The sequence below is a fragment of the Taudactylus pleione genome, unplaced genomic scaffold, assembly GCF_031769625.1.
Source record: "Taudactylus pleione unplaced genomic scaffold, aTauple2 ptg000151l, whole genome shotgun sequence".
NCBI lineage: Eukaryota > Metazoa > Chordata > Amphibia > Anura > Myobatrachidae > Taudactylus > Taudactylus pleione.
The window spans coordinates 4,812,755-4,884,843 of record NW_028284553.1 but is presented as its reverse complement, the minus strand read 5'-3'; the positions used below and the strand labels follow the sequence as shown (position 1 = coordinate 4,884,843).

Sequence of the window (72,089 nt, the reverse complement as noted above, 5' to 3'; positions counted from 1 at the left end):
CAACAAACTTATGTGAGGAACAAATACAACTTCATACTGAACATTTTACATCAAAAGATTATCCAGAAAAACTATTAATTGAAGTTGAAAAGCCAAGAATCTGGAAAGAGCAACACTCTTGGAGTATAAAAATCAAAGCATGCAAGACAATGAGGTGATACCATTTATTACGACCTATAACAGGCATGAAAGGAAAATTTCAAACAGCCCTTACAAAACATTGGAACATTTTGTTTATGGATCCAGTATTAAAAGACATTCTCCCTCCAAGACCTCCAATTGTATTCAAAAAAGCTTGCAGCCTTAAGCATATCTTGGCTCCAAGCATGACCAGGACTGTCACAACACAAGGAAAAGGTTTCTGCCTAAGTGCTTAGGCTGTTATAAATATGGAAAATGCATAGAACTGAGTATGTTGGCAAGACTAAAAGACCTCTAAAACTTAGGATCCAGGAGAACATAAGAAATATTAAGAACAAGATAGAGGGACATGCCACTCCAAACACTTCATGCTACATCACAACTGAGATCCAGAGGAACTAACTGTCAAGGCCATCAAACAAGTTATGATGGAAGAGGAGAAGATCTGGTGAAGAAGCTATCACAACGCAAAATGTTCTGGATCTTCAAGAACTATGAGAACTATGGTTTCAGAGGGATTTAATGACAGTTATGAGATAGCACCTTTCTTGTATATATGTCAGTTACCTGAGAGAAATTACTTATGGGTGTTGTGATTCCTGGAGGAAATCAACTGTATAAATGTAGAGCCAACTGATGACAGTGTTGAGGACTGGAATGTATAGTACTGGTCCTGGCCAAGAGTTAAGGATTTGATGCAGCCTGTGGGCTGTAGGAGCAGTCTTGAGGGCTGACTGTGGCCTTTATAGTCATGGCCAAGGGACTGATGATGTGGAGCAGCCTTTGGGCTGTTGGAGAAGCCTTGAGGGCTGATTGTGGCCTTTATGGTCGTGTCCAAGGGACTGATGATGTGAAGCAGCCCTTGGGCTGTTGCAGCAGCCTTGAGGGCTGATGGTGACCTGGGGCCCCAGGAACATTGCAGCTTTTGGGCTTATGAGACCCAGGTAAGGTATGCAACAAGAACATGGGCTTCTACCAGTGCCGCCGAGATGACACTGGCGACAGTGTGCTTAATAGTGTACCTGGAATGCAGAGTTTCTACCAGTGTCACCGGGATGACACTGGCGATGGTGTGCTAAATTGTGCACCTGGAACGCAGAGTTGCTAAGAAATGTCGCCGGGATGACACTGGTGATGGCTAGCAGTCGGAAGCCGATGGACTTAATCCTGACTGCCGGCTTCCCGACTGTCTAATCCTGGCAAGTGTCTAATGACAGGCATCGATATCCCGACACCTGTCATTAGACCTACGACGGGAGATTAACACCCGGCTTACTGATCAAAGGTAAGCATGGTTTAGGCATGGACAGCCGCAGGGGGTAGGGCTAAGCTTAGTGTTCCCAGGGGGGACTTAGGGTTAGGCACCCCCTCGGGAGGTAAAGTTTACTCTAGAGGAAGGAAGTGTTAGGGTTAGGCACCCCCAGGGGGAGGATAGGGTTAGGCACCCCCTGGGGGACTTAGGTTTAGGCAGCAGGGAGGGGGGATTAGGGTTAGGCACCCCTAAGGGAGGGTTAGGGTTTTGGAGGGATAATGTTAGTTTATACTTACCTTAGGATATTCGTGATCTTCACCTCTGTCGGTCTGCATGCGTCCGGTGGTAAATCATACTGTTCCCCTTGTGATGGTGTGCTGAATTGCGCAACTTTAATGCAGAGCTGCTTCCATTGCTCCCTGGATGATACTGGTGATGGTGTACTAAATTACGCACCTGGAACACAGAGCTGCTACCAGTGCCACCAGGATGACACTGGCGACGGTGTGCTAAATTGCGCACCTGGAATGCAGAGTAGCTACCAGTGCCGCCGGGATGACACTGGAGATGGTGTGCTAGATTGTGCACCTGGAGCGATAAATTGTGACTGATGCCGCCAGGTTGACACATGCTGGCGGATGGCGACAGATGTTTCTGAGGTAGGAAGAAATTTCTGTGAAAACCTAAAGCCTATAATTGAATTCTACACAATAAATCACTCGCATCACAATACTTACTGCAAACATTAAGGTAGCTTTAGAGATGAACAACCATAACGCATATAACAGCCGGGCTGAACTATCTAGGGCCAATCCAAGGCAAAAATTAAATACAAACTCAATACTTTTTCCAATTTACAGTTACGTTGGTGCCTTCTGTATGTGCCACACATTTATACTGGGATTTGTCAGGCTAAAATCCAAATTTAGATCTAATCAACAAAAAAGGGAAATCTGTTTGTATGACATCGCTAGACCCTTCCATGGCCAAATTAAACTTTTGTATGCATTTGGGCATGAACCAGGTGTACATTTAATATATTTGTACAATTTAAAATATGGCCTAAATATTAATATCAATATCTTTGTCAATGTATTACCTAACTTACCAATGCTTTCTATGTAGGTTTGGATGAAACACCTTTTCAAAATGTGGATGCCAGCTTTGATGAGAACCCTGTGAAGGCAGAAGTTTTAAATTCACTTAACATAATACCTATTAGTCCAACCATGCCAGCTCACCACTCAGGGGATACAACACCACCACTACTCTGTCCTACCCCTCCTCTTCCTACATAGCCAGATCGGGATTTTTTAAATAGTATGGCTGGCTTTCAAGAGCAGCAAATTATCCTCCTGACAACACGGACAGCAGCAGTTATATGTAGTGAATACATTTTTCTAACAGGTGGAATCACGCCGTGGCTGCACAAACATTACAACAGACCAGGATGGCAAACAGTCTGGAACAGATTTGGGAGGCAAATACATCACACCATTACACCTTAATCACAATGCTTGAAAGCCAGAATAGTTTTCATGAAGCAAATGGAAGTTTTCAAACTTTTTGGGACACTTATTACAGAAACAGATTCAAGCATTTTGTGATCTTAATGGGACCCTATTAAATTTTGGTATCCATATTTTAGCTAGGATCCAGCATATCCCGAACCAATACTCCAGTTACTACTCCACCCCAAAGATCTATCCGTACTAGAGGTGGTTCCAAACCTGGCCATGGCGGAAAGGTTGGGCCAAGGGATAGTTTATAAATAGCTACCAAGATGACATTCTATATTTGTAATAATATTTTCATTTACCTTTGTATTTTCCTTCCTTAAATTGCACAAAAAAAACATATTTTAACTATTGTAATTACCATATTTGCCTTACAAATACTATGTATAGTTTTTTGAAATGTTAATTTGAACATTGCCAAATTTTCCAGGATACACTGTGTTTGTATATTATAAACCAACAAACTATTTGCACTAACAAATAAAAACAAAGATATATGCTTGAGCACGGACTAAATTTAATTTATTTGACAGTGAAGCATAGCGCCCTCCGTAACATTTTAGCTGGTATTTTGACCTTTACAATACACATGGGCTAGGATTAGAAGTATGCTAAAGAACAATCCTATCTTCAGATGCTAACTAAAGGACTAGTGGGTGAGTTTTATTAAAGTAATGTGTTTAATTATGAACAACCAATTTACTTTGCAGTTTAGAGCAGTGATTGTTTAAACTGATGTTGCCCATAGCAACCAATCTAACATAAAAACAAAGCACCTACTGTAGCACCATCGTATCTTTAAAACCAACCAAACAGATTGTTGGATAAGGACAGCATCAAAATACAAACAGACATCTGTAAACTGACAAGGTAGTATCCAAAGCATTAGTATGTGTGAAATGTTTAGTAATAACACTTTGCAAATTAAACTACAACCTGTCACACTGGGCGGCGGGTTTTTGAAAGCCGAGGTCTGAGGCTGTGGGAGGAGGCGAAGGCGAGGGGCCTGGACGTATGATCTCCGCATCCACAAGTCTTGGTCATTGACTAGACCTAGTCAATGGTGCGGAGTCTAACTCACAAGGAGGTGTTCGCCAGTGACCCCTCCAAGTGGGATATGGGCTTGTGCGGCTCCCTGTAAGCAGGTCGTGATCCTTTGACTTGGTGACCAAGGCCTGCAGGGAAAAGAGAATCAAACTCCCGTGGCCCAAGGGTAGCCTGCAATAGGCATGTGGGGAGTGAGATAGAACTCCTGGCTGGAGAAAAGCACTTGAGATGCTGGCTAGAGAGGTGTGGAGATTTATTGGTAGGCTGAGGTAACAGCTGGATATCCCATGAAGCATATACCGGATTGCCGGCCGGAGATCATGCACTAGGGCATAATTAGATGAAGGGTTAACCTGCAGACAGGCTGTGATGGTGAAAGCACTGCGATGAGATGAAGGGTTAACTTGCACACAGGCTGTGATGGTAAAAGCACTGAGGTGAGATGAAGGGTTAACTTGCAAACAGGCTGTGATGGTAAAAGCACTGAGGTGAGATGAAGGGTTAACTTGCACACAGGCTGTGATGGGAAAAGCACTGAGGTGAGATGAGGGGTTAACCTGCACACAGGCTGTGATGGTGAAAGTACTGCGATGAGATGAAGGGTTAACTTGCAAACAGGCTGTGATGGTAAAGCACTGTGGTGAGATGGAGGGTTAACTTGCACACAGGCTGTTGCTGGTAAAGGCACTGTGGAGAGATGGAGGTTAAACTGCACACAGGCTGTTGATTAGTAAAGGCACTGTGGAGCGATGGAGGTCAAACTTGCACACAGGCTGTTGATTAGCAAAGGCACTGTGGAGAGATTGAGGTTAGCTTTCACACAGGCTGTTGATAGTAAAGGCACTGTGGAGAGATAGCTTAGAAGCTCTGGAAGAAACACACTGGAAGCACGTTAACCTGGAAGGAGGCTCCTCTAGTTAAACTAGCGGCGACAATGATTGTTCAGGCAACTACCTGGAGCACAGGACGGAAACTGCGATCCCCGCTCACCGGGTCGCCTGACACCACAGCTACAGGGTGAATGCTCAGCTCCTCCCACGTCGCCACACCAGCCGCCCGACTGCCCGGGAAGTCAGAGGAAGCCGGCGGACGGTAAGGGACGGCCGATCCCCGGCTGAACTCTGACACAACCATGGGAAGATGACAGTGAGAGTGCACATAGTTTCACCCGATGATGCTGGTTGGGGGACTGCAGTGTATAGTGCACTTTTCAGCTTATGTAGCCCACATAGACTGACAGTAGTTTTCAACATGTGATTTTATTGTGGCAAACACAAAAACAAAAGTGCCTATGTATCCTGCATTTACCTTAATTGCTGCTTTTTAATTTATAAAAAAAAATTAAATGTATTTGTTTAGATTAGAAATGGGCAATTGACTGACTTTTAAAGCCTAACAAAAATTAAATATACAAATTGTTTTAACATACCAGACCCAATGGATCTAAATGGGTATAAAGTTAGGACTATCATGTAGAAACCAAAAAAAAAACAACATACAGTATTACCTTTTTCCCCAAGAATAATACAATATCTTCAGATGCTTTAAACTCCTAAAGTTTTGTTTATTTACCTTTCAGTGCACGGCCATGTATGGAAGCTTCCACTATGCACATGCACAGTGCCAGCTTCCTATGTAATAGGCTTCACATTTGCAAGGTGTTTTCTCCTAAATGGCAGGGATATAACTGAGGTATAGCAGTTACCACAGGTGCTGTGAATTGCCAGTAGGACGTAGGCATGATTTTCAGAATACAATTTCTTAGATAAACAAACACTTGTAATGGCCCAAAAAGAAATATAAAACCAATTTAGGATACATAGCCCCCAATTATCATTTTTAAATTAAACTGTGATTTGTGGACATCCAAATACAAGATTCCTTAAATAATTTGTGGTTACCACTAATAAAAGTCAGACCACAAATTAAGCCTCAAATTAAAAGAAAACTCAATGTGTATAACTTAAAAGGTGGGGAAGTATGACTTCCTCAGGTAAAACCCACAGTACGTACGCTATTTAAACTTTATACGCCAAAAATAAAAAAAACAGTGGTAATCACATGTGCAAAACCAAATGCTGAGTAAATATACATCCTTACATACATAACTATGTACTGCACAATCAAAGGAAGGACCTGCTGGGCTAGGAAGTAACACAGCAGGTGGAGGCCCACATGTTCGACATACCTGCAAAGGAGTAATTTGTGTATTTTTCCTTAAAAAAATTATTGTAAGTTAGTTAATTAAATGAAGAAGGACATAGCAAACCAACAGAATGTACTTTACAATTAACTAACACCTTCTTGAAGATAAATTAGATAATCACAATGGTTGCTATGGGCAACATCCTATTTAAATGACACTTGATTTTAAAAAAAGAGGGGAAAAGTCAAAAACACAGACAGTACTGTTGTGGTAAAGGATACTTACATCTAAAATGATGTCTGATGACCTCCAGCCTGATCTGCCTCCCACTATCTGTTGTCAAATTGTCACCAGGTACAACAGAGTCCCCTGCCTGCTCACTGTCTAAAGCAAAATCAGCCATGATTGGCTGCTGCAAACACAAATAATGCAATAGACAGCAGCTGAGCACAATATCTGAAACTTTAGCAACAGAATATAACAAAAGACCACCAGATTTATCCAGACATCAGCAATGAGATTTAATTAGGCTAAATGTATGCGCTATCACAGATCTAGTGGACTTATGTGCTCGTTTATAATTATGCTCAGCAGAAGAAATTGGAAGTGCCAATGGAGTTAAAAGCCAACTAAGACACCCATACCCAGCATCACCTGTAAATAAATTAAAAACTATATGGAAATATTGCGCAGTGGACCGGAATTGTATGTGCGTGGTGAGCTGCACTTATAGAAGGGTGTCTGACCTTCTAGGAATAAACTATAATAACTAGACTAGCAAACTGTAAACAAAGTGCATATAAAATGCGCTCAGAACCCCTATTGTTTATGATGGACGTAAAGTGTTAGTAGATATCAAGTAACAAAATTCAGTAATGCAAAAAGCAAAATACCAAAGTAAATGCAATAGGTTAATGCTTTACTGTAATGATAACAATGACAATCATAAAATATACATGTAAATGAAGGCATAGTAAAATAATCCCCTAAAATAAAATTGATGAAAAAAAATAGAAAAAAATATATACACCAAGCTACACAAAAGAACCAATAGTTAAAAAATATAAAGATGATGAAATGTCAGTTTCTTTGTTGGTGAAGAGTATACCCCATATGCCCTGGAGCTCGTAGTAAAGGGTACTGCATGGAGTAACAGCAAGTTTGATGTGATGGTGCGGTGTCCCGCACAATATTATAATAGATGATGCAGGAATGGTCAGGATGCGCTGTGTAAGACGATCTTCCTGGGGCAAGTAGTACGGAAGGTAACTGGAGTCTGTGAGAGGTGTGGCTATCACTCTAGCGCCCGCCAGTGGAAGTGTACGTCGGAGACCGCCCAGAGCCACCCTGCAATCTCTGGCATGTTCCAAACCGGCAGGCGCCTAAGGGTGCAAGTAGGGGGAGGGGGGGATGTGTGGTCCTGGTGGTAGAGACCTGGTGCTGCACTCCCCTCCTGACCTATGGACTCACCTCCTTATTCTCAACAGTGTCCCCTCTTGCCCCTGGCTGTCCTGCTCAGTCACTCTGCTCCTCTTCTTGCATGTCCCCGAGCGTGTGTAGCAGGTCCTCAGGTGCTGCCAAATGCCGATGGTCTCAGGCTGAGTATATAATCCTTTATAATGTCCAAAGTGTGGCCAATATGTTTCAACCCACGTGGGGTCTTCTTCTTGGGCAAAATGAAGGAATTGGCTGTGTCCAGGGGTAACTTAAGTTCATAATGTCTGGGGCGTGTCTCATCATAGATAGGCTGCTGGAGAATGGGGCGTGGTGCATGTGCTCTGTGCATTGTCTAGTGTTGGGCAAATGAGCTGTCAATCAGCCCAATGCATGGCTTGAATTAAATACAGGTAAATAGGTTCATAAGCCAATCAGTAATGTATTATATTCTGATCATTAACCAGAAAAAAAAGATGGTAGAATTACCACCATGTATTGGAAGATAATGAATCCCATATGCGTGCAATAAATAAACCTAAATATAACACGTCATATATATGAAACAGGAGAATCCCATCTACCTAAATCCTAATATCAAAACTACAGCCTAATGCAGGGATAACGGGATACTGGTGGGAGTAATGAACAATAAATATATCTTTTAGACTGTATATCTGTGTAATGACGTCTATGTTCACCTAGTATAATAGAGGGGCTGCCGTGTCTACAAATTAGGCTCAGACTAAGTCTGGGCCTTACACAAGGAATTAATTAAATTGATGTCTAATTTATTTAAAGCCTTGTGAAACTAGGCCTAATGGGACTTTGTCCATACTAATGAAGTACAAGCTGGATCAATGTGGTCGGTCCAGTTCTCCCCACAAGATTATTGTAAATAGAAAGTAGTATTTGTGGTCCGCGCATGATGATTAAAGGACTCGTGTTTATAATGTATGTCCTGCTAATGGGCATAGGTGTAATAAGTCAGCATGTGATGGACTAATGCCTGTGGTGTGTACTGCTGGACTTAGTCACACACAATGGACCTGATCTCGTTGTCCAGATTGAGTCCTCTTGTGTGCAATGTGCCCATGTAAATCATAGCTCTGAGTTCCTCTTTGTTAATTACTTTAATATAATCCCCACCTCGCCAATTATGCCTACTTGCTTTTGTTGCCACATGTTAGTCAGAGTATTTTGTGTAATGGCTGTATTGCGAGGAGGTATATGATTGTTAGTGATTTTCATTCTGATGTCCAGTGTCTTACAAAATACTACTTTGGGCTTGGGGGGTAGAGCTTTGCTCAGGATTTTGTCTCCTAAGAGAATAGGCCAATGTTTGGACACCAGTTGTTTGATACATTTTGCTTAATTACTGTATTGAGTGATAAAGTATATGTCATTATCTTGATGCTTTCTGATCCTGATTTATTATATGTCAAAAGGGGGTCTCTGTCACCCTCTTTTACTGCTAGGAAGGCATACTCTACTATACCTGTGTTGTATTTCTTAGCTATGAGTTATGATTTAAGTTGTTCACCCTGTGTCACAAAATCCTTGGGTCTAGAGCAATTGTGCCTAAGTCTCATAAACTGTCCTGTAGGTATGCTCTTAAGCCAGCTTGGATGATGACTGCTGGTAGCTAGGATGAAGCTGTTGACATCTACTTGTTTACGGTAAGTGCTGGTGTGGATATGGTTATCGTCTATAAAGATATTTAAATCTAGATATTCAATGTTGGTCTTGCTGTATTTGTTCATAAAATGTAGATTCTGATTGTTATTATTGATGTAATCCATAAAGGATATGAGTGATTGTTCATTGCCTTGCTATATAAATATTATGTCATCTATATAGCAGGCCCAGAGGACGAGGTTTGCACCAAAGTCATTGTTGGACCAGATGTAATCGTCCTCCCAATGACTCATAAAGAGGTTGGCATAACTAGGTGCAAAACTCGTCCCGATCGCCGTGCTTTTTAGAGTCATCTGTAAGGAAATGTTTGATGCTGTCTATACCTTGAGTATGTCTAATAACTGAATAGAGAGAAGTGACATCACTGGTTGCTAGCCATAAGTGTTCATTCCAGTCTATTGTGGCGAGTTTGTTGAGGATACTTGTAGTATCTTGTAGATAGGACTTTTGCAGTTTTACGTAAGGTTGTAAGTAGGTGTCCAGATATTGGGAAAGGTTGGAAGTTAGTGACTTGATACTTGATACAATGGGCCGACCAGGTGGGTTAATGGAATCTTTATGAACTTTGGGGAGCTAATAAAATACTGGGATGATGGGGTGTGTGATGTCTAAAAACTTGTGTTCTTTCTGAGTGAGTATCTCCTTGTCTGATCCCTCCTTTAATAACAACCTCTGTTCATGCTGGTATTCTCTTGTGGGGTCATGTGGTAACAATTTGTATGTAGAAGTATCATATAAAATCCTATGTGCTTCTTGAATGTATCTGATTTTATCAAAAATAACTATGCCACCTCCCTTATTTGCTGGCTTGATGACTATATTAGTGTTATTTTTGTAACTCTTCAAGTGCTTGTACTTCCTTCTTAGTTAGATTGTTGTGATTGAAATGGGGCTTTGATGGCTTATCACACAAGTGTTTGATATCTTTCACTAACATGTTTGTAAATGTAGTGATATGATTACCTGTAGCTTGAACGGGGTAGAATCTGGACGGAGGTTTGAGTTCTGTGTGTAAAAAGGCATCTTGAGATGGTTTGTATTGAGGTGGAGGTTTTTGATAAAAGAATCTCTTGAGGGTTAATTTCCTGGCAAATTTGTGTATATCCAAATACGTATTAAATTTATCAGGTTGGGTGGTGGGGGCAAATTTGAGTCCCTTGTCTAATACTGATATATGGTTATCTGTTAATGTAAACGTGCTTAAGTTAAAGATACCTTGTCCTCTATTGATGTTTGTGCCTGTGCAGATTTTTTTGCTACTCTCCCCTCCAATGCATCGTCTTCTAACTTTATTTTTGTTTGTTTAGATGACACATTGATTGGATTCAGAGGAGTCGGCTGTCCTAAAAAAAGGTGGTGTGCACATGGTGAATTTGGCACTGCTTTATATATATACTCTATAGAGTTATATCATTGGTCTGATCGTCAGTTGTGGGATTTGGTGTGGTCTCTGGATGGTTTTCATGAGTGGTCAAGTTCAGGAGTTCAGAATCTGTGTCTAGCCAACCCCTTTCTAATGACAATCTAGCTAAATTGTGGTCAGTATCTTCCTCATTGTCATAAATTAAAAAAGAGACCTCACTGGATATAGTAATATCAGAACTGGTCGAAGGGAAAGGGGCAGCCTGAATATTGACAATTTTATTCTTTTGTGCAGTTCTTTTCTCTGTGTGAATCTTGGTTTGGTATTCTTGATATGTCAGATTCAATTTTCTATATACTGGAGTACATTATGTAGAATAATTAAACCCAGTATTTGTATGACTATTTTGTTTATGTCTCATTTTACCAGGATCTTGTACCTTTTTTTGTTTGGTGTGTCTTCAGTAATAATGTATTATTACTGATTCCATATTTATCTCTAAGAATTTTTTTCATTTTAATTGAGATAATCTTATCTTCTTGTTTAATTATTTTATCTGTAATGAGTCTAGCCAGTGTAAGAAACTCAGTATCTTGTTCATACGGGGTAAGTAATGAATACAACTGTTGTATGTCCTCATTAAGACTTGACAGATGGTTTGTATGTGTTTCAACCAGTAATTAGACTAATTTATGTGAACATTCCTGTAGTATTATACACCATGCATCTGTAAACTTAGTATTGTTGTGATAACAAGATGGTTGTTTTTTAATTTTCAAACCTTTAGGTATTACTTTATTGTCTGAAAACCATTTAAGAGTCTGTAGGTCCCACCATAGTTTACTTTCTTGTGCCGCTAATTTTTCTAATTTAGTGAATGTTGTGAAAAAATCATTTATGTTATTACTCTGTATGTCCTTGTGTCCTAATTGTGAAAATAAGTTGTTTGCCTTATCTTCTCTGATATCTTTATTTGTAAAAGGTCTCATCTATGTGCATATGTATTGGTCCTTCCTGCAATATATAGACACTCTGGTTAGTGTAGGACAAAATCTATATGGAAATATTGCACACTGGACCAGAACTATATGTGCGGGGTGAGCTGCACTTATAGAAGGGTGCCTGACCTTCTAGGAATAAACTATAATAACTAGACTAGCAAATTGTAAACAAAGTGCATATAAAATGTGCTCAAAACCCCTGTTGTTTATGATGGACGTAAAGTGTTAGTAGATATCAAGTAACAAAATTCAGTAATGCAAAAAGCAAAATACCAAAGTAAATGCTCTAGGTTAATGCTTTACTGTAATGATAACAAAGACAATCATAAAATATACATGTAAATGAATGCATAGTAAAATAATCCCCTAAAATAAAATTGAGGAAAAATATTGACAAAATGATGAAAAAAATAGAAAAAAATATATACACCAACCTACACAAAAGAACTAATAGTCAAAAAATATAAAAATGATGAAATGTCAGTTTCTTTGTTGGTGAAGAGTATACCCCATATGCCCTGGAGCTCATAGTAAAGGGTACTGCACTGAGTACCAGTAAGTTTGATGTGATGGAGTAAGACGATTTTCCCGGGGCAAGTAGTACGGAAGGTAACTGGAGTCTGTGGGAGATGTGGCCGGTGCTGTGACGGGAGAGGGGTTCATGAATTAGGATTGAAAGTCTAGGGATATGGATTGTTTGAGGGAGGGGGCCCCCAAAATCGGTATCTTGCCTAGGGCCCCATGAAGTCTAAATCCGGCTCTGCGTGGTGTTCTGAAGGCCTCAGACTGCAATTTTTCTGCACAGAAAAAGTCCAGCACCTGACAACTGTGTTTTTTACTTACAGCAAAACAGGTGAACAATTTAATGATGGGCATACCACTTAGTTTTTCCAGTACCAGGATGAGAAATTAATATTAAATGTGCTATGTCAAAATGACAGTTTATATTAAAAAGTAAACACATAAGAACAGTAAGCTGAGATTCATCTGCCAGTCCATACACTTTATACATTTAGAGAAAGTACATAAATAATGTGATAAATGAAAAAGAGTGGAACAATAAATAAGAACAGTATACAATATCTTCCTAGAACTTAAGCTCATTATTGCTCAACGTTGGCAGTAATGAGAGTCTGAGAACCCAAGTCACTTTTTAACATGTGAGCAGTAGCATATTGTAATATAGGCAGAATGGGCAATTTCTAGGTTCCCAAGGAAATAGGGAGACCACAGTTGCAGCCTAATTATCTCCAGGGCTTACCACAGAAATCTGCTTCTTTGGATGTTTAATTGGATTAGTTTTATTACCTAGCAAGAGGTGGAGGATCTGGAGCAGATGGCATAGTCAATGAACTGCAGAAAATCTGGCATTGTTGTCCTTTATGGTGGCTAGCTGCTCACCAGGGTTCTGCTGCTGGTTATTTATCCCTTGCCCTGACAGGCATAGCTCCATGCCATGCTTGAAATTATCACTTTGTTTCAAGAATACAGTAAACCGCTATAGACCTTATATTGTACTTACTGTATTATGGGACATCCATACTGTATATTGTTGCTACATGGTGTAAAGGTGCCTGGTTAAAGATGCATTAGCAGTTTTTCATAAATACAGATTATTTAAGGTTAAAAACTCTTAAAGTACTATTGTCAACTTTTTGCACTGGTCTGCTCTTTCCCGGATATTACTGCACAAGTTTCACTTTGATTGACAACAATTGTCCATAATATGTAACCAAAATGAGATTAACCCCTGAAGAAGTCTCTTGGAGACAAAACGCATAGGGATTCTGTTTACTGGACCCTCTCTAAGAATACAAAATTGTGGATATTGACTTCAACAAAAAGGTAAATTGTACATGCTCAGATGGTGAATTCTTTTACGTATAAATCATGTATTGTAATTTTTTTTTTTTTACCTTTAACAATCTTTGATCTAGAACAGCACCCTCTCATAGACCTTTCAGACATATATATATATATATATATATATATATATATAGTGGTGGTGGAGATTGCATGTTATGGTCCAAACTGCTGGTAGCTGATACTGGACTGCTTGTTATTAATTTACAAATTGTAATTTTGTTAAACAAATTGCATGAACTTGCTGCAAATGATGTAACAGGGAGGAGGTGCCTAGATGGTTAATGTCCCTTCCTCTACAAACTGTGGCTTTACAAATGGAACAGATGCCTTCACAACTGTTGTCAAAATTTAGATTAAAATAATTCCACATGGAAGACGTTGCTTTTCTGGCTTTTGTCTTATCAGTAGCAAGAACTGCTGCCACTGATGGCTGATTTACGCAAACCACATCCTTATCATCAACTTCCACATTAGCGTCAGATAGGACACAAATTTCCCCCTCATCCTCCTTTTGCACTTCTTCCACACTATCATCCTCATTTTTTATTATTCCACCATCTAATACTAGCACAGCCATCATGGCATCAGTGATCAGCTGTGAAACTGGGTGACAGCTGTTATACATACTTCCTCTATCAAAGGACTGTTTAATAGTGAATTGTTTTTTTTTAAATACTTCCAATCATTAATGAGGATGTAGGTGATGATGCAGATGTTGGTGTTGAAGATCGAAGGTGCATGGATCCCACAGAGAGGGAGTAGGTAGGTTACTCTGGACTTGTTACGTTTTGAGTTTTGGAACTTGGCAACATACACTTTGATTTTTGATGAATGCGCTCCAAGTGATATAACAAGGAGGAGGTTCTTATGCGGTTTAGGTCCTTCCCTCTACTCACTCTTGGCAACGGGCACATATGGCTTGACTACTGTTTCCAGATCGGAATGGAAATAATTCCACACGTGAGTAGATTTTTTTGTCTTTTGTGTCAGCATGACAACAAAGGGCTTTGGCTTTTTCAAACCATGGTCAACAGCTGTTGCCTTACTTACACAAAGGACATCCTCGGCATCAACATCCTCATCACCAACATCCTCATCATCAACATTCTCATCATCCTTAGTGCCTTCAACTACCAAAATATCCTCCTCTTCCATGTGCAATTCCACAGCAGCATCCTCAATGACTATGTGTGCAAGATGTTGACTGCCATTCCCCACATTTACAGAGGGTACACAAATGTTGGAACTTGGAGGATCCTCCAGTACACTAGTATTTAGGTCGGGCTCACACATGGAAACCGCGGACACACTTGCACTCTCCTCGGGGATTTGTGATTTTGATTTCTCAGGGCACACAGTTGGTTTTCCCTGAGCTGTCTTAACAACTTTCACATTTTTAATTGGACCACCACCACTACTACTACAAGCAGAAGGGCTATCAGCAGTCTTCATAAAGAAAGGCTAAGGCCTTATCCTTTCCTTTCCACTTCGTGTAGTGAATGGCATATTGCCAATTTTTTGTTTATCTAAAGGCAAATATCCTTTCAATTTTTTTTTCTTATCTTCAGTAAAACTTGCTTTCCCATATCGATGGCGTGACTTAAGCCCTTGGGCATGGGCCTTGCTAGAGGATGAGGAACTTGACGGCCTTGCACTGCTGGCAGCAACTACAACATGTGATTCTTGGCCTTGCTCTCTGGTCATGTGACAGCCCTCCATATTTTCTGCAGTCTTGAAGCAGAGTCACAATCACCAATAGTGTAGCCAAAAACTTCACACACGTGCAGTCATGCACACACACAAAATGTTAGAAAAAAAGACAAATGATGATTTATATTTTTGTCAGCTCCAGAAGAACTTGGGCCAAGAGCACCAATTGATCACGACTGGAGTTGGGCAGCACAAGGTTGCCACTTTCATTGCTGGCTGGCTCTTGTGCACTACTGCAATTAAGCCCAACACCCACAAGCACACACAGAAGAAAAATATATATGAGACAATTTTATTGTTTTTTTTTTGGAGAACAACTGGAGTTGGGCAGCACAAGGTTGCAATTTGCATTGCTGGCTGGCTCTTGTGCGCTACTGCAGTTATGCCTAACACCCACAAAAGAAAAAATATATAAAAAGCACACACAGAAAAATATAAAAGACACTTTGATTTTTTTTTACTTTTTACTTTTTTTTTGGAGTCCAGAACTTGGGCCCAGAGATGGACACAGCACAAGCCCAGGACACAGCAGACAGCCCAGATGGATCAGCAGATAGCACAGTAACAGTGACAGCACCATGATCAGAGACCAGAATGGATCAGCAGTCACCAGCCCAGGACACAGCAGACAGCCCAGATGGATCATCAGACAGCACAGTGACAGCATCATGACCAGAGACCAGAATGGATTAGCAGACAGCACAGTGACAGCAACGTGACCAGAGACCAGAATGGATCAGCAGACAGCACAGTGACAGTGACAGCACAGTGACCAGAGACCAGAATGGATCAGCAATCACCAGCCCAGGACACAGCAGATAGCACCAGCACCTCTCCCAGCCCTACACTACCCACCCTCCCTGTTCAGTCTCTACAGCCAGAGTGAAATGGCATCCATCACATGGTCCCTTATATACTACATTCATCATAGAGACGAAAGCTCAGAGTCAGATTCTGAACAGGTAATCCAGTGGAAGAGGACAAAACAATATAGTTTTGGTTCAATTAATCAAATGTGATGTAATTATGGGATAACACAAAATCAATCTAATAATTAAGGATGAATTATGACACTAAGGCCCGTATTCAATTTGGAGAAAAAAGTCCATTGCCGGACTTTTTGCTGTCTTTTCCGCTTTTCTGCATGAAAAAGTATTGCCCGCATACCCGCATATCCCCATATTCAATGCCAAATCGGCAAAAGAGGGATGCGGAAAAACTCAAACAGGTGAAAAGTCCTGTTGTTTTTGGGGAAATCTTGCCTGACACCCCCCAAAAGATGCTCTCACATGGGGGTTCACTATGGGTATCCCCAATTAGCCCTGCTTAAAGTATTTGGGGTCTTTGAATGGTCTCAGTAGGCGCTATTTAGCATCTGTCAGCAAGTGGTGAAGAATAGTATTTTGCAACTTTCTTTGGGGAAAATAAGAATTCCCATCAAGTTTGGGGTACATTATGGGTGCAAGCATATTTTAAAGTTACTAAAGTCAAGCATTAAAAAGCACCAAAAACGCACCTTCAGCAAACACCTGCAATCAAATATACACCTCCCTCATACTTCCAGAACCCCCAAAGGCTATTTCGCTAGATTTTGAATTTGTACCCCTACTTTTAATTTTTTTCACCCCTTTTTCAGTGCTTATTTGGGGTGTCCTTTGTGGGTTTTTTTTGCATTTTTTAATAAAGTTAGCATCAGGGGGGTGTTCAAAGTGTGCAGGCTGGTTCCCGCAACATTGCACCCCAAAACCCCAATTCTGCACTTTTTTCCACCGGGTGTTCACTGGCGAAACTTTGTCGCCTATTACATGGCATTGCATTATCACGAACGGTGCTGAAATTGAATACGTGGATAAATGAAATCGGTAAAAATGACATCATGGGCACTGGAGAAAAAACTGCAGGCATGGTCTTGTCCCTGAACCCTCCCACCCATGAGGCAGCCACTGCAGCAGTGTGACACTGCCATCTGCAACCTGCATCAGACACAGTGTGTGGTGTGGTAAGGTGACAGTGTCTATTTACTTATTTAATTTCCATATTAATAAAATCTTTCTGCATATCCTGTTAATTGAATCTGTCCCTTACTTAAGTGCAATATATTCATTGGATTGTACACTGAATATTAGGTAGAAAATGTTGCTGTGTGGGGGGGAGAGAGAGACTTGTTAGCTATATTCATCATGTGGGCTTTTTAATATCTGAATCTTAATTGTGTTTTGGGGACAAGTGTATATGAGAGAGGCTGTTGCTTGGGGTTGATAGTAGCACAACATGTACAGTATATTGCAATGAGGTAGAATGTGAGCCTGATTGAGAGATCCACAGTATGTTCATTTGATAATGCATGTACATCTCTGAAATTTCCAGGCTACAGCATGATTGACATGCTGTTGTATTTTATGAGTGGAGCAGGGGCATGGTCACCATTCTTGGAAGGGATAAGACCATGGTCTTCGTAAGTGATCAGCACCCATTCAGGCTGCAGGAAGCTTCAGCTTCTGCAACCTGACCAGAGGAACAACCATTGCAACCAGTCACGATGGAGATCCCAGCCTGCGACATCAGTCCCAGTGCTGGGATCACAAATGCAAGAATGAGGTGTCTGATACTTCCATCTGTATTTGCATCTGAGATGGAAGGATTTGCACATTCACTTGTGTGCAGCTCTGCAAATCTGTCCATTTCTAAAGCAGGCCCTGTGTGCAGAGGGTGGTGGTGTGGCCGGCAGGAAGAGGCGCCAGAGAAACCAGTGTACCGGGCCCCAAGATTTCTGTTGCTGGCCCTGCACACAGCACTGCTGGATGGAACAGTACAACAGCAAATGTATATATATTATTATATTATATTTATTTTACACTTTTTTAATTTAAACTTATGTTTTTTTACAACCAACTGACAATGCTCAGAGTCACAGTGCTGCATTTCGAAGTTGTTGAACACAGTGGGCTATGGCCTGTGGACTCACTGAAGAACCTGTGTGTGACAGAAGACAGGGAGTGGATGCACAGCTGGATGGATACAACTGACCTGGATGGACACAACACAGTGTTTTCAGTGCCGCTGGGTAACTTACCTCTTCTGTCACGCTGTGATCCATGGCAAGGTGTCAGCATCCTTTGTCCATTCTGGATGCATAGACTTCAGTTTGGTTTCTCTGCCTGCTAGGCCAGTGGTTCCCAAACTGTGCACCGCGGCACCCTGGGGTGTCTCGTGACACTTGCTGGGGTGCCTCAAGTTGGTGGCCCAGCACCAAATCAAATTATTTATGGTCAGTGTAATGTAATTATGTGGACAAACAGAAGCTCAAACCTGTCCACAACCACATTATTGACCCTAAGGATGACAGGTAAGCACAATTTACTTCACTTTACTACTGTACTATTTTTTTTTTCAGAATTTCTCAATAACAAACATTTGCTTTAAGGGTTCCATGAAAACAATGCTGATACTCTAGGGTGCCATGATTCAATAAAGTTTGGGAACATTTGTGCTAGGCCATAACCCACATAAGAGCCTAGCCTGGAGTACTGCTGTGACATGTTCTGATCACATGACCACAGTCCATCCAATCCTATGCCAGATTGAGCTTCCCTGAACCACCTTATTCTGCTCAGCCTTTCACAGCTAACCCAGGGGTATAAATTCCATCCATGGGCATAGTGCAAGGAGTGCAGCTGCTTTGGGGCCCTGAGCTTTGGGGGCTCATCTTCCTTGTCAAAGTTACATGTGTTATATACATTTATCACCATTGGGTGGTACATGAGGGCCTTTACTACTCTTGCTATGAGGCCTTCAAATACCTAGTTATGCACCCTGGTTCCATCCACTGGCTCTAGCAAATTGCCAGTACAACATCTAAACTCAGTTCCCACAGAGCCTATGTTACTCTAAGCTCCTGAACTAGTCTCCTGAGCAGTGTAGTTCTGCTATCCTGCTGTATTGCTGCAGTTAACCCAGTCTTTACTGGGTGATGCTGCTCCTGAACTCTGTGGCTCATTTCCTAATCAGTGTCTTTCCTAGCAACTACAATATTTGTTCCAGAATTCAGATAGCTAGCTCTGGATTCTGGAGGTGAAGCCAAGATATTAGCTATCTATTAGTTTGCAAGATTTCAGCATTGTTAGAGACTGTGACTTTGCCTGTGTTGAGTCAAATTACCATCTATGTGTAGTACACCTGTACTTCCACTCTGCTACAAGGAATCCTTAATCCACAGCAATGTAATTATCCTGTGGTCTGATTCAGCATTTCTTCACTTCTGCTTCATCTCTGGCCCACCACCAATCAACTGTGTGTTGCTTAGCTCAGTCCCTACTGAGTGAAGCTCAACTGTGCTCCGCTTACATTAATTTGTTATCAAGCTGGTGCAGTTTTGTTGTATTTGCAGCAATAGCTTTTTATTATAGATGTGCGCCAACCCCTGTGTTTTGTTTTCGATCTGAATCTCCCCTGGTTTTGGATCTGTATTGGTTTTACCAAAACCTCACCTCTGTGTTTAGTTTTCATGTTTTGGTTTTGGATCACATAAAATGGGCTATTTTTGTTCCTACAGTAGAATAACCTCAATAATATTTATTTCCACTTATTTCCATGCAAATGTTAACATCTTCACAGATCACAATATTGATTTGTTATTCTTGTTTAGGCCCAAAATTTGCACAAAGATAGCTGGCACAAACAAATGGTAGTTCAACTTCAGACATGGTACATCAGGAAACACTTTTATTATTGAAAAGAGGCCTAAGGAAGTTGGAGTATGTATGTATTTGAAGGTAGGGCAGGGACAGGAAGGGTTGATTGGTAGTAAATGTAATTTAGTTTTTTGATTCAAAAGAAAATTTATGAGAGAAGGGGAGGGGAGGAGGCATTTACAAAAAAATGTGATACAGTACATGTACATCAGTCCTTGCAATAGAAGAATCCTTGAGGATGACTGCTGCTGCTGGGAGTTGATTTTCTCATCCCAGAAGGAAGAGTGCTTTCCAAAAACAAATAAACAATTCACTTAAATAATCTTTGCAAACCTTCTAAAGGCATTTCCCAACCTGTACATGGACATAATAAAACATAGTTAGTAAGTGGCCTCAAAGTGTCACTTAACCAGAACAGATATGTGCACAAGCATAAAATCTATGATTTAAGGCAGGGGTAGCCAACACTGGTCCTCGAGAGCTACCAACAGTACATGTTTTCCAGGTCTCCACACAGAATCAAAACTATATTAAATAACTCCACCTGTGGATCTTTCTAAATGTTTTGGTGAGTAATGAATACACCTGTGCACCAGCAAGGTCATCTGGAAAATGTGAGCTCTCGAGGACCGAGGTTGGCTACCCCTGATTTAAGACTTTACGATGTGTTTTTTTTGAGAATCCTGTGCCTGCTGCTGTGGCTAGGAGTGGATTTTTATCCCAGAAGGGGACCATGAAGAGTGCTTCCAAAAAACAATTGATTTAAATAATCCTTTGCAAACCTTCTGTACAGGGACATTAAAAAAATAGCTTTGGCTAGTGGCCTTCAAACTGCCATTGTCCACTTAACCATATGAGATATGTGAACAAGCGGAACAGAGCATTAAATGCAACATTTCAGATCTTAGGTTTAAGTCTTATGTTGTGTCTTTCTAGGGAATACTCTCTTGAGCGCCATGCCTGCTTGCTGGGAGTGGATTTTTTTCATCCCAGAAGGGGACCAGGAAGCGTTCTCTCAAAAATAAACAATTGACTTAAGTAATCCTTTGCAAACCTTCTGTTCTGTAAAGGAATTTCCAAACCTGTACAGGGACATTAAAAAACAGAGTTAGTTAGTGGCCTTCAAATTGCCATTGTTGATGTTAGAATGTAGAAGGCCAAAAATTATGTTGACCACACATGGCTGATTGATCAACCATGGCAACTGGATTTCTGTCATAAGGAAAAGGAGACTGCAAACTGGCTGTCATGTTATAATTTGGCCATATGGGGTGTGTTGCTGGTAATGGATCAGGCTGGTTATCATAATTTATCAGTTGACACATTATTATTATTATTATAATTGTTGTTATTTTGGGTTGCCGTCTCCTGAAGGGTGTTTACCAACAGGCAGAGACTACCTACCTATCAGCTCAGGCACAGACACTTCCTAAGGAACAGAGCTCTGTTCTCTGCAGGAAAGCCAAATAGGTGGGAACCCCTGTACCAACATCTGAAGCTCATATCTCTCCACATCATCTGTTATAGATGAAAAAATGTCATCAGGGACATCTAGCTCCTCTTTCTGTACCCTACTCACCCTTTTTGGACAGGAAGTCCAGGATGGATGGTTTGGAAGAAGAAGGCCTAGCAATAGATGGGGATGGTCATTATCAAGACCTGGTTCCCCCAGTGGGTGTAGTCTGGAAGGTATTGGTTGGCATGCAGGCAGTAGAATAACAAAGGCCTCCATGTTGTCTGTGCTTACTATTCCGTATTTCAGTTTTCAATTCAGGTAGGAATAAAGTCAACTACAGAACACAGTGACAGAATCACTGGATGTCTTAGTGCATTCAGGCCAAATACAATCCATGAATTCCCAGAGAGATTCCGGACAGATAAATCCTTTGCTTGTAATAATCTTTGGTAATTCCTGGCAAAGGTGGGTGTTATAGCCAGACACTTTGAAGGCTGTAACTTTGAACTAGGGGTGAGCGGGTTCAGATTTCTGAAATCCAAACACCCCCCGAGCCCCCCGATCTGAGGCCGATCCGAGTCAGGCTTGACTTTTCCCTCCTGACTCGGATCTGAAATCGAGGCAAAACGTCATCATCCCGCCTTCCGGGTCTCGCGTATTTTGGATCCTATATAAGGTACCCGCATCAGCGTCATTTTCTCACTCGGCTGTGGACAGTGTAGAGGGAGGGTGGGAGTTAGGGCTGGCTGGGCTGTGTAGTGTAGTGCAGTGTAGTGTTGTGCTGTGCTGTGGTGCGCTGTGCTGCTGTTGTCCATAGGGGCTGTGTCCACTCCTCCAAAGTCCATAGGGGCTGGCTGTGTTGTCATAGGGGCTGTGTCCACTCCTCCAAAGTCCATAGGGGCTGGCTGTGTTGTGCTGCTGTTGTCCATAGGGGCTGTGTCCACTCCTCCAAAGTCCATAGGGGCTGGCTGGACTGTGTTGTGCAGTCAGTTGTCCATAGGGACTGTGTCCACTCCAAAGTCCTGTGCAGAGTCCCAGTCCTAAAGGGGTGCTGTAGTGTTGTCCAGGGGGTGCTCTGTCCATCAGGAGTGCTCCCCCTAAGTGCAAAAAAAAATAATATTTTCTGTGTTTGTGAATTGTGTGCGCAGTAGCCGCACGTGCATCAACAAAGTAGTGCCAAGCGTGCGCCTGTGTCATAAGTTAAGGGCCGGCTGGCTTGACCGTTAAAGGGTGCTGTAACCCCCAAAGTACACTCCAAACAAAATAAAAAAATATTTTCTGCGTTTGTGAATTGTATGCGCAGTAGCTGCACGTGCATCAACAAAGTAGTGCCAAGTGTGCGCCTGTGTCATAAGTAAAGGGCCGGCTGGCTTGACCGTTAAAGGGTGCTGTAACCCCCAAAGTACACTCCGAACAAAATAAAAAAATATTACCTGTGTTTGTGAATTGTGTGCACTGTGGCTGCGCGTGCATCAACAAAGGTGCAGCGCCAAGCGTGCGCCTGTGTCCCATAAGTAAACAGCTGGCTGGCTCATTTCTTAAAGGGTGGTGTAACCCACAAAGTGCACTACTCTCCAGCAAAAATAAAAAAATATTTTCTGTGTTTGTGTGCGCCTTAGCCGCACGTATATATCAAATCAGTATAACATAAATGGAGGACCAAACTTTCTCCAATAAAAATAAAATAGGGAAAGATCAAGAACCACTTCCTCCTACTGCTGAAGCTGCTGCCATTAGTCATGACATAGACGATAACATGCCATCAACGTCGTCTGCCAAGGCCGATGCCCAATGTCATAGTAGAGGGCACATACAATCTCAAATGGCAAAGTTCAGGAAAATGACCTTAAAAAAACCATTTAAATCATCTGAAGAGAAACGTAAACTTGCCAATATGCCATTTATGACACAGAGTGGCAAGGAACGGATAAGGTCTTTCCCTATATTCATGACTAGTGGTTCAGCTTCACATGACAATGGAAGCCCTCCTCCCACTAAAAAAATCAAACGAGTTAAGCTGGCAAAAGCACAGCGAAGAACTGTGCATTCTAAGAAGGTATCACAAATCCCCAAGGAGAGTCCTAGTGTGGTGGCGGTTGCGATGCCTGACCTTCCCAGCACTGGACGGGAAGAGGTGGCTCTTTCCACCATTTGCACGCTCCCTGCAAGTGCTGAAAGGAGCACCCACAGTCCACTTGCTGATTTGCAAATTGAAGATGTCACTGTTGAAGTACAACAGGATGAGGATACTGGTATAGCTGGAGCTGAGGAGGAAGTTGGCGAGGAGGATTCTGATGGTGATGTGGTTTGTTTAAATCAGGCTTCGGGGGAGACAGTTGTTGTCCGTGGGATGAAAAAGCCCATCACGGTCATGCCTGGGCAGAAGACCAAACATTCCACCTCTTTGGTCTGGCAATATTTCTATCCAAATCTGGACAACAACTGTCTTGCCATATGTACCATATGCAAAGGTGAAATAAGTAGGGGTAGCGACGTTAACCACCTAGGAACATCCTCCCTTATACAGCACCTGCAGCGCGTTCATAAAAAGTTACTGTCAAGTTCAGAAACTTTGGCTAAGACCGTAAGCAGTCCAGGGATACCTAAATCCCTTTTTCCTGTTTTATCCAAGTAATCGGTGGATGAGGAGGATGAGGACGACATCTTGCCTCCGTAGAGCCAGTTTGTGCAGGGACACATTAATTGCCAGCTTGTTTTGTGGAGGCCCAAACGAACCAATCATTTCAGCCACAGTCATGTGGCAGACCCTGGCGCTGAAATGATTGGTTTGTTAAAGTGTGCATGTCCTATTTATACAACCATAAGGGTGGGTGGGAGGGTCCAAGGACAATTCCATTTTGCACCTCTTTTTTTTCTTTGCAGTATGTACTGTTTGGGGCCTAGTTTTTCAAACTGTCATCCTGTCTGCCACTGCAGTGTCACTCCTAGATGGGCCACATGTTTTTGCCGCCCACTCGTGTCGCTTAGCATAGTCATCCATCTACCTCGATGCAACCTTTTGGCCATAAAAACAATATTGTGAGGTGTGAGGTGTTCAGAATAGACTGGAAATGAGTGGAAATGAAATTTATTGATGTTAATAATTGAATAGGAGCATAAAAACCAACAAATTCTGTGATTTTAGCTGTTTTTATGCTTTTTAAAAAAAAAATACAGATCCAAAACACAAAACCCAGAACCTAAAACACGGAAGGGTGGTTTTGGCAAAACCAATCCAGATCCAAAACACGAAGAAAGATCCAGATCCAAAACCAAAACACAAAACACGAAAAGTGGCCGGTGCACACCCCTACTTTGAACTACTTTATAGAAAACATGTGAATGAAACCTTTCCACACTGAAGAACATGATGGAGAAATTCCTTAAAGTTCAGCACTTAGAGCATCTTTTTTCATGTTCTCTGAGGCCTCTCCTGACTGTGAAGAAAGATTATCCACACTGTAGTCTTCCATTGTGACTTTTTAATGTTGATTTCAATGTTGTCCGCTGGCTGAGATCCATCTCATCTAAGGGTTGGGTTTTCCCCATGCAAAAGAGAAAATTCACATCCAGAAGGTGACTCTTTTGTTTTTGTTTAGCTGTGGTGTCAGTCCCTCTTTTGGCAGAATTTGCACAATCTTGGTCTTGGGGGCACCATGATGAATCAGACAGATCCTCCAGGGTAAACATCTGATCTGGTGTTGCATTTATTTCTATTAAATCTTTGTGTGTGAGTTTAATCATTTGCCACTTGTGGTGGAGCTCTTTTTATGCTTTCTAAATGATCTCCAGACACAATGTAAAACTTAAACCTTAAAATGAAATGTTGCATTTAATGCTCTGTTCCGCTTGTTCTAATAACAAACTTTAACACACTAGACTTACAATCTTTGCTTTTGTTTACAGTTTTGAATAGAACAGTTTTAGAATTTTGGATGTCTACTCTATATAGGTTTGTTAACAAATATAGGCTTTAGATTTTTAGAGCATACCGTATAACTTTATAAGCTGTTAGGATAACATTTCTGCTATGTTTAAGATAAAAAAAAACAACTTTTGGTAACCCAATAACTTAAAAATAAAGTTTTCATTGCAATATTCATGCAGACCCTTGACAGACAGGAGCACAGCACCCCTGTGCACCTATGCCGATGACAGTGACAGCCAGGTGTGGCTGACATGCACACAATAAAAATTGTTTATTTATTATTTTGGGCAGCAGCCCCTCAACAGACAGGAGCACAGAACCCCTGCACACCTATGCCGATGACAGTGCCAGCCAGGTGTGGCTGACATGCACACAAAAAAAATTTGACAAAAAAAATGAAATTTTTTTTTGTTATAATTCGAAAACAGAAAAAGTATTCTCATAATGGGCACACACAGATTATACAACTACATAAATAGAGTACAGAAAAAGAGCCTGGTTCATAGAATTAAAATATAACTTTTATTAAGGTGAAATATAAAATAATAGTGTACATGAAAATAAGTGATTAAAATATTGACAAACCTATGTCATGTGTGTCTTTGATCTAATATTGTCCACAAAATCCCCAAGGGAAAAGGAAGAAATTAGCCTGATATCGGCATATATAAGGTAAGTACCAATAATAAGAGTGTCTTATTCCACAATTGATTGTAACAACAGTAATGTTTCCAATTATTCATACAACTGTGCTTTATTCCAAAGTGTTACATAGGTATATCGTAATACCATACGAAACATAACATTCTTTCTATATTCCCAAAATGGGTTCTAATATCATATTATTTCTAACATATAGTTAAATAATGTATCCTATAAGCTGTGGAATCACAGTTGTTGGATGTAGTGGATCACTGCTGTACAATAATCATTCCTCTATCATTATCAAAAGCGCTTATCTTATCTTATAAATATTGACATATATAGTCAGTATCTTACATCCCACATTGATTGTGGTATAAATATCAGCAGCGCTATACGATAGGATCCGATATATACAGATAGTAGCATTTCATTTAAATGGAATTCTGGAATCTTACTACCTACAACAAGGTTTTGCACGTGCAGACAATTATAATTTCTTAGTAGTGAGTAATTTCACATATATAGTCGTTCGCATCGTATAGTTTTCATTCCACAGTGCTGTTCTATACAATAGAATCCAATATATATATATGTTTAACGATTAAATTTCCTACACAATATAAAATGGAATTCCAAAATCTTGCATACTAATAATAGGTTTAATGTGTGTAAAGCAATTAATTCTTTATTAATTTCAAGGAGTCAGTGATATTACAGGTGTTCACAGTTATAACCTCCTAACAGTGGGCGATTTCACATATATGGTCAATAGCATCATATAGCTTTCATTCCACAATAATGATGTAATATTCCAGCAGTGCTGATCACAGCGTCCCATATATGAGGATTTGAGCTATAGCTATATGGCTACATCCATTCCATATTTATTTGTGTGCACCCAACAGCACTCCAATTCAATTTACACATATATGGTCAATAGCATCATATAGCTTCATTTCCACAATAATGATGTAATGTTCCAGCAGCGCTGATCACAGCGTCCCATATATAAGATTTTGAGCTATAGCTGTATGGCTACATTCATTCCATATATTATTTGTGTGCATCCAGCAGCACTCAGATTCAATTTACAGCACAGTGAGAATGGAATTCTCAGATCCTATTAACTGATAATAAGTTTGATATATATTAACAGACACTCTTATGTTAAATCAAAGAGTCCCTGGTATATAGCTGATTCACAATTAACACAAATTAGTAGTTGGTGATTTCATACATTGTAATTTTAAACAGACATAGGTATAGTCATTTAAAACGGAGGAGACGCCAAGCAGCGTGTCCTCCCTCCCTGATGCGTGTTTCGCCAGTGGCTTAGTCTTAGGGGCCAACCCGTGCTATGGGCTGCCTATCTTTTTATAACGAGTACTAACCAATCATCACAATCCTGAATGATTGATGGCTACTTCCTCCAATCAACATTTAATTAGATGAATGAAAAACGGCTCCAACCTTCTTTTAGAGAAAGTGCATGATAATATCCATCCTATTAAGCCCTGACAAAACCCAAAGTTTTTATCGATATTCAGTTCATAAATTTGACTATTATTATACAAAAAACAATCATATATATTATCAAAATATAGATATAAATAAAATAGTATTATTAATAAAATATCGATATCACCAAAATATTATCCAATGGATTCATGACATGTATAATAAATATTAAATAAATAAATAATGTAAATTAAATTCATAATCAGAAATATATGTATATATAGAATTAATATCATAAAGTGAATCAATTGTTTCCAAAATAAATGAAATACTAATATTCATATAGTAATAAATAAATGTAGGTGATTAACTAGTGATCTCCATGTTCATATTAAGAGACATCAAAGTACAGTTTATAAATAAAACCCTTTTTAAATATTAGACTATCATACATAATCAATCTTAATTGATATAAATAATACACTCAAAGGTGAAATTACAATTAATAACGTGTAGGATTTATAATATAAGTGAATGTGCTGACTAAAACCATTTTTAAATACCAAAATATCAGTGTAATCACGGTGAATTCATAACTATTATCACCCATTAATCAATATCATAAAGTGATGATAAAATTATTTATTAATAAAGTGTAAAAAAAGAAAAATAATAATGAGTCTTAACTCATAAATAAACTGAAGTGAAAAAGAAGATAATATTGAGACATCATCTCATATTATAAATGTGTAGTGAAGATAAGAACCCTTCTAAATAAATATAATATAAATAACATAAATTCAAATTCGATGTCAAAAATTATATATACATTATATATAAGCCATAGTCCACAAATTCCCATAATAATCTAATAGTACTATAACTGATATCAAAATATGTCACAAAAATGCTCCGAAATTAATAAATTCATTAAGCCCTTCAGGGTTAAGGCCCCCCATCTTATAGGTCCACTTGCTTTCTCTGCATAGCAGTTCCTGTGTTAAATCTCCACCCCTAACACCAAGGTGCACTTTTTCAATACCAAAGATTCTCAAACACTTGAAATTATTCTGATGAAAGTCATAAAAGTGTCGTGCGATGGATGTCAATTTTTTCTTTTTCATTAAGTCAGAAACAGAGTTTCTAATGTTGCCCACATGTTCTAATGTCCTTTGCTTAAGGGGTCTAGTTGTCATGCCAATGTAGTTCTTCTCACAAGGACATTTACTGCAATAAATAATTCCTGAAGTATTGCAATTGATGTAATCATGGAGTATATGTGTTTTTTGGAATTTATCCTTAAATTCTTAGGTTTTTACCATGTATTGGCATGCTTTGCATCCCCCACACTTATATGAGCCCATAACTGTCGGCTGTTTTTTATTTTTCTTGGTAAAATGACTATGTACTAGATGGTCTTTCAGATTTCTTGTTCTTCTCCAAGACATTTGTACTCTGGGTTTCAAATTCATCGCTAAAGCATGCCAATACATGGTAAAAACCTTAGAATTTATGGATAAATTCCAAAAAAAACATATAATCCATGATTACATCAATTGCAATACTTCAGGAATTATTTATTGCATTAAATGTCCTTGTGATAAGAACTACATTGGCATGACAACTAGACCCCTTAAGCAAAGGACATTAGAACATGTGGGCAACATTAGAAACTCTGTTTCTGACTTAATGAAAAAGAAAAAATTGACATCCATTACACGACACTTTAACGACTTTCATCAGAATGATTTCAAGTGTTTGAGAATCTTTGGCATTGAAAAAGTTCACCTTGGTGTTAGGGGTGGAGATTTAACACAGGAACTGCTACGCAGAGAAAGCAAGTGGACCTATAAGATGGGGGGGCCTTAACCCTGAAGGGCTTAATGAATTTATCAATTTTGGAGCATTTTTGTGACATATTTTGATATCAGTTATAGTACGAATAGATTATTATGGGAATTTGTGGACTATGGCTTATATATAATGTATATATAATTTTTGACATCGACTTTAAATTTGTTATTTATATTATATTTATTTAGATGGGTTCTTATCTTCACTACACATTTATAATATGAGATGATGTCTCAATATTATCTTCTTTTTCACTTCAGTTTATTTATGAGTTAAGACTCATTATTATTTTTCTTTTTTTACACTTATTAATAAATAATTTTATCATCACTTTATGATATTGATTAATGGGTGATAATAGTTATGAATTCACCGTGATTACACTGATATTTTGGTATTTAAAAATGGTTTTAGTCAGCACATTCACTTATATTATAAATCCTACACGTTATTAATTGTAATTTCACCTTTGAGTGTATTATTTATATCAATTAAGATTGATTATGTATGATAGTCTAATATTTAAAAAGGGTTTTATTTATAAACTGTACTTTGATGTCTCTTAATATGAACATGGAGATCACTAGTTAATCACCTCAATTTATTTATTACTATATGAATATTAGTATTTCATTTAATTTGGACACGATTGATTCACTTTATGATATTAATTCTATATATACATATTTCTGATTATGAATTTAATTTACATTAATTGATTTAATATTTATTATACATGTCATGAATCCATTTGATAATATTTTGGTGATATCGATATTTTATTAATAATACTATTTTAATTATATCTATTTATATTTTGATAATATATATGATTGTTTTTTGTATTATAATAGTCAAATTTAAGAACTGAACATCGATAAAAACTTTGGGTATTGTTAGGGCTTAATTGGATGGATATTATCATGCGCTTTCTCTAAATGGAGGTTGGAGACGTTTTTCATTCATCTAATTAAATGTTGATTGGAGGAAGTAGCCATCAATCATTCAGGATTGAGATGATTGGTTAGTACTCGTTATAAAAAGATAGGCAGCCCATAGCACGTGTTGGCCCCTACGACTAAGCCACTGGCGAAACGCACGTCAGGGAGGGAGGACACGGCTTCTCCTCCGTTTTAAATGACTATACCTATGTGTGTTTAAAATTACAATGTATGAAATCACCAACTACTAATTTGTGATAATTGTGAATCCGCTATATACCAGGGACTCTTTGATTTAACATAAGAGTGTCTGTTAATATATATCAAACTTATTATCAGTTAATAGGATCTGAGAATTCCATTCACACTGTGTTGTAAATTGAATCGGAGCGCTGATGGATGCACACAAATAATATATGGAATGAATGTAGCCATACAGCTATAGCTCAAAATCTTATATATGGGATGCTGTGATCAGCGCTGCTGGAACATTACATCATTATTGTGGAAATGAAGCTAAATGATGCTATTGACCATATATGTGTAAATTGAATTGAAGTGCTGTTGGGTGCACACAAATAAATATGGAATGGATGTAGCCATATAGCTATAGCTCAAATCCTCATATATGGGATGCTGTGATCAGCGCTGCTGGAATATTACATCATTATTGTGGAAAGAAAGCTATATGATGCTATTGACCATATATGTGAAATCGCCCACTGTTAGGAGGTTATAACTGTGAACACCTGTAATATCACTGACTCCTTGAAATTAATAAAGAATTAATTGCTTTACACACATTAAACCTATTATTAGTATGCTAGATTTTGGAATTCCATTTTATATTGTGTAGGAAATTTAATCGTTAAACATATATATATATTGGATTCTATTGTATAGAACAGCACTGTGGAAGGAAAACTATACGATGCTAACAACTATATATGTGAAATTACTCACTACTAAGAAATTATAATTGTCTGCACGTGCAAAACCTTGTTGTAGGTAGTAAGATTCCAGAATTCCATTTAAATGAAATGCTACTATCTGTATATATCGGATCCTATCGTATAGCGCTGCTGATATTTATACCACAATCAATGTGGGATGTAAGATACTGACTATATATGTCAATATTTATAAGATAAGATAAGCGCTTTTGATAATGATAGAGGAATGATTATTGTACAGCAGTGATCCACTACATCCAACAACTGTGATTCCACAGCTTATAGGATACACTATTTAACTATATGTTAGAAATAATATGATATTAGAACCCATTTTGGGAATATAGAAAGAATGTTATGTTTCCTATGGTATTACGATATACCTATGTAACACTTTGGAATAAAGCATAGTTGTATGAATAATTGGAAACATTACTGTTGTTACAATCAATTGTGGAATAAGACACTCTTATTATTGGTACTTACCTTATATAAGCCGATATCAGGCTAATTTCTTCCTTTTCCCTTGGGGATTTTGCGGACAATATTAGATCAAAGACACACATGACATAGGTTTGTCAATATTTTAATCACTTATTTTCATGTACACTATTATTTTATATTTCGCCTTAATAAAAGTTATATTATAATTCTATCAACCAGGCTCTTTTTCTGTACTCTATTTATGTAGTTGTATAATCTGTGTGTGCCCATTATGAGAATACTTTTTCTGTTTTCGAATTATAATATATTGTATCTATTCTCTGGTGCACCTCCACAATAAATATCAAATTTAAGATTGGACACTGATTAGGGGAATGGATTTTGAGAGATAAGAGCTCCTGTGCGGATATATTTTGTGTTGAATTTTTTTTTGTTTTCAGCTTTAAAACTTGAGCCCAGAGCACAGATTGATCACTACTGGAGTCAGGCAGCACTAGGTTGCAACTTGCATTGCTGGCTGGATCTTGTGCGGTTAAGCCTAACACGCACTCATACAGACAGTAAAAGATCAAAAATAGACAATTGATTTTAATTTTTTTTATGCTCAAGAACTTGGGCCCAGAGCAGCGATTGATTATGACTGCAGTGGGGCAGCACTAGGTTGCAGGTTGGGACCTGCATTTCGGCCAAATCTGCAGGCCCTTCTCTGTCTCAGTTGTGTTTCTAAAATTTAAAGATATTAAAAAAATCTAAGTTTAGTTTTCACTTTCGGCTACACAATACAAGTACACTTTACACATTCAGGACAATAGGGACAACATACAGGAGGGTTTGTTTACATTTAAGAAAAGAATTGGAAAAGGTACAGACATTTTTAACAGTCCACTAATTTTTACATTTATACAAATGCATACTTACGTCTGCGTAATCGCGCCCGCAAATTAGCCAAAAGGACTGGCGACCAGCTGTGCAAATCAGACCAGCGCCTCTCTAGTTGCGCTATATTGCACCGAAATCCAGCACGGCGAATGGCTCTCCTCACCTCCGCATAGGCCGCACGCTTTAAGCGGTTGGAAATGGGAGGCTGGGCGTTTGTAAGCCGCCTGTCCAAAATGTTTACCAGGATGCTCAATTCCCGACGGGTAAAGGCTGCGGCTCTCATGATGGCAATGGCCGATTTTACAGAAAACATCAAATTTACATGGGGTAAAATAAAGATGATTGGCTAAAATATTTACTCAGTTTCCTAAAAAAAACACTATTGGACAATCCTTTAATCATTTGACCAGAAAAATAAGGTCAGATTTGATTCGTTAAAACATGCAGTGTGCAATTGCAAACATAAGAGTGCAAATGATCCTAACGCAAAATGCACATGCATTTTTAAAGTTAACACAATTAGCAACAGTACATTCACAGATAATAAACATTACTTTGTTTTGGAATAAAAAAAAAAAAAACGAGAACGGGGAAAACCACAACAACAAAAAAATAAAGTTTATTGACACATTAAAAAAACTGAATAAAAAGAACAGCAAGAGTTAAACACTCTTAATTAGATAATTGACAACAAGCTAATAACAAGCTGTTTGATAGTCCATGTAAACATGACATGTGACCATCAATACAACACATATGGCCGCAACCATTACAACATAATTTGCATACAGCGACTGACAGCGCCTGACTACGACTGTCTCGTTCGTTCGATCAGATCAGTCGGTAGATAGAAGAGGTGCAGTGCTAACGAATGGGCATCACTTTGTTTACGGTCGACCAGCCGTACAATGAGATTTTACGGCCGTAGCCCATACGACCGTGCGGCCACTATGACCTACTCTGAATGAGGTCCTTAGTCTTGGGGGCACCATGATGAATCAGACATATCCTCCAGGGTAAACATCTGATCTTGTATTGTATCTATTTCTATTAAACCTTTGTGTGTGAGTTTAGTCATCTGCCACTTGTGGTGGAGCTCTTTTTCTGCTTTCTAAATGATCTCCAGACACAATGTAAAACTTAAAACTTATAATTAAATGTTGCATTTAATGCTCTGTTCAGCTTGTTCTAATAACACACTATAACACACTAGACTTATAATCTTTGCTTTTGTTTACAGTTTTGAATAGAATAGTTTTAGAATTTAGGATGGTTACTCTATATAGGTCTGTAAACAAATATAGGCTTTAGATTTTTAGAGAATATAACTTTATCAGCTGTTAGGATAACATTTCTGCTATGTTTAAGATAAAAAAAAACAACTTTTGGTAACCCAATAACTTAAAAATAAAGTTTTCATTGCAATATTCATGCAGCCCCTTGACAGATAGGAGCACAGCACCCCTGTGCACCTATGCCGATGACAGTGGCAGCCAGGTGTGGCTGACCTGCACACAATAAAAATTGATTATTTATTATTTTGGGCAGCAGCCCCTCAACAGACAGGAGCAAAGAACCCCTGCACACCTACCCTGATGACAGTGATAGAGGGTGTGGCTGACACACACCGAAAAAAAAAGGGGACAAAAAATGACAATTTTTTTTTTCAGCTCCAGAACTTGGGCCCAGAGCACAGATTGATCACTACTGGAGTCAGGCAGCACTAGGTTGCAACTTGCATTGCTGGCTGTATCTTGTGCAGTTAAGCCTAACACACACTCACACAGACAGTAAAAGATCAAAAATAGACAATTGATTTTATTTTTTTCTTATGATCAAAAACTTGGGCTCAGAGCAGTGATTGATCATGACTGCAGTGGGGCAGCACTAGGTTGCAACTTATATTGCTGGCTGGATACACACACACATACACAGACAGTTAAAGCTAAAGTTAAAAAAAGACTATTTCTTTTTTTTATGCTCCAGAACTTGGACCCAGAAAATAAATGAATCACGACTGGAGAGGGACAGCACTATGTTGCAAGTTGCATTGCTGGCTGGATACACGTACACACACAGACAGTTAAAATTAAAGATAAAAAAAAAGATAATTTATTTTTATTTTTTTTATGCTCCAGAACTTGGGCCCAGAGCAGCGATTGATCACGACTGGAGTCGGGCAGCGCTAGGTTGCAACTTGCATTGCTGGCTGGATCTTGTGCAGTTAAGCATAACATGCACACACACATAAAAAAATATTACACTAAAAGACACTTTTACTTTTTTTTACAATATTTTTTTTTTTTTGGGGGGGAGTCCAGAACTTGGGCCCAGACTATGGTACCAGAGGGATTTAATTACAGTTATGAGATAGAACCTTTCTTGTATATATGTCAGTTACCTGAGAGAAATTACTTATGGGTGTTGTGATTCCTGGAGGAAGTCAACTGTATAAATGTAGAACCAACTGATGACAGCGTTGAGGGCTGGAATGTATAGTACAGGTCTTGGCCAAGAGTTAAGGATTTGATGCAGCCTGTGGGCTGTAGGAGCAGCCATGTGGGCTGATTGTGGCCTTTATAGTCATGGCCAAGGGACTGATGATGTGGAGCAGCCTTTGGGCTGTTGGAGCAGACTTGGGGGCTGATTGTGGCCTTCATAGTCATGGCCAAGGGACTGATGATGTGAAGCAGCCTTTGGGCTGTTGGAGCAGCCTTGAGGGCTGATGGTGACCTGGGGCCCCAGAACCATTGCAGCTTTTGGGCTGATGAGACCCAGGTAAGGTATGCAACAAGAACATCGGCTGCTACCAGTGCTGCCGAGATGACACTGGTGACAGTATGCTTAATAGTGCACCTGGAATGCAGAGCTGCTACCAATGCCACTGGCATGATGCTGGCGACAGTGTGCTAAATTGTGCACCTGAAATGCAGAGCTGCTACCAGTACTGCCGGCATGACAGTGGTGACGGTGTGCTAGATTGCACACCTGGATCGCAGAGTAGCTACCAGTGCCACCAGGATGTCACAGGCAGCAGTGTGCTAGATTGTGCACTAGGAGCGCTAAATTGTGACTGGTGCCGCTGGGTTGACACAAGCCGCTGGATGGCAAAAGATGCTTCTGAGGAAGTAAGTGCAGTGTGCTGCCCAGATGGTACAAGCAGCACACATGGATGAGATGCAGGTGGAGCCACCTGGATGAAATAAACAGACCCAACAATAACAGTTTGACTGGCTTAGGAACTCAACTGACAAGCAGGAGACTGGAAACCGAGAATGTACGAAAAACTTTATCACTGGCATGGAGTGAAGGGCTGGCTGGAATTTAAGAGAAACCGGGCCCAACCAAGGCACGCCTCCCTTTACGATTAATCTGTGCTGTGCACATACAAGAGAATCAATTAGAATGCACCTAACACTGCACACAGCCAGAAAATAATTAAAGAAGTGCCTCAGGCAGGAAGCTGCAAATAACATGATCTGCTTAACTGCAGATCCTGACAGTAACCCCCCTTGATCAGGGGTTAAGGACCCCTAGCTCTAGGTTTTTCCATAAAATATATAAAAAAATTTCTTACTAAGGCAGGAGCATTCAATGATCCCATAGGCAACCAGGAGCATTCATGTGGCCTGTACCCATTCCAATGGACCAGGAACTGAAGGGCTCCTCATGAGAGTCTGGAGTTCAGAATTTTCTCCACCACAAACTCTCGACACCCTTGGACAAGGACGGGTGTAGTTCTTCAAGGAAGGGTGGAGTTCTTGCTGGCCATCTAGAATAAAATAAAAGTGAGGTACATATATCATAAATAAAACAAACAGTGTAGGGTTAAAATGTGTATAAAATAAAACTGTGTTATAATGCGGTGCCCTGAATAAGATCAACAAAAGTAATCCAGGGGGACCTACCCCAAAAATGATACCAAAGTTGCACTACAGTATATAAAAAACTTGCAGGACTTATCCAGAATTATGCCATTACTAGTGTGCATATTCATTACAAGACCATGCTTTTAAACCAATAAGGTAGGGGTGCTAATCCAGACTGAGGGTGTCTCCTTTCCCTCAGGTGTGCAAAAAAGCACATTAAATAGAGTATATGGGAAAGATTTCTGGACTGCACACCCTGAATATACATACAATGGGAGGTGCTACCTGATGAGACTAATTGCAGGCACAAAAACAGACAAATCTCAGGTGCACAACTCCAAATTATTAATAATATATAAATGCAATAAAATTTTGCAATCAGTAGAGGTTTTTAGCATATTCTTGGCCAAGGTTATTGGCCTACCTACCATATCCAGTTAACCTCTGTAGGGTAGGTCCCTATCATACTACGATTCAAATCCAGAGCACAGGAAACCCCCAAACTACCCAACTAAGCCACCCCAGGGCACCGTCAAAGTAAAAATAGTGCTTTGTGAAACAGATATTTAGGAGCAGCTACTGCTGCATATAAAGAGTGAAAATAAAAAGTGAGGTACATATATAATAAACAAACAGTGAAGGGTTAAAATGTGTTATAAAAGAAAAAAGTGTTATTATGCGGTGCCCTGAAACAGATCAACAAAGGCAATCCAGGGGGACCCACGCCACAAAAATTAACCATTGTTGCATTACAGTATATAATATTTGTAGGACTTACCTAGAAATGTGCCTAATACTAGTGTGCATATTCATTACAAGACTCCATGATTTTAAACCAATAAGGTAGGGGTGCTAATCCAGACTGAGTGCATCTCCTTTCCCTCAGGTGTGCAAAAAAGCACATTAAATGGAGTATATGGGAAAGATTTTTAGACTGCACACCCTGAATATATGTATAATGGGAGGTGCTACCTGATGAGACTAATTGCAGGCACAAAAACAGACAAATCTCAGGTGCACATCTCCAAATTATTAATAATATATAAATGCAATAAAATTTTGCAATCAATAGAGGTTTTTAGCATATTCTTCTCCAAGGTTAAGGGCCTACCTACCATATCCAGGTAACCTCTGTAGGGTAGGTCCCTAACATACTACGATTCAAATCCAGAGCACAGGACACCCCCAACCTACCCCAGCTAAACCACCCCAGGGCACCACCATAGTAAGAAAAGTGCAGTGTGAAAGAGATAGTTAGGAGCAGCTACTGCTGCATACAAAGAGTGAAAATAAAAAGTGAGGTACATATATAATAAACAAACAGTGAAGGGTTAAAATGTGTTATAAAAGAAAAAAGTGTTATAATGCGGTGCCCTGAAAAAGATCAACAATGGCAATCCAGGGGGATCCATGCCCCCAAAATGAACCAAAGTTGCACTACAGTATATAAAACTTGTAGGACTTACCTAGAAATATGCCTAATACTAGTGTGCATATTCATTACAAGACTCCATGCTTTTAAACCAATAAGGTAGGGGTGCTAATCCAGACTGAGGGCGTCTCCTTTCCCTCAGTTGTGCAATAAATCACATTGAATTGAGTATTTGGGAAAGATTTCTGGACTGCATACCCTGAATATATATATAATGGGAGGTGCTACCTGATGAGACTAATTACAGGCACAGAAACAGACAAATCTCAGGTTCACAACTCCAAATAATTAATAATATATAAATGCAATAAAATTTTGCAATCAATAGAGGTTTTTAGTATATTCTTGGCAAAGGTTATGGGCCTACCTACCATATCCAGGTAACCTCTGTAGGGTAGGTCCCTACTGTCGAAGCTGGATTATTGGCTGAGACAAGATCAGATTAAAATTGAATCGCAGCGACACCATCTTGCAACTGGCCGCAAGACGCCATTTTGCGAATGACCGCTTAAACGCCATTTTAGATAAACTCACTCTTTAGTACATGTGGCCATATTACTATTAGCTTCATGCGATTGCATCTGTGACCGTCGCCATAAGTTACGGCGATTCACCAAAAGCCTATTTCATGACTTTGCATAGTTTGGCTGCTCTGGATAAAGTGTATATTATTATAAATCCCCTAAAGGATATATTGCATTAGCTGAACAGAGCAAATGGCCACGTGACAACTAGTCTGTGTAGACAAGCTTCACTGGATACAACGTCTGCTCTCACTCCAGGTGGCCCTGCACGAATACACACCTTACATTAGCAGGCTTCCTGTAATAAAAATACCTTCAAAACCAAGAGTGTTATTTTAGGTTTTGGGTCTTGTAGTTGTGCTAATTTGCATTTTACACAAGAGTCTGGGAGAACAATGGACGTTACTTTTGAGCCTGGGAAGGGTGGGGGCTGCTGAGAGAGGGGGGCATGTGGAACTATTAGGAAAAGCATTTCACACTGCTAGGTGTTCACTCAGTTTAAATGAGATGTAAGTGCACCATTTCTCATACACACATTAATACGCACAATTGTGCTGGTAACTAATCGCATATTAGCGAATGCATAAGATCCTATATGAAATCGCTGTTCATTAGCTTTATGCGCACGTATCTGCTCCAAGTTAACTAGCGTCTTTATATCAAACCCCCCATACTCACACATTACATATCCACATACAAGGTTCCATAAGCTTTAAGGGATAAGATTTAAGTTTGTTCATTTAGTATAAATGCTGTGAAATAAAGATTATTTGGTAATTAAGGTTTTATACATGCTAAGTAAGCCATGTCTGGTTTTGTACTGATGCGTACTCTCTCAGCAGAATTCTGGTATTATCGGTGTGGAGATCGCATCATGCATTCTCAACTTATGGACCGCAGAGACTTCAAGCAACAAAATGTATATAATGTGAACAACTGTTAGGATGTTACATGTGGCGGGAAACCAGAGACCCTCAGTTGTTGGAGGCTGGGTTGTGTCTATTTGAATCAGCCTGTTAAATGCTCTGTAACAGATGTATCCCCCTTGGGAACCAATGGCATCAGCAACAAACTTCTCTATTGTGTTGTCTATTTCTGGGGGGTATAAATATGTGTGCTCCAACACTGGGTTTTAGTCTTCTTGCTGAATGCTGATTGATGAAGGGGTTTCTTGCTGATGCCTAACATAAGGTCCGGAAGCGCTGCGTATGTATACTGTACTTGGGTCTGTATAATTATTTTGCGCCGAATTGTGTCTGGATCAATAGTGTGTAACTGACTGTACTTTTACTTGAATAATACTTGTGCTTTGGAACCACATATTCCAGGTCTGAAGTCTTTATTTACTGTAAGACTGCGTACGCAAATTAGCATCATACTAAGAAGGTATAGGCAAGATATTAGAAGGTATAGGAAGGAGTGTATAGAGGTTCTAATATAGATTCCTTACCAACATACTATGATTCAAATCCAGAGCATAGGACACCCCCAAACTAGCCCAGCTAAGCCACCCCAGGGCACCGCCAAAGAAAGAAAAGTGCAGTGTGAAGGAGATAGTTAGGAGCAGCTACTGCTGCATATAAAGAATGAAAATAAAAAGTGAGGTACATATATATATAAAATAAACAGTGAAGGGTTAAAATGTCTTATAAAAGAAAAATGTGTTATAATGCGGTGCACTGAAACAGATCAACAAAGGCTATCCAGGGGGAGCCATGCCCCAATAATGAACCAAATTTGCACTACAGTAAATAACTTGTAGGACTTACCTAGAATTGTGCCTAATACTAGTGTGCATATTCATTACAAGACTCCATGCTTTTAAACCAATAAGATAGGGGTGCTAATTCAGACTGAGTGCATCTACTTTCCCTCAGGTGTGCAATAAAGCACATTAAGTGGAGTATATGGGAAAGATTTCTGGACTGCAAACCCTGAATAGATATATAATGGGAGGTGCTACCTGATGAGAGGTTTTTAACCATATTCTTGGCCAAGGTTATGGGTCTACCTACCATATCCAGGTAACCCATGTAGGCTAGGTCCCTAACATACTACAATTCAAATCCAGAGCACAGGACACCCCCACCTAAACCACCCCAGGGCACTGCCATAGTAAGAAAAGTGCAGTGTGAAAGAGATAGTTAGTGGCAGCTACTGCTACATATAAAGGTAACCTCTGTAGGGTAGGTCCCTAACATACTACAGTACAAATCCAGAGCGCAGGACACCCCCAAACCAGCTAAAATGGGAATTTAGTAAGAACCATAATGCTTCAGTGGCTGAAGTAGGGGAGAAGACAGAAGGATGGGTCTCATGGCTGAACCCAGTGAAATGGTTCTCAGGCCTAGGGGAATGGGTCCAGGAAGTGTTCACCACAATAGGCAAATTCTTGATTCTTATACTGGTTTTTAGCATAATCTTGGCCAAAGTTATGGGCCTACCCACCATATCCAGGTAACCTCTGTAGGGTAGGTCCCTAACATACTAAGATTCAAATACAGAGTGAAGGATCCCCCCAAACTAGCCCAGCTAAGCTACCCCAGGGCACCACCTTAGTAAGAAAAGTGCAATGTGAAAATGATAGTTAGGAGCAGCTACTGCTGCATATAAAGAATGAAAATAAAAAGTGAGGTACATATATAATAAACAAACAGTTAAAATGTGTTATAAAAGAAAAATGTTTTATAAAGCGGAGCCCTGAAACAGATCAACAATGGCAATCCAAGGGGACCCACGCCAGTATATTCCTCCATCCAGTGCCTCCAATCCTCAAATGCCCACTTGATGGCCAAAAGCTCACAATTCCCTATGTCATAATTCCTTATTTCTGAGAGAAATAAGCACAGGGATGGAGTTTGCCATTCACAGGATCCTTCTGAGATAGTATAGCCCCCACGCCAACCACTGAGGTGTTTACTTCGACAATAAATGAAAGGTCAGTATTGGGATGCCGAAGAACCAGAGCGGAGGTAAAGGCAAGTTTTAAGGAGTCAAAAGCTTGAAGAGCTTTGACTGGCGAGTTAGCGACATCAGCTCCTTTCTTGGTGAGCTCCACAATATTTGTGACTATGAATGAAAAGGAATAGTCAAATCTTCTGTAATAAGAGGGCAAAGAAAAGGAAGCACTGTATTGCTTTTATATTGGTAGGCTGAATCCAATCTAAGATGGCCTTAACGTTGCTTGGATCCATTGAGAATTCTTGAGAGGAAATGATGTACTCCAGAAATGACACTTCTTGAACTTCGAAATCGCATTTCTCTGGTTTTGCATATAAATTGTTCTCCATGAGTTTTAGCAGCACCAGTCTCATTTGCTTGCAATGTTCTTCCAGAGAGCTAGAATAAATTAGGATATCATTGAGGTAGACTACCGCAAATACCCCGAGATATACCCTCAATACATCATTAATGTAGTCCTGGAAGACAGCAGGGGCATTAGACAGGCTGAATGGCACCACCAGGTATTCATAATGGCTGAAATGGGTGTTAAAGGCCGTTTTCAACTCGTTACCCTCTCTGATGCGGACCATATTATATGCACCTCTGAGATCTATTTTGGCAAAGATGGAGGCCCCCCGAAGTCTAACAAACAATACTGAAATCAAGTGCAAAGGATAGGAGTTCTTAACCGTGATGTTATTCAATCCACGAAAATCAATGCATGATCGAAGAGAGCTACCCTTCTGTTGCACAAAAATAAAGCCTACTCTGACCGCCGATTTGGAAGGCCAAATAAATAATTTCTCCAAAGCGTCCTTGATATATTCCTCCATAGCCTTGCTTTCAGGAAGGGATAGAGCAGAGAGTCTGCCTTTGGGAAGCTTAGCACCAGGAAGGAGATCAATCGCACATAGGAATGGTGAGGTGGAAGGGTTTCTGCCTTTCTTTTAGAAAATACTTCTGCCAAGTCTTGATAAGGACCCAGAATCCTGGGAGCCGATTTGGACTGAAATTTAGTAGCCAGATGGACAGGAAGCATGATGCAGCTAGAGGAAGAAGAATAACTCCACTGAATAATTTCTCAAGTTTGCCAATTAATGACAGGGTTATGTCTTCTAAGCCAAGGAAGACTCAACACTAATGGAGCCAGCGGACACTGGAGCAATAAGAATGTGATGGGATATGTCTAAGATATAACGACAACTCTGGAACGTTCTTCTCCATTAAGTGCAACTACTGAAAGAGGTTGTATAAGTGGTTCGGCTGCCAGTCCAAATGATTAAAAAAAGGAGATGTCCATAAAAATTCCTGCTGCTGTGATGTCCAAGAATGCTGGAACAGAAACTTGACTGCCTCTACCTTGAATGATGGTGAAGATAAGGACTGAATTTGCAGGAGAGACAGATGAAAGGTCTAGGTGCAGCTCTCCTAAGACACCAAGACATTGCCTTTTCCTGATTTAACAAGACAATTCCAGGCTGAATGCCCTTTCTCTCCACAATATAAGCAGAGGCCCTGTGAGCTGATAGGCACCCAACTGAATAGGTTCTCCAGGATCCGGTTGAGTTACCCAAACAGGAGACCAAGGAGCAGATGTAGGGAGCTCCTTCTCTATTCTACATTCCCGGATGCGGTGATCAATATGAATGACTTGGTGCATGAGGTCGTCCCATGTCTCCGGAACCATATGTTGTACAAGGATATCCTTTAACTGATCTGAGAGACCAAGATGGAATTGACTTCTTAGTGCAGGATCATTCCAACCAGAGTCATTGGCCCACTTAAGGAACTCTGTGCAGTAATCTTCTGCAGCTCTTTGATTTTGTGACAAAGATCAGAGATCTGATTCAGCCAATGCTGCCTTGTCTGGTTCATTGTACAGAAGGCTTAGAGTGTCAAAGAAAGCATACACCATTTAGAGAGCACCATGAGCTGGAGGTAGACCAAAGGCTCAGGTCTGGGGGTCATCTTGCAGCAAAGAAATAATAATACTGACCTGTTAAGTCTCTGATCCAGAAGAAGCAGGCCAAAGCCTGAACACCAATTTGCAGCATTCCCCGAAGTTGTGAAAATCTTTACGATTGCCAGAAAAATTATCTGGCAGGTTAAGTTTAGGCTCAGGGAGCTAAACTGGGGCTGAAACTGATGCTGAGGGTGGAGCTGCCCATGTCTCTTTCACCCGGAGAGATAGTTCCTGGACCCTTTGTGTTAGGACCTGTATTTGGGCAGCAAGGATTTGAGCTGGGTTCTGACCAAGCTCCATGATCAATCTGTGGCTCTACAAATCTTTTGTGGCAAGTAATAATTTTGTGATTCCTGGAGGAATCAACTGTATAAATGTAGAGCCAACTGATGACAGCCTTGAGGGCTGGAATGTATAGTACTAGTCATGGCCAAGGGTTAAGGATTTGATGCAACCTGTGGGCTGTAGGTGCAGCCTTGAAAGCTGATTGTGGCCTTTATAGTTGTGGCTAATGGACTGATGATGTGGTGCAGCCTTTGTGCTGTTGGAGCAGCCTTGCTTGGATTGTGGCCTTTATAGTTGTGACCAAGGGAATGAAGATGTGAAATGGCCTTTCGGCTGTTGCAACAGCCTTGAGGGCTGATTGTGGCCTTTATAGTTGTGGCCAAGGGACTGATTATGTGGAGCAGCCTTTGGGCTGTTGGAGCAGCATTGGGGGCTGAGGGCCTGATTCAGACCCAGTTGCTAAGGAGCGATAGCTTGCTGCCGGGCGATTGTTGCTCAAAACGCATGCATCTAATTCACATTGTGCATGCGCAAGCCAGTCTCTGTGATGGGAAATCGTGCACTTGTAGCACACAGATTACCCACTACTTTGAGTGACAGTGCCTTTTGTGGGTAGTAACAGGGGAAGGTGCTTGTAAACGGGGGAGTATTGTTGCGAATACAGGTGTGTCAGGCCAACAAAATGCTGTTTAAAGGGCGTGCATTATTAGCAAACTTGCATCATCATACACGTCACCTGCATGTATTTCAGCCTGCACTGATCGCAGTTCTTGCGATGGAGTAAGGTTACCTCAAGGGCTGCGAGCAGCTCTGATGGCTCTCGATGTTACTGATTAATCAAACAATTCCAGGAGATGACGTGTGTTGCAAGGGGAAAGGGGCCATCTTAATACACTTGCGAGCGCTCAGTGCCATGGCTCGCTAAGACATAGAGGGCGTCCTTATGCCACGCAGTGCAATTGCATAATTTAAATATCCGGCCCCTTTTTTGCAGTGAGCAAATGCATTTTGCGAGCGGGTCAGAATGGGCTCCAGATTGTGGCCTTTATAGTCATGGCAAAGGGACTGATGACATGAAGCAGCTTTTGGGCTGTTGCAGCAGCCTTCAGGGCTGAAAGAGACCTGGGGCCACAGAACCGTTCAAGCTCTTGGGCTGATGAGACTCAGGTGTGGTATGCAACAAGAACATGTGCCGCCGAGATGACACTGGCAACGGTGTGCTTAATAGCACACCTGGAATGCAGAGTCGCTACCTGTGTTGCCGGGATAACACTGGCGACGGTGTGCTAAATTGTGCACCTGGAACGCAGAGTTGCTACCAATGTCGCCGGGATGACACGGGCAACAGTTAGCAGTCGGGAAGCCGACGGACTTAATCCCGACCACCGGCTTCCCGACTGTCTAATCCTGGCAAGTGTCTAATAACAGGCATCGATATCCCGACACCTGTCATTAGACCTACGATGGGAGATCGACACCCGGGTTACTCATCGAAGGTAAGCATGGTGCCAGGCATGGACAGCCGCGTGGGGGAGGGTTAAGCTTAGTGTACCCAGGGGGGACTTAGGGTTAGGCACCTCCTCAGGGGGTTAGGTTAAGGCTAGAGGAAGAAAGTGTTAGAGTTAGGCACCCCCCTGGGGGACTTAGGTTTAGGCAGCAGGGAGGGGGGAATTAGGGTTAGGCCCTTGGGCGGAGGTTAGGGTTAGGCACCCCTAAGGGAGGGTTAGGGTTATGGGGGGGGGATCAGGTTAGTTTATACTTACCTTAGGATGTTCGGGATCTTCACCTCTGTCGGTCTGCATGCATCCGGCGGTAAATCATATTGTTCCCTTGGTGACGGTGTGCTGAATTGCGCAACTGGAACGCAGAGCTGCTTCCAATGCTGCCAGGATGATACTGGCGACAGTGTGCTAAATTGCGCACCTGGAACTCAGAGCTGCTAGCAATGCCACCAGGATGACACTGGCGACGGTGTGCTAAATTGTGCACCTGGAATGCAGAGTAGCTACCAGTGCCGCTGGGATGACACTGGTGACAGTGTGCTAGATTGCGCACCAGGAATGCAGACTAGCTACCAGTGCCACCGGGATGATACTGGTGGCGATGTACAAGATTGCGCACCTGGAGCGTTAAATTGTGAGTGGTGCCGCCGGGTTGACACAAGCTGCCGGATGGTGACAGATGTTTCTGAGGTAGGAAGCACACTGTGCATGCCAGATGGTACAAGCAGCACGCGTGGATGAGATGCATGTGGAGCCACCTGGATGGAATAAATGGCACCAAGAATACACAGCTTGACTGTCTCAGGAACTTGACTGACAAGCAGAAGACTAGAAACTGGAAGAATGAAAAACTCTATCACTGTCATGGAATGAAGGGCTGGCTGGAATTTAACAGAACAGGGCCCAACCAGAGCAAGCCTCCCTTAATGATGCACCTGTGCTGGGCACAGACAGGAGAATCACATAGCATGCACCTGACACTGTACACAGAAGCTGCAAACAATATGATCTGCTTAACCACAGATCATGACAATAGGTCATCCAGGGTAAGTCTATTTGCCTAGATATCTACAGCCATACCTATTTCTCAGCACCCAATCTCATCCGACCTTGGCAGCTAAGAGTTGTCGGGCCTGGGTAGTACTTGGATGGGAGTCTTCCTGGGAAGTCTGGATGCTGTAGATGGATCTTTGAATGTATACAGAAGCCCTGGCCCTGAATAAGAAGAACAAAAGGAAGCAACATCCTCAGATGAAGAAGGAGAAGGGATACATGGACCATTATCTACCATTCACTGAAAGATATATCCATTCCTAATGAACTAGACTCCTGGAGGACTTGAAGGAAGAATGAAAGAACCATGCAAGGCTCCCACAAACTATTTAAGTCACTACGTGATGTAAAAGAAAAGAGTCAATACCCGTGAAACATCATGGAAATTCTAGAGCCATTTTCACCCCTATGAAATGAATAATAAATAAGGAAAAAATAATCCCAAATGCTTAAATACATTATTATTTTTACTTTTATTTATATCAAAGAGGTAGCTATTCAGATATCAACATATCTATGAATACTATTTAGTGTGTGCAGTAAATATTTTACATAAGGGGGTAATATTGACCATTGGGTTCATATCCCAAATCACAACATATTTTACATTCATACATGCTATGTACTTTGTCTCCAGAAGATCCATAACATCTGGGCTGGGGCAATATTCTAATAGTCGGCATAATAAACATATCCAGTTTCTTATGTTTCTAAATTAATTTAAGTATTTTACTAATAATGTTATTTTGCAATATTGAAAGTTGATATATACTTATTTTCTATAAGATATTAGTTATCTGTGCATATGTGTTTGATTAGTAGTCAATGACATTACTTTAAATGTATATCTGAATTTGAGTATACATTGTTGGACTAAATTCTATCAGAAGGAATCTGAATGGGAGTGAGTGAATTGGAAGAGGCTGCATGTATTTATTCACCTAAATTATAGTTATCAGGTTAAACTCAGCTCACAGGAAGTGAGGTCATTGATTAGTACTTATTGACCCCAATTAGTGGGGTATATATCCCTAGGATTTCTTATGGAGCCACATTTCCCTTGACAAAGTCTGTGGATCAGACGAAGCTCCATACCCTTTCCTTACATGAACTTGCCTAAGAAATTACAAACTTAATATGAATTACCTCTTTTAATCCATATTGCTCATTGTATATGTGTATTTTACTTTCTATTTTTAGTCTTTTTTAGATATATTTATGGAATGTTGTTATTAGCATAATAAAATTGTTTTTATCCTTTTTTCATATTACCACTTGTTTCTCTGGGTTGTACCTAAGAATGAGGTAATGTATATCAATTGCCCATAGACTATAAGGGACCTATTATAGCATGTGCTGCTATTGTATGCTGCACACAGGTTCCCTTTTTAAATATCTCTTTTTTGCACAGATGCACTGACACTTTATCATTTCATCTAAGTTTTAGTTTTCTCTATATTTATTAACTATACATTGTTCACTAGATTAGAACATAATTGCATATTAATAATATGTGAAAGATATTCACATCAGTATACTTCTTCTTCTTCATATGCTCATTGCTAATACTAATTAGCTAATTTGTTTATAGCACTAAAGTCGCTGCACACTAAGGGCCTGATTCAGACCCGGACGCTATCAGCCGTTCGCCCGCAGGTGGTTCGTCCGTCCAAATGTCAAACCAAGTGCTCGTACGAGTGATCGCTCGTAGCGAGTCTTCTGTCCCCTATTTCCACTACCCCTCCTCTAGCTAACGAGCATCCGAAATAGCGAGCGCACTACTCGTTTTTGGATGAAGTGTTCGCTCGCACAAGTACGACCGGAAGTAGGCCTGTCATTTGTCGATTGCCGTGAATCGATTGGTGGCAATCATTACCTTAATTGACTTAATTGTTGCTCGTAAGTTTTGAATGTTGTTTTTTTTTGGAATGTCAATAAACTTTATTGTTTGTTTTGTGTTCATTTTGGTCCGTAGAATCCAATCACTTTTAACGGGAAACTTGTTTTTTTTCAATCCAAAGGCAGTTTCTTTTATTTTTTCTTAGCTTTTAATTTGATTTTAAATTATGAAATTGTTTGATTTCCAGCTTGTTGCTAACGCATCCAAATGCAGCAAGCCAATCATAAGTCACAATATATTTTTAGGGGTTGTCCACATGACTCACACATTAACCAATAGAATGCTTCATATTATTTATGAAAGTACATTAGCCAATCAAAATTTATGGGTCCCTGTAATAAAACTGATTTGTGTAAAAAAAAAAACATTGCCATCATGAGAGCCAGTGCTTTCACACGGCGGGAGCTACTGGTGCTGACGGAAATAATAGATCGCCGTATAATGGACATGCCGCCCCCAATCACCAACCAACGCAAGTGCCGCGCGTACGGCGCAGGCTGCGGGCAGTTGGCTTTCGGCGGACCATCGGCCAATTGGAACAGCGGTGGTCCGATTTACGACGCCGGTCCCCACACCTGCTTGGGCATCTTTGGATGAGGATCCATCGGCGTAAGTGGATATTTGAATGTTTATATATCTCTGACAATCTGTTGTTACTTTTTGTCTTTGCTAATGTAAATTTGCATTAATGCGTGTGCATGTGTACAGTATGCGTTTTTTTAGGCCTAAATGACACCTTGTTTTTTTTTTCTCACGATTAATATTTTCTTTTGGTTTCATGTTTTAGCTTTAAAATATTTTTGGGTATACATATTTGCTAATATTACAAATGATACATCATTTAGGTCAGGAGCAGATACGGAGACAAAGAAGGAGGCCTGCCTGACCCCTCTCCCCAACTCCCACCATCTCCTCCCCTGCCCACTCCTCCCAAATTTCCCCACCCTCCCCTGACCTGCTCATCCCTATTTCCCCTCCCTCTCCTGCTCCCCAAATACAAATAAACCCTCCCTCCCCTGTCCTACCCATCCACATTCCCACACCCTCCCCTGATGCACCCACTCCTCAATCCAACCCCTCCCCTTTATCCCCCATGGACATTTCTCCCCCGTCTACACCCATCCACTGGCCCACTTTGGAGGAAGAGGATCTGGCCCAACCTGGCCCTCAACCTGCAGGTATTTTGTTTATGATGTTTTCATTTTTTGTGCTAAAATGTGCACTATATGCATGCACTGTTGTATCCCTGCCTACAATCTAAGAGCAGTCCTTTTTTTTTGGGTGGTATTTTTTTTAAAATTGACCTTCAAAATTTTTTATTTTTTTTTATTTTTTAATAGACATTTTTTCTTTCTGTCTAATTTTTCTTTATTTTTTGTCTTAATTTTTGGCACAATTTATTCCTGTTTCAAAAAATAAAAGAAAAAATTAAAAAACATATGCCAGAACCAAATACAAGTTTCATTGTGATGTTTAAAATGTATACACTAAAATCAATATGCAAATGGTGTAAGGATTATTTAAGTTCCCAAAGTGATTGTTCAAACCACTCTTCTCATGTCCATGTTTATTTTTTGGGGGTTTTTGTGGCAATTGCTAATTTTTGCAAATTTTTGATAACACTATAGTTTGGCATCAATTAGCATGGTATTTAAATTTTATTTAAGTGTCAATAATCCTGTTTTTCTTGTATGTATTTGTTTTACAAATCAAATTTAATTTAAATACATATTTGTCTTTCTACAGACCCAAGGATGCGTGAACGTGCCATTTTGGGGCAGATCGTGGAAATGCGAGGACATTTGGTGCAGCTCCTGGTTGCAATGAACCATTTGATTGTTTTGCTGCGCCATTAATTTTTTGATTTCTTCTATTTTGTTAATAACATTTTTTTGTTTAAAACAATCTCATTTATTGAGTCCCAAATTAGCTCACAAGGTCATTTTGTTTTATTTTTATGGTGTAAACATTTGTGTTTATGGAATTTGCATAGGAAAATGCAAACAATGTGGCATACCAAATTCAGGGAGTATGTCATCTTTTAAAGTTAAACTTTTCACAAAAAAGTGTTTTCCTAGACTTTAAATACATATTTTGACATTCCAAAAATTGGTCCAAATGTCATTCAATCCATAAGGTTTTTTGAAAAATACCTTATATCATTATTTTAGTTAATCCAAAAAATCCATGCAACTCCAAAAATTAAAAAAAAAAATGAGAAAAGGTAGGCCCACTATGAAAACATGTTGTTAATTGTTATGTGTTTTTTTTATTTTTTAACAACCCCAACAACCCCAAAATAAATTTAAAAAACAAAAACCCAATTAAGTTAAAAGAGAATGTCCATTTGCTGGTTTTTCATGTAAAATAAACAAATAATTTTAAAAGTCATTTATTAAACAATATATGACAATAAAAAGTAAATACACACAAAGAATGGCAACAAAAAATCAAGAACTGCTTGAAGATGGTGCATGCCAACATGTTGTCCCAAAATCAGGTAAGAAACACATTTGTCCAGGTGTAAAGTTCATTTTGGAGTCATTCATGTCACAGGCGAGCATTTTCAGGAAGTTAGAAGGTTGTTGTTTGGATTTTGCATTAAAAAAAAAAAAGGTTAAAATTCAAAACATAGGATAGTAAACACACATAATTTTCAGTCTTCACAATGTCAACACATGTAAAACCAAGGAAAATCAAATACCTGAAAAAGCGGGAAACATCATAATCAAGCATGGCCCCCCCTGACACTCTCCTCCAACCAACCTCGGGGAGGCCATCCTCAGGCAAGGCATCCTCTGGCTGCATTAGGACACCACTCCTTATGGCGATGTTGTGAAATATCCCACACAGGACCACAATTTTGGAAACCATAGCCGGCAAATACATTAGGTCGCCACCAGAGCGGTGGAGGCATCGAATCGGCCTTTTAAAAGGCTGATACAATGCTCCACCACCTGCCTGGTGGCAGTAAGTGTGGAATTATATTGAGTTTGCGGCCCTGGTGTGGGAACCAAATATGGAGTGAGCAGCCAGGGCGTGCAAGGGTAACCACTGTCTCCTGTGAAAAAAAAAAAAATGCAGTACCATTTCTAAGTCAACAGTGTTTGGTTTTCAAATTAGGGGTACCACTTTCCCAGAAGCCATGCGTCACCAGCTTGTAGGTTGTTTAATTTGTGCCAAAGCCCTGATTGCCGGATGACAAATGAATCATGTGCACTTCCTGGAAATTTGGCATTCAGGGACAGGATCTGGAGGGAGGCATCACATACCACCATTACATTCAACGAATGAAAATGCTTGCGGTTCCTAAATATGGCCTCCAGCGCTGCTGGAGGCTGAAGTGGTATGTGAGTGCCATCCACAACCCCTATGATGTGTGGGAAGCCTGCAATTTGGTAAAAATTCTGCTTCACCAGATTTAGGGAACCCATATCCAATGGCATATTAATAAAATGATGTAGGTGCTTAAACAGTGCATCCATAACCGCCCTCAGAATCCTTGAAAGGATGATTGGGAAATGCCTGCAACAATCCCAACTGTGGTCTGGAAGGTTTCCTGAGGCACAAAAATGTAACACCGACATTAACTGTGTAAGTGGTGGTATTGCTGTTGGATTGTTAATTTGCCTTTCAAGATCACTCTCTATTAATGAAAGATTGTCTAGGATGATTTGGGGTGGTAGGCGATACCACCATAAAACCACATCATCAGGCATTCCAAAAAGGGTGACATGTGTTCTAAATATCTGGAGCCTTGCACGCTTACGAGGATGTTCAGGTTGGTCGGGGTCATGGACCATTGCCACTATAATTCGCCCAACATCAATCTGAAATGTTAGACAATGTAGTTAGTTTAAAAATATTTATAAGTAAGAAAATATACTTATCTTTTTGACAAATTAAGACGAATCTTACAGGGTTAGGCAGTGACATCTTGAAGAAAACCTACGAATTAGATTTAACATAAATAAAAACTCCAAAAAAAAATAAAAATAAAGACAGCCTAAGGCAAAAATCTAAAGAATGCATGCACTACACAGATGTTGTTAGTGTCTGATTTAATTCAATTAATCCAATGTACGCTAATGCCACAGACAGGAGCTGTGCAAAATATACGCAATAGAGGACCAAAAATACTGCTAAATGGTACGCTAACGCCACAGACAGGAGCTGTGCAAAATATATGCAATAGAGGACAAAAACTACCACTAAATGGTACGCTAACGCCACAGACAGGAGCTGTGCAAAATATACACAATAGAGGACCAAAAATACCACTAAATGGTACGCTAACACCACAGACAGGAGCTGTGCAAAATATACACAATGGAGGACCAAAAATACCGCTATAAGGTATGCTAATGCCACAGATAGGAGCTGGGCAAAATATATGCCAGACATTTCGCATTTTTGATGGCCAAATAATCATTTGGGCCCCCCCCAAAAAAGGCAGAATGATATCCCTTAAAAAACATGATAAATGTTAACAATAAACAGGGTCTAATGTATCGCAATAAACACTTACCGTACAAAGACAATCCCGAAACTCGAAAGGCAGTCCACAAGACGAAAAGGAGATAAACTTTAAAAAAAAAAAAACTAAAAAAAAAAAAAGCGAACCACAAAACTTACCTCAAAACCAAAAAAAAACTTATTAGAAAAACGCAAAAATGCAAAAAACATAACCACTCGACAACTCTCAGCAAATCCAAACACCTTCACAATCATCAACTCCGCACCTAGAACATCCACCAACAACTTCTATCAACCCACACCAAAACAAGGCCACAAAAAAGCCTTAAATAGACCTAGCTTTCCCGCTCAAATCAATGATGCTCAATAGATGTGCCAGTATAATGCACACGCATCTATAAAAATGTCACGAGAGGCCACAATGGGTCTGCTGAATTCAAGGGTTGAATCATATCCACTGAACAGCAGCAAAGCCAAATCGGGGACCAAACAGTAAGTAGCTCCAAATGTAAAGTTAACACACCAAAAAAAAAAAAAAAATTTATAATGTTTGTTATTTTTTTTGGAAGGTGTTGAGACTGACAATGAGGAGGCTGCGGGGCCTAGTACCCAGGCCAGGGCCAAATGAAAAAGGCAGCTACAATTCACAAGAAAGGAGATGGAGGCTTTGGTGCAACACTGCGTGGTTAACCTGGCACAGGCACCCCGAAATATGGGTGCAAGCCAGAGATGGAAACTGTGGGAGGAAATAGCCAGTGCTGTCAATGCTGTGGGTGATTTTGTCCAATCACCCAAAGAAGTGAAACGCCGGTAAGTAAATGATAGAACCTATTTCCACAATTCTAAAAACTTAATTAAAAAAGTAAACATACATTTTTAACCAACAGATGGAGCGACTTCAAATATCGGCTCAAATAAAAACTGGCTGATAGGGCTAGGCATGCAGGGGGGACAGGTGGTGGGCCAACTCCTGTGTCATTGGAGTTAACCGATTTGGAGGAACTGGCACAGGGGTGTGTGCAGGAAGAGGAGGTCTTTGGCATGTCCAACAAGGACACAGACATGCCAGACTTTGCGGCTCCACATGTTCCTGCAGGTAAATTTTTCTACAATGTTTGAACAACTTGTTTAAATACAAAGACAAATGTACTAATATTTTTTTGATCTCTCTTTTTCACAAGGGGACAGAAGAGGACGAGTCTGCTCCAGAACTGAGGTTTGGCCACAGTAGATCTGCTGGCTCCGCAGGGGAGGAAGCAGTATTTCCGGCTGTGGACCCTGTGGCGGACAGTCCAGGGCCTTCCTCCTCGCAGGCAGTGGCCCTTCTCACAGATTTCAATGATAAAATGGAAAAAAACACAGAGATTCTGGTGAGGATGGACGCCAATCTGCTACGGGTGGTGGCCGCCCTGGAGGAAAACGCTGCTGCCAATGTCAGAATAGCTAATGCCCTGGAGCAGCTCGTCCACCTGCGCATGTTGGAGCCGGCCTCCCTTCCTGCCGGAACATCAGAGCCCTCCACCTCTGGCGCAACTTCGGCCATCCCTCCAAATGTGCCTAGCCCTATGCCTAGCACAGAGGAAACACCAGCTACCTCTGCCCAGCCACGCTGGACAACCAGACAGACAAAATCATGCTCCCTCCAACATCAAGCCAAGCATGGGAGAAGGCATTGACAGCACTGGCTAATTTCTCCAAATTCTATCTCTGTGTTTGCCCCATATTTTGGCTACACCAATCCTCCCTCTCCTTTCTTGTGAATTGTATTTTTTTAACATTATTTTTTTGTTTGAATGTATAAAAATGTATACATTGGCTGTAAAAAAACCAACATTTGTCAAGAAATGACAACATTTAATTTTACCAGAAACAAAAATCCATTCTTCCAAAAATGTGTGTCCAATTCATTAGCAAATGGCTGAAAGGGACTGGAACAAACATACTTAAATACATAACAAAGGTCATATAATTAAAAAAATATTTCAAACCAAAAAACATAAGGTAACAGGTAGGTAAACAATAACACAAGCAAAGCAATTAGTAGATGATTGTGTTTCTGTATTGTAACACAATTGTCCCCAAAAATTAGACAAAAAAAAAATTGTTGGCCTTTTTAAAAAACAAAAAAAACTATCTACAACATGCGTACGGAATTTAGCCAAAAAACAAGCATTTTAACCTTTATTTAAACTTAATTTTGTGATTGCTGTGATTACAAAACCCAAACAAATAGGAACACAACATGCATTCCAAATTTAGCTAATAAATCATGGCCATTGAAAATCACCTTCTCGCAAGTGATCCAATTATTAGGTGATTGGTCTTGTGCCTTGTAAAGGAGAATAGCAAAACATCGATTCACTAAGGGAGCTACGAAGAGACCATCGTCTTTGCGAGATCCAATACCCTACCACAAGCTGAATGAGCAGTAATAATGGAAACTGGATCACACAGTGACCTGTACAAAATAGCGTCCACATTGGACGTTCGCACAAGATAATACATGTGCGCCCAAAAAACTGCTTGCATTTTCTCATCTCCACCCCCGGTACCACCCCTAAATGGAATATTCTGTCAATTAAATGACATAGGTCACTTCCTGTTCTCTGTATATACGAGCGAACGAAAAATGACAGCAATAATCTGGCCACACATACGCAATGAGAACCGGACGCATGCGTGGTTTAAAACAATCGAATGCGTACGAGCGGACGGCTGATAGCGTCCGGGTCTGAGTCAGGCCCTAAGTAAACTATTCAAATAATTTTTATATTAGCAGATCACCTATATCTCTTGAGATAGCTGACACCTATAACCAGATGGGAAAGTGCATTCAGTTACATTGCTATATATACTTCTCTGTATAACTGAATCCAGGTGGCGCTTATATATATTTTACTTGTTTCAACACCACAACACTCATTAATTTCATGTTTGCCTCCCATTTTGATTTGTATATTTGCTGACTGGCACAAATATCCATGAACAGAAGCAGGTTTTAAAATGTGTCCCTAAAGTTATGTGCCCCAGGAACTGTGTGTAGCAGTCAGGTTTCACCAGCTGCACAATACATTTCCAAATTTCCTTAATTTAGATACAGTTGTTGCCATATTACATTGATCTGTTTATGGACACTACATGTATTATAATAATAACATACATAGTACTACAAATTTGCAAAGTCTTGATTTGTTTCTCCATTTTCCTCTCATGCTGGTCATTCACTAGGATGGTTTTGGGCCGATTGCCAATTTTTGACGCGCCGTATGATGAATCGTGTAGAAATTGTGTATTTTTTAAGTAGCATATGATCTAATGCGTGCTCCCGCAGCTCCTAAACCATACAGTATGATCAGATGTGCAGTGCATACGATCCATCGTAATATGTGCAGATCATACCGTGTATTTTGTTCATGTGATGCATCTTGCGTCCATTCATGTCATTTCAATGACTTTTTCCTGATGAGTGCGTGAGGCACACGATCAATCGTACAAAGAAAATCAACAAATCATGTGACTGGGACTCAGGGAGCTTCGGGGAGTTGTATGGTGAATCATCTTATCTTATGCTGCTCGTACTCTAGTGTATGGCCAGCATTAGTGTTGTTTCCACTAAGTGTTGCATATCACTATATCATGCCTCAGTTGCTTAAATGCTTCCTAGAGGAGATGAGCTAGTTGGAGTCTGGTACTAAAATACACACAACAAAAGAAAACAAATATCAGTACTCAGGGTAGCACAAATAAATCCTAATATTTCATACTGACTCATCTTTTTTAAAATGAGCAGTTTTTAAGACATTGGGATCTGTTAGAGAAAGAGACCTTTGTATAATACAATACAGACACCAGCAAAATATTATATAGCCTGCAGGTTCATTAATTTATGATTTGTTTGTTTTTATATTTACTTTTCTCCTGTCCATCCTGCCAATCACCAGTGCCATTGATAATGTGATGTGTTCTGCATTACTTATAAACCTTACTTGTTATAAAAAGTTCTGAAATAATTCACACAAATGCAGATTCTAAAATAAATGACAAGGCTTTTACTTAAAGACAGCTTAATTATACATGTATGTTGCCAGTGCAGATTTACAACAAAAGCATAGGTTATACAAGCAGCAGTGGAAATAATTTGCAATGATTAGCACAGCCTAACAGGACAGCAGTCTGCCAATTTTCATACATACATATCATCACCCCCGACTCTCGACCTATGCCCTCTCCACATTCTCTGACTACCTTCCCCTCCCTCTTTCACTCACAAGCTTTATACTATGCTTCTAGCTATACCTCCAGTTAATCCAATGGGGAATATTAATTTAATTAATATTCATAAGTGCTAGGTATTAATTGGTTATGGGTGTCTTAACCATAATATTGGCACTATTCTGTGTTATCTTTCTGTTCACATGTATAATTCTAACATGATTGCTCATTTAGCCTTTATTTCTAACTATTGCAGACAAATGCTATCTTGATTTAACTATTTTTGTTTATAAAATTCCTGAGACTTGCTGTCTACTATTCTGCACACACTAAAACTGACACATTTTAAACCCATAATTCTTATTGCTAAAACATTGTAAATAGCAGTTTAACCTATACATACCTCCGCAGTTAATCACACCTGCATAGAAATAAAACACTAATCTGTATATACTTTTTAATACATCATTTAACATACATTTAGCTAAAATATTAAACAAAATGGCTGCTGCATCAGACACACACACTTGCTTACTTTAGCGAGAAAATAAAGGCCTTATCCTCTCTATGCCTAAGGTTATTCGACAAATGCAGCCTTCGGCAACTCACACAACTATACGAATATAATCTCAATAATTTCTATGTGCTCTTAATTGCAATGCAGGAAATAATAAAATACAGCATGCATATATTCGTGAATTGCGGATGAGACATGTACATCCACATATTTCTGTATTATCACCATAATAAGGCAATGTATTTGGACATATATAGGACCAGAACCATATTAATTATAATATATGACACTTTCATCATATTTCAGAAATTGCTGGAAATATGGCATATGTACAGAAGACAACGGTATAGTTTCAGGGACTTAGTTATTTTGTGTATGCTTTGGTGCCATTTTTTTTTAGGAAATGGCCCGTGGGCATCTGCCTACAGGTCCCTTTCAGTCTTAAAATAGCCCTGTCTAATATTCTGTCCACACAGAGTCAGTATGTGCTACTTCTTTTACACCAAAGTTCCGGGTCTGACCCGGGGGTTGGAACAGGGTTCCAATCCAGAATTTAACCCTTTGACACTGCGGCGCTGACAAAGGATATTCCTGTGTTGTGCCATTCACACTGGAGCTGGGTCTACAGTGACCCAGCTCTTCCAGCATTGTAGTGGATGTTTGAAGATGAAGATAATGTCTTCTCCATGTGCCACTGAAGCCGGCCAATCGGACGGCATGCGGCATGATCCAGGTCATCATGACCCAGATCACGCTGTTTACACTGCAGGGTTGTTTCCATGTTAAACATTGCAAGTTACCTGGGTTGGATTGCTGGGTCACTCGACCAGGAAATCAAACCCTGTCCCCTTTTACACCTAGAAGAAACCCAGGTTAACCCTGCAATAACCTGGGTTTTAGCTCTGGTGTAAAAGGGGTAAATGTAGTCAGGGCTATTTTTCTGTGAAAAAAAAGGTTCAGGAACTGTGCAAGAAGCTATTGGGGATGGAGCTATAGTAAAACAATTATATATACATTTTATATACTTATATATCTTTATTTTATACATTTTGGCCCGTTCTATTTAATAAGTGGTTCAGGAAGTTCTTGCTTGTAGACTAGGAATTTGAGGAGAGTAGAAAACCATCATTTATTTGTACTGATTATGATATAAACAAGTGTTCTAGACATGATCATCTTTTATTTTTTGGACATTACAGAACCTATGAGTAATTCAACTCTGAGTTTAAAATGAAACATGCACTCCTCCATATAGAATAGTTTTTGCCATGACTATGCAGTTTCTGCATAATTTAATTAAAAACCTGCTTGATTACTAGGCCTGTCAGATATGTTTACAGGTTGTGTTTCTGTTAATGTTTCATTTGTTGTTCTCATTCTGCTTATATTTTGTAAAGATGATAGTTAGTCTATTTTAATGAGCTAACACTATTGACTCATGTGAGACATTATGTTAGTAACATAATGTCAGTAATGGCTTATCTCTGCCATGTTAATTGCATGAACAACAAGTGTTACACATCATAGTAACTGGTCCCTTTGTGAGCAGTAAAGAGTTGTAAAGAGTTTATATACTTCAAATACAGTAGAAATTACTAATACTTTGCAGGGACAGTTTGTGGTACATTTACTAAGCATCATTTATGTTTTTATTTTGTGATTTTACATTAGATTTACTAATGGCAAATTTTACAAAGATGCACAGAAAAACATAACTTTAAATGGCATTAGACAGTAGTGGACCATTGGACTGACTATTCATTATTTTACATAAACAAGATTATAGACCCCAAATTTACTAGCCAATGGTTAGTTAAATCTGAGAGAACCCACGAAAAACCCACAGAAGACATGTCAAAAAGTTTATAGACTAGAATTTTATAGATGATTTTGTAACTAAAATGACATTCTATTCATACAAGCTTCATCAGGGTTCCTATAAACTGGGACATAACCACCCAGAGCAATGTGCTTTTAGGAAATATGGCAGCAAGAAGATTGTTACTGCTCAGCATTTACCTGAACTATGCACTACTCCACCAGCTGACTGCGAGAATGCAGAAACTGAGGAGGATCAGCCACTTTCTGAGGTACTGCAGAGCCTATCCAAACCTAAATGTGAGAATATAAAGATGTTCTACCTTAATCATAACAACTTAATGGACCTGTATGACCTTGTCATGACTATTTAGATAGAGAGGTTCTATTATGGGACACATGTAAACTAAATCAGTGATATAAAATGTTTACAAATTAACCTTTATTGTCAGTGGTAGTTCTAGGGGTGGGCTAGCAGGGCTATCACCTGGGGTGCTGTGGCCTGTGGGCGCAGCCACATTCACCCTGCTGTCGCTGCCTAATCTGACAGCACCCGCCTGCTCTTGCCCACTGCTGGCTGACACAATTACACTGCCTGCTCTTGCCCACCGCTGGGACTCTGGCATCCTTGCCCACCCACTTGGAGTCCCAGTCTCCCAGCAACCCTCCTAGAATGCCGATGACAGGAGTGACAACATTGCGCATGGCATTCTGGAAGCGGCCGCGGAAGACAGAAGATAGATTAGCAGCAGCAAGGGGGAGGGACACACCTATCTTCCCAATTTAAGCCCTGCACCCCCCTCCCCAGCAAACAGCTCCACCCAGATAAATGGCACCCACTCACCTTGCAAGTGGCGCCCCGTGATGCAGTGCACAGGGACATTTTGCAGCCCCACATTTACTATTTTCTTAATTTTATATTTTTGTCCATCAATGGCCACGCCCCCTTTCAGGCCATGCCCCCAAAGCTCACAGCATTGAAGAAAGCTCTTGCCCTGAGCTCCACTAACTCTGTAACTGGCCGTGTTTTTGTACTAAGATAAAATGAAAGTAAATTATATATAATTAGATATGTGAGTTGTGTTTATTATTTCTCCCTGTCAGGTTCTGTATCTGTTACAAAACAGGATTTATTGACCTATTAAATACAAATATTTCAACCTGTATTATATCTTGGAGAATTTAAATGTAGTACTTACTGTACATTATATTTCCACATATGTAATTACTCTATTATTGTATATTCATGAGGTTAGGATAAAGTAGAGTATAATCATCCTATTCAATTACTAATTTCTGATATAAGTTTCCTGTAGAATATAATTGGATAAGAGCTATACAGTATACAGTAATTATTTTCTCAGTCTCTTACATCCGCAGCAGAGTGGTAACAATTTGTAAATTTTGCTGCTTGAGGCTTATTCCTAATGGTTACACAAATAACAGAATGACACAATCGTAGCTCCTTCCAAACCAGATCTATATTTATCCTCATCATAATAAAATAGCAGCAGGATAATGTTTATTCTATGATCAAGCAGTCTGAGGTGATTACTGGTTAAATACATTTTGGAGTCTTATAAAATAAGTTATAGTCACTCTTGCCAGGTTGACTAAGGGTTAGGATTCTTGTTTTATAGTACACAAGTTCTTGTCGACGTATGTTCTTATTTTTAAATCTCACCCACGGTCCTGGACAGGGGCGGATTGTGAAATTAAAGTGGCCCTGGAAAAACTGTGGAAGAGGCCCCATGTGCGCGCGGCCGAAAAAGTGGGTGGGGCTTAGTTGCAAGGGGTGTGTCCTAATGTAAAATGCCATGCTCGCAAGCCACTCCGCCCATTTTATCATGCTGGGGGCATGCCCACCGCTCCAGGAGCTGATAGCCATGCCCCAGTCCTAAGCACAGCGAGCATGTGAATGTGCATTTTCTTACCTGTATGATTTCTCTGCAGCAGGGAACCTCTGGAGAAATTGATCCTACCTGGACAGACAGTGTCTTGAGTCGGTATTCATTATTCATGCAGGAGATCACATTGTCCGGAAGCCGCCTGTTTGTGTAGGAATAAAGCCAATGTCATCAACATGCAACCAGAATACATAGTAACAGAAGAAGGCCCCCTTTCTCTCTCGTCATGTTCCCTTAGCACAGAATATCCTCACTCCCCAGACAGATCGTCCCTTAGAAAACAATATCACCCTCCCCCACAGACAGCTCATCTCCCCCTAGTACAGCAGATGATCTCCACAGACAGCTCATCTCCCCCTAGTACAGCAGATGATCCCCACAGACAGCTCATCTCCCCCTAGTACAGCAAATCCCCCCTTCCCCAGATCATCTCCCTTAGCACAAAATAGGGAATCGGTATGAAATACCAATGGATGGGGTGCCGGCTGTCAGTACACTGACAGCAGCATCCCGTTGTTTCAAATCCCGACAGGGGAATGGTGAGTACTGCTCCCCTGTCCTATTTACCCCCTAACCCACACACACACACACACGACACCCATAGCCGCGCACACACACACACGACACCCATAGCCGCACACACACACACACGACACCCATAGCCGCACACACATACACGACACCCATAGCCGTGCACACACACAAGGCCCCCATAGCCGCACACACACACACACATACGACACCCATGGCCGCACACACACATACACGACACCCATAGCCGCACACACACACACGACACCCATAGCCGCACACACACATAAACGACACCCATAGCCGCGCACACACACAAGGCCCCCATAGCCGCACACACACACACACATAAGTCACCCATAGCCGCACACACACACACGACACCCATAGCCGCACACACACATACACGACACCCATAGCCGCACACACACATACACGACACCCATAGCCACACACACACATACACGACACCCATTGCCGCACACACACACACGACACCCATAGCCGTACACACACAGATGACACCCATAGCCGTACACACATGGGACACCCATAGCCGCACACACACGGGACACCCATAGCCGCACACACACACACGACACATATAGCCGCACACACACACACACGCAGTGCCCTTACTGACAGATACCACTTTCTGACACAGATAAAGACACTTACTGACACAGACAATTACTGACATCTACCCCTTACTGACACAGATACAACTTACTGGCACAGACACCACTTACTGACAGACAGTACTTACACCACTTACTGACACAGACAGTACTTACACCACTTACTGACACAGAAAGTACTTACTGACACAGACACCACTTACTGACACAGACACCACTTACTGACACAGACAGTACTCACAACACTTATTGACACAGACACCAGACACACAACACACAGACTTAATTAATATGCATTCATAAAGCACACAGCCTTCATGATATACACAACAACAACAACCCCCCCCCCCCCTTTCCTTACCATTAGCACTCACCTTTCTGGGCTCCTCTCTCTGGTCACACACAGCACAGAGCTGAGAGATGGGCTGGCTGTGAGACTGAGCAGATCCTGGCAGCTGTCCAACAATGTGCTCAGGCAGTCTGCCGGGCCTGGAATTAGGTAAAAGATCTCCCCTCCCCCCCTGCCCCGATTGTCTCCTCTCCTGGCTAGTGGCTTCACCTCTAATTGTACTAACCAGGTCCCTGAGGCTCCCAGGCAGCCAGCCCCGATTGTTTCCTCTTCACTCTGTCCCCTCCCCAGGCTGTGAAGTTACAGTTTAGCTTCACAACCTGTGGAGGGGACAGAGTGGAGAGGAGACAATCGGTGTTGGCAGGCAGGCATGGTGGCCCTCCCCTCCTCCTCCGTGATTCACTTACCGCCGCCGGCCATGGACCAGCTCCTCCTCTGTGTGGTGCTTGCTGTCTGTGATGAAGCAGCAGCAGCACCTTCCCTGGGTGGGTGGGGATTAAAAGGAAAGCCTCACATCAGAGAGGCTGGCTGGCTGGCTGGCCGGCTGGTCGGCTGGCTGGCCTCTTAACTAGCTGCGACAGGCAGCTGACGGGCTGCCTGTCATGCAAACACAGGGACAGCCTGTGATGTGAATCGGGGGGGCGGGGCCACAGATCACAAGCGGCCCCACTGACCAATCGGCCCACCGGGATTTATCCCGCTGAATATAACGGCCAATCCGCTCCTGGTCCTGGAGGCTGTAATTGTGAATGGAACTTTTGTATTTCTCTTTTATCACTGAAACACCATTATATCAGCAATAATAGTGTGTGCACTTAATATACCCACATATTAATCTCCATGTGATTTGTTGCAAATCATTATATTTAAGTAGTGGTATTTATAGTTTGCTCCACATTTGTTAATTTTGTGTCCTGCAATTAATAATCTAAAAGCAGTGAGCAGTAAATTCCATTTTAATTATGTACAATTCTTACTTTTAAGGGTATTCTTATAGCATTGTTGGGCACAGTACAGCCAAATGATTAGGCCAGCACTGTGTTGATCAAAATGTTGTAGACACACTCCCTTCCTTTGTTAGGCAGATAGCACCACTGATTCTGTATGCTCCTGTACTTTCCCCTTATTTGGCTATTCCTATGTCCACTGCGAACATAGGGGCTGATTCACTACCATAGGCAACTGCGATGACACATGCAATTGGTCAATTGTTGCGTTCTGCGCAATCATATGCATCGCAGTGCACGTGCACAAACTAGCCACTGTAAATAAGGACTGCGATCACAGCGGGTACACAGACCTTCTGTTACGGTTCTCGCACAGTTGTGTAAGACCTCTAGAGCCAGGGAGAGGATCTTCCACCAATAACAGCCACCCGCTGCTCCCTTAGTGAGTTATTTACTCGCTGGTACTTAGCTGGCCGCCTGGATTTATGCCTCCAGCAGTAGAGGCTTACCCAACCCACGAGATACCGCTGGACTGATCACAGATAATGGGTCTCAGGAATGTCCAGGGACAGTGATGCAGCTGGGTAGTCAGGCAATGAGTGGCATGACAAAACTAATTGCTGCAGGGCAGCAGCAACCTGGACTGGACTAGACAAGACAAGAATAGACTATGGCAAGACTGACAGAAAATAGACACAAACTGGACGGACACAACAAAAATAGACACAAGGTACTAGATGACCTTGCGGGCCGTGGTGCAGCTATCACAGCCAAGATGAGATGCAGGTTATGATGCGGCCTTGCGGGCCGTGATGCAGCTTTGACAGCCGAGACGAGATGTAGGCTATGACGCGGCCTTGTGGGCCATGATGCGGCTATGACAGCCGAGACGAGATGCAGGCTAAGGTGTGTCTGGAGCAATATGGCAGACAGGTGAACTCAGGCATGACAGGAACACAGGCAGGAAGCAGACTGACATGGCTTGGCTGGACTCTGGAATCAATGTGCCACAGGCAGCAGCAGGATATATTCCACAGGTAAATATTAAACAGACAAATTGGTGCAGGACACTGGAACTTTGGAACTTGGAGAGACCGACAAAAGTTCAGACTTCAGAGAGACATGCATACATTGGTTGTCAGACAGTATAACCGGCATGAACTGAAGGGCTAACTGAAACTTAAAGGAAGCAGGATCCAATCAGAACCAATTCCTGGAGATGATTACTAACCCAAGGCATGTGTGTATTAGCTCTGCAAAGAGACAGCTAATAATTAGTGTACACCTGAAGCAAACACACATACAGACATGAATGACAGGTATGATAAAACAAAGGCAAGATAGGATTTCCAGCTTCCTGCAAAAAGGCCAGAACAAGGATAGAACATGATGCAGTATCCCAGTAACAACTATGACTGGGAACTGCCACCAAGATGATTTGCTCCGCAAATCCTAACACCTTCATAGAGTGATTGACAGGAAGTGCCATTTGTGGGTGGTGACAAGGGGGCTGGTTGGAGAAATGTAGGTATGCCAGTGCGTTTCCACGCCATTTCAGGGATGTGCATGTGCATAAATTAGCCACTGCGATATCCTGCACAGTCTGAGGTCTCATAACGTGCATAGTTGTTAGCAATTTCTGAGTAAGATCAGGGCTTGTGTAAGTGTGTGTGAGGCTGCAATATATATTTTAACAAGAATACTAGCATTCTGTTCTACTGCACAGATCTAATATATTATGCAGAAATGTCTGTTAAATACATTTTACATGAAAAATGTATTATAGATTCATGACCGAAAATATAATTATATCTTATTTCTTAGTTAATAGCCCTATGAGATATTTCTCAATTACATTTTATGAGAAGGGCTTAAAATATAAAATGTGATACCATCTTCAATTCATTATAAATTCCATGTATTTTTAAATAAACTTATTTCTAATTGAAAATTTAGGATAACATTAGTTCTTCATTATTATAACCTGAATATAAATAATCCTATAGAAATATAAACAAATATTTTATATTGAAATCATTTTATTATTTTTCTGTCTGCTGCACTCTGCTGTGAGGTTCGACCGGGACCCCAACCACTCCATTAGGCATCCCAGACCAATTGCCAGCCCTCTGTGAAGTTTTCATACAAATCCATCCAGTGGAAGGCCCAGAACAGGCTTTCCTGGTCAAAGTTCTGCCCAGCATACACCAATGGGAGGTCCGACTAATATGTCTGCTGGGATCCAATGTTACCACTCTGAAGTTTTTATCCACATCCATCCAGTGGAAGGCTTAGAACAGGCTGCCTGGGTCAACATTCTTCCCAGAGTACATCAACAGGAGGCCCAACCGGCACCCTAACACAACAAAAACTTGGAAAGGATCCAATTGGAGCACCTTGCATTGGTTTCATTCCAATCAGTGCAGAGGTATATCTTCAACTTATTAAGTTTTATTATGTGATGTTGTCCAAATCCATCCACTAGATGGCCCAAGATAGACTAGCTGAGTGAAAATTATTCCTGGAGCACTCCACCTTGAGGTCCGACTTGCACTTCAACCACTCCTTTATGCATCCCAGTCCAAATGCCACCCAGTCCAAATCCATCCAACAGAAGGCCCAGAAAAGGCTCACATGTTCAAAGTTCTGCCAAGCATACTCCAATAGTAGGTCTGACTGAGCCTCTCTAGTATGTATTCTGGGATCCAATGGTACCATCCAAGTTTTCATCCAAATCCATCCAGTGAAAGGCTCATTACAGGCTCCCCGATTCTGGACAGCCTCTCTGGGTCAAAGTTCTTCTTGCACACTCTGCCGTGAGATCCGACTTGAATCCAAACCACTCCATTAGGCAGCCCATACCAATTGCCACCCCTCTGGGAAGTTTTCATTCAAATCCATCCAGTGGAATGCCCAGAAATGGCTCCCTAGTCAAAGTTTTGCACTGCATCCTTGGTTCAAAGTTCTGCCCAGCATACACCAATCGAAGGTCCTAGTATGTTTTCTGGGATCCAGTGTTAATACTCTATGATGGGGTTTCAATCAGGAAACCGGCTGACGTAAGCCCGACAGTAAGCTTCCCGATTGCTTTATCCCAGCAAGGGTTAAATGACAGGTGTCTAAATCTAGATGCCTGTCATTTTTCTGATGCTAGAAGACCGGCGCCTGGCATTCCGATTGATGGGATGCTGGGGGCTGCGAACAGACAACCATGGGGGGGAGGGTTAGCTTTAGTGCACCCAGGGGTAACTTAAGGTTAGGCACCCCCCCGGGAGGGTTAGGGTTACGATAGGGGGTTAGGTTTAGGCACTTAGAGGGGGGATTAGGGTTAGGCACAGGGGGGAGGTTAGGGTTAGGCACCCCTAAGGAGGGTTAGGGGGGTTAGGTTAGTTTGTACTTACCTAGGGATGATTGGGATTTCCAGTGCTGTTGGGCTACCACTGCTGGGATCTCTGCATCTGTCAGGCTGCCGATGCCGGGAATCGAACTGCCAGCCATGCGTCAGCCGGTATTTCATACCGAATGCCTATGATGTAATCCCCCAAATTCATCCAGTGGAAGGCACAGAAAAGGCTCCCCAGGTCAAATTTCTGACAAGCATACACAAACAGAAGGTCCAACTGGGGCCTTAAACCCCCTAAAACTGATAAAATGTCCAAATGGACCATCTCACTTTAGTTTCATCCCAACTGGCAAACAGACAAAAAAACAAATAGACAAATGAATGTTATATATAAAATACTGTATAATCTCATCTTATATATCTAACGTGATTTGTAGCACAAGGAGGATATATGTACTCTATGTGAACACATCTGTATTCATATATTGCCACATATATACAGTATATTACATTGGGCACGGGTTCTATCATCGTATGCCAACAGCAGGTGAATCTGCAGACAAAGTCAACCTCCATAGATTACTGGAGATACTGAATACCACAAGATCATCTGGTTCTATGCAACATGGCTCACACTGATCATTACCACATCTTACCAATTTTACTAAGTAAACTAGTGAGTGACTTTGAGGTGGTCTGCAAACCTTTGAAATTGCCAGGAATAAACCTTGATGTCCGGACAAATCATAAGCTTGCATAATTTATAGTACCAGTAGACAACTGAATTAGCTCCAAATGGTCTGCTAACTATGGTTCATAAATAAACCACAGGTTTTTTAAAGGGAATACTTTTTCTATATATAAATAAGTTTATCTGTCAACTGAGAGTATTCAATGCAAACTGAACAATAACTGCTGAATTAAGTCTCCCATAAAAGAACAACTACTAAAGTGATGCATGCTTTCAATATTCTTTGTCTTGGTATTGTGTGATACATTTTGATCACTATGTTCTATAAGCATAGTTTATTGTTACATTGTGTCCAGTGGATTTATTAAATATCTCTCTCTCTCATTTTCTCTCTCTCTCTTTTACACATTATATGCACAATTTCGATCGATCACAATGATGAATCGTGCATATAGTGTGTGTTTTGGCATGCTGTATGATGGCGATGCGCATCCCCAGCATCATACAATGGCATCGTAGATCTCATGGAAAAACCATAAGATCTGTGATCCATCATGCAGTTAAATAGGTAAATGAAACATCTTGTAAGATGCATCATTTACCATTCACAACAGCATGTTATGCATCGGGCTGAATTTGAAGACGTACCGAGGTGTCATATGTATTCAAATCGCACCATGCATGGACCGCTTAAGTCTTTCCAAAATTATAGAAAACTTTTAGTCTCTGCAGTATCCAAGAATTATTTTCTCCCATTAAATTTTGTTTCTTTTTTACAAATGGACTGGGGGCCATATTCAATTTCAGCTTATCTGATTTCCAAAATATTACATTATCACTAAATTCAGATACATTGTTTTAACTTCATTAAGCTTGAGCAGAAGAAAATTATTTTTTTATAATTATTTAATTTAATATGCTTTGTATTATATTTGCTGACAAACAGCATGGATCTGTCACCATTCAAAAATGTATCTATCTTTGTACAACAAACATGTACTGAGAACATCAATAGAAAGCCATATTAATTGATACAGTTTATTATATATATATATATATATATATATATATACAGTCAGGTGCATAAATATTGGGACATTAACAGAATTTTCATATTTTGGCCTCTATTCACCACCACAATGGCTTTGAAATTAAACAAACAAGATGTGCTTTAACTGCAGACTTTCAGATTTAATTTGAGGGTAATTACATCCAAATCAGGTGAATGGTTTGGGAATTACAACGGTTTCTATATGTGCCTCCCACTTTTTAAGGGGCCAAAAGTAATGGGACTATCAACTCAAAAGCTATTTCATGGACAGGTGTGGGCTATTCCCTCATTATTTCATTATCAGTTAAGCAGGTAAAAGTTCTGGAGTTGATTCTAGGTGTGACATTTGCATTTGGAATCAGTTGCTGTCGACTCTCAATATGAGATCCAAAGAGCTGTCACTATCAGTGAAGCAAGCCATCATTAGGCTGAAAAATCAAAACAAACCCATCAGAGAGATAGCAAAAACATTAGGTGTGGCCAAATCAACTGTTTGGAACATTCTTAAAAAGAAAGAACGCAACGGAGAGCTCAGCAACACCAAAAGACCCAGAAGACCATGGAAAACAACTGTGGTGGATGACAGAAGAATTATTTCCCTGGTGAAGAAAAACCCCTTCACAACAGTTGGCCAAATCAAGAACACTCTCCAGGAGGTAGATGTATATGTGTCAAAGTCAACAATCAAGAGAAGACTTCACAAGAGTGAATATAGAGGGTTCACCACAAGATGTAAACTATTGGTGAGCCACAAAAACAGGAAGACCAGATTAAAGTTTGCCAAACAACATCTAAAAAAGCCAATACAGTTCTGGAACAACATCCTATGGACGGATGAGACAAAGATCAACTTGTACCAGAGTGATGGGAAGAGAAGAGTATGGAGAAGGAAAGGAACTGCTCATGATCCAAAACATACCACCTCATCAGTGAAGCATGGTGGTGGTAGTGTCATGGTGTGGGCATGTATGGCTGCCAATGGAACTGGTTCCCTTCTATTTATTGATGATGTGACTGCTGACAAAAGCAGCAGAATGAATTCTGAAGTGTTTCGGGCAATATTATATGCTCATATTCAGTCAAATGCTTCAGAACTCATTGGACGGCGCTTCACAGTGCAGATGGACAATGACCCGAAGCATACTCCAAAAGCAACCAAAGAATTTTTTAAGGCTAAAAGTGGAATGTTATGCAATGGCCAAGTCAATCCCCTGACCTGAATCCGATTGAGCATGCATTTCACTTGATGAAGACAAAACTGAAGGGAAAATGCCCCAAGAACAAGCAGGAACTGAAGACATTTGCAGTAGAGGCCTGGCAGAGCATCACCAGGGATGAAACCCAGCGTCTGGTGATGTCTATGCATTCCAGACTTCAGGCTGTAATTGCCTGCAAAGAATTTGCAACAAAGTATTAAAAAGTGAAAGTTAGATTTAGGATTGTTTAGTTTGTCCCATTACTTTTGGCCCCTTAAAAAGTGGGAGGCACATATAGAAATCGTTGTAATTCCTACACCGTTCACCTGATTTGGATGTAATTACCATCAAATTAAATCTGAAAGTCTGCAGTTAAAGCACATCTTGTTTGTTTCATTTCAAAGCCATTATGGTGGTGAATAGAGGCCAAAATATGAAAATTATAGATATATTGATATTTAGTATTCTTAATGCTTAGAGTGTGCATCTGCATCCCCCCTTTATCTTCATTAGAGCTACAAGTCTCAGAATGGTAATACCTCTTATTATGTTTAAATTAGGATGTGCCAACAAGCCCCCCTTTTTCCTATGTATGTGTGTATCTAAGGTACACTTGAAGGTGAGACCCCCTTTCCTGGGCTAGCTCTCCTCCTACCTGCCCAATTTGATTTTAATTAGTATGGGTCCTGTGCATTGCAGTACACACATGTAAAGGGCACTATTAAAGGTAAGTCCTAGATACATTTATACTATATGTCAGTATTATGGATGTCAGGGACCCACCTAATGAGGTCACTTTGTTGTGGTAAGTGGGCAAACATATTTGGTCAAACATGTACAAAGAACATCAATAGAAAACCATTAATTGATACAGTGTATTATATATATTTTGCACAATGGTATCACTTTCGTGTATCTAGTATAGTAATCCATTTTCACCAAAATATATTGATGGTCCCGGGATGATTTCATTAGAAGTCCAACCAAATCCATAGCTATCCTTTCAAAAAGGACCTCAATAATGGTGGGACAAGTGGACTTTTAAAATGTGGCCTTGGAGCATGATACTGACATACACTAGTGGAATCAATTCTGGACACTTTTAGGAAATTTTTACAATTTTGAATTTAGTCATTATTTGTACATTACAATCACTTCTAATTTATATTCCATTTTAAGTATATGTGAATACAATCATTACTATTTGTTTTTAAGTTGACATTTGTCAAATTTCCAGTGAAAAATTCAGAAAAACCAAGTTTTACAGGTATGCTTTTATTATGGAAAAAAGTTATGCAATTTCACCAATACACAAGATTAATATTTTGTTGGATATCCTTTGTTTTTAAGAAAAGCTTTGATTGGTAGAGGCATTTAGTGAACCAGACATCCCAGATCTTCAGGTGAAATCACGTGGTACCAGGCCTGGATTGGTTTCGCCTCCAGCACTGCTTTTTGGCATTGATATTGCTATCAATGACAGCCAAATGTCCCACACAATGGCTGGCCATGCTGCCCCACACCATCACACTCACTGGGTGCTTCATAGTTGCCGTGGTGCACTCAGGAAAAAGATCTTCCCAAGGCCGACGCTAAACCAATTACACTCCATCACTCCTGAAGATGCTGATTTTGGTCTCGTTGCTCCAAATAATCTTGTCCCTGTCTTCTTTTGTCCAGTCCTTGTGTGCCAGAGCCCAAACTATACATTTCTGCCTCTGTTTCTGGTTTAGATTAGGCTTCTTTCTTGGGGTCCTAGCTTGCAAAGCATTGTCATAAAGTTTTTTTTTGCATGGATTGGTCACAATCTTGGACACCAGATGTTTTCATTATGTTGTTGATGGCTTTTGCAGACCTTCAACTGTCCTGCAGGGCCAGGCGACAGATTCTGCACTCATCTTGTTTTGTAAGCGTGGGCTTTCTCTGAGTTCTTGCAGCTGATTGTCGATCCACTGCTCGCAACCCTTATGCAGTTTCCTTACACCTGACTTTGTTGCCTCACCACCCAACCTCTTTACAATGTCTTCATAGGTATACCCTTCCGCACGAAGTGTCATGGCTTTGCCTCTCTTCCCAGGCAACCAGCCAACACATTTTGAGGAATTCAGTGCCATTTTAGTCATTATTCACACTTTGACCAGAGCTGCAACTAGCTTTGAGGATTGATTGTAAAGGCTGCCACAGTCTGGATGAATTGAGTGCTCAACAAAGCACATGAGCCTGTATGGATGCTGGGTGGGACCTGCTCCCGGATCCTGTCAGCATGCTGCCTGCTGTGACTGGTTCACCACTGACAGTAGCTGGTAAGTGTATTTCAAAACCTTCTCTCTCTCTTTTCTTTCTCCCACTCTATCTCTCCATCCCCTTCTCCAAATTTGCTTTCTCTCTCTGACAAATCATATTAAAATATTAAGTATAACATCATAGATTAAAAGAAAAACATTAAAGTATTGATTTGGTATAGCAGAATATGAATTTTCTGCATAAATATCAAATAAAACTTTTTTTATTGGATGTG

At 40.5% G+C, this 72,089-nt stretch overlaps 2 pseudogenes; one reads left to right on the top strand and one right to left on the bottom strand.

Moving 5' to 3' along the window:
* Positions 1 to 21,008: 21,008 nt before the first annotated feature.
* On the bottom strand, positions 21,009 to 40,282 carry LOC148522207 (SPOC domain-containing protein 1-like; annotated as a pseudogene).
* Positions 40,283 to 46,008: 5,726 nt separating this feature from the next.
* LOC148522206 (5S ribosomal RNA) lies at positions 46,009 to 46,127 on the top strand (annotated as a pseudogene).
* The last annotated feature ends 25,962 nt before the right edge of the window (positions 46,128 to 72,089 follow it).